The sequence below is a fragment of the Arachis stenosperma genome, chromosome 5, assembly GCF_014773155.1.
Source record: "Arachis stenosperma cultivar V10309 chromosome 5, arast.V10309.gnm1.PFL2, whole genome shotgun sequence".
Taxonomy (NCBI): domain Eukaryota; kingdom Viridiplantae; phylum Streptophyta; class Magnoliopsida; order Fabales; family Fabaceae; genus Arachis; species Arachis stenosperma.
The window spans coordinates 446-72,534 of NC_080381.1; the positions used below are offsets into that span (position 1 = coordinate 446).

Sequence of the window (72,089 nt, forward strand, 5' to 3'; positions counted from 1 at the left end):
TATAAAAACCTAGAAAACCCTAGAAAGCCCTTAGAAATCCCTAGAGAACTATAGAAAACCCAAAAAACCTTAGAAAACTCTAGAAAATCCTAGAAAAAGCCCAGAAAATCCAAGAAAATCCTAGAAAACCTCTTGAAAACCGTAGAAAACCCTATAAAACCGTAAGAAAATCTTAGAAAACCCTAAAAATCGCTAGAAAATCCTAGAAAACCCTAGAAAATCCCTAGAGATTCCCGAAAAACCCCTGGAAATCCTTAGAAAACGATAGAAAATTGAAAAAGACCTTAAAAACCCTAGAAAAACCTAGAAAAACCTTAGAAAACATAGAAAATCCTAGAAAAATCCTAAAAAATTCTAGAAATCTCTAAAAAATCCTAAAAAATACAAGAAAATCCTAGAAAACCATAGAAAACACTAGAAAACCCCTAGAAAAACCTAGAATACCTTAGAAAATCCAAAAAATCATAGAAAATCCTAGAAAAATAATCAAAAACACTAGAAAATCATAGAAAATCCTACAAAAACCCTCAAAAACCATAGAAAACCCTACAAAAACCTAGAAAACCATAGGAAACCCATAGAAATCTTTAGAAAACTATAGAAAACCTAGAAAAACCTAGAAAACTCCTATAAAACTTAGAAAATCACAGAAAAATCCTAAAAAATCCTAGAAAACCAAGAAAACCCTAGAAAACCCATAGAAAACCCTAGAAAATTCTAGAAAAACCCTCGAAAACTATAAAAAAACCCTAAAAAACTATTGACATCCCTAGAAAACCCTAAGAAAACTTTAAAAAACCCTATAAATCCATAGAAAACCCTAGAAAATCAAAAAAAACACAAGGAAATCCTTGAAAACCCAAGAAAACCCTAGAAAAACCATAGAAAATCTAAGAAAAACCTAGAAAATCCTAGAAAATCCTATAAAATCCCTCGAAAACCATAGAAAATCCTAAAAAACTCTCGAAAACCCTAGAAAATTATAAGAAAACCATAGAAAAATTTAGAAAACCCTAAAAAACCCTTAGAAATCACTAGAAAACCCTAGAAAATCCAAGAAAACCCTAGAAAACCCTAGAATACCCAAGAAAACTCTCAGAAAACCCTAGAAAATCCTAGAAAAACCCTCGAAAACCATAGAAAACCCTAAAAAACTCTCGAAAACCCTAGAAAACCCTAAGAAAATGTTAGAAAACCCTAGAAATCCCTAGAAAACTCTGGAAAATCTCAGAAAATCCCTAGAAAATTCTAGAAAATCCTAGAAAATGCTAGGAAACCCCAGAAAACCCCTGGAAATCCTAAGAAAAACCTAGAAAACCCTTAGAAATCCCAAAAAAACTACAGAAAACCCTAGTAAACCCTAAAGAATCCTTGAAAACCCCCAGAAAATCCAAGAAAATCTTAGAAAAACCCTTGAAAATCGTAAAAAACCCTAAAAAACCCTCGAAAACCCTAGAAAACCCTAAGAAAACCTTAGAAAACCCTAAAATCCCTAGAAAATCCTAGAAAACCCTAGAAAATCCCTAGAAATCTCCCGAAAACTCTTGAAAATCCCTAGAAAACCCTAGAAAATTGAAAAAGACCTTAAAAATTCTAGAAAAACCTTAGAAAATATTAGAAAATCCTAGAAAAACCCTAAAAATCCTAGAAATTCATAAAAAATCATAGAAATCCCAAGAAAACCCTAGAAAACCATAGAAAACACTAGAAAACCCTAGAAAACTCCTAGAAATCCTTAGAAAAACTAGAAAACCTTAGAAAATCCAAAAAAAAACCATAAAAATTATAGAAAAACAATTATAAACACTAGAAAATCATAGAAAAGCCTACAAAAATCCTCGAAAACCATAGAAAATCCTACAAAAGCCTAGAAAACCATAGAAAACCCTAGAAATCCTTAGAAAACCCTAGAAAAATCCTAGAAAAACTTAGAAAATCACCGAAAAATCATAAAAAAATCCTAGAAAATCAAAGAAAACCCTAGAAAAACTATAGAAAATCCTAGAAAATTCTAAAAAAATCCTCGAAAACTATAGAAAACCCTAAAAAACTCTCGAAAATCCCAGAAAACCCTAAGAAAACCATAAAAAACCCTATAAATCCATATAAAACCCTAGAAAACCCTCAGAAAACCCTAGAAAACCAAAAAAACCCAAGGAAATCCCAGAAAACCCAAGAAAACCCTAGAAAAACCCTAGAAAATCCTAGAAAACCCTATAAAGACCCTCAAAAATCATAAAAATCCAGAAAAACATTCGAAAATCCTAAGAAAACTATAGAAAACCCTATAAAAACCCTAGAAAACCCTTTAAAAACCATAGAAAATCCTAGAAAATCATAGAAAACCCCTAGAAAACTCCAAGAAAAACCTAGAAAATAATAAAAAACACTCAAAAATCTTTAGAAAATCCTAAAAAACCCAAGAAAATCCTAGAAAACCCTTGAAAAACCTAGAAAACTCTAGAAAAACTCTAGAAAACCCTATAAAATTCTAGAAAAACCCTCGAAAACCATAGAAAACCCTAAAAAACTCTCGAAAACCCTATAAATCCATAGAAAAATCTAGAAAACCATAGAAACCCCTAGAAAATCCTAGAAAACTCCTAGAAAAACCTAGAAAACCATAGAAAACCCTCAGAAATTACTAAAAACCCTAGAAAACCCAAGAAAACTCTAGAAAACCCTAGAAAAACCCTAAAAAAACCATAGAAAATTTTAGAAAAACCCTAGAAAAACATTGAAAATCCTAGAAAACCCTTAAAAATCCCTAGAAAACCCTAGAAAATCCTAGAAAACTTTAGAAAACCCAAGAAAATCCTAGAAAATCCTAGAAAAACCCTCGAAAACTAAAGAAAATCTTAAAAAACTCTCGAATACCCTAGAAAACCCTAAGAAAATCTTAGAAAACCCTAGAAATCCTTAGAAAACTCTAGAAAACCCGAGAAAATCCTAGAAAATTTTAGAAAACCCTAGAAAACCCCAGAAAATCCTTGGAAATCCCTAGAAAAATCTAGAAAACCCTTAGAAATTCTTAGAAAACCCTAGAAAACCTAAGAAAATCCTAGAAATTCCTAAAAAAATCTTAGAAAACTCCTAGAAAATCCTAGAAAATCATAGAAAACTCCTTGAAAACCATAGAAAACCCTAAAAAACCCTCGAAAACTCTAGAAAACCCTAAGAAAACCTTAGAAAACCCTAGAAATCCCTAGAAATCCCTAGAAAATCCTAGAAAATCTCTAGAAAATCATAGAAAATCCTAGAAAACTCTAGAAAACCCCAGAAAATCCCCTGGAAAACCCTAAAAAACCCAAGAAAAACCTTGAAAACCCTAGAAACCCCTAGAAAATCTTAGAAAACCCCTAGAAAACCATAGAAAACACTAGAAACCCCCTAGAAAAACTCTTAAAAAACTCTAAAATATCCTAAAAAAATCTAGAAAACCCTAGAAAATCTTAGAAAAACCCTAGAAAAATGCTCGAAAACTAAAGAAAACCCAAAAAAACCCTCGAAAACTTTATAAAATCGTAGAAAAAACCTTAGAAACCCTAGAAAACCCTAAGAAAACTCAAGAAAATCCAAGAAAACCCTCGAAAACCCTAGAAAACCTTGAAAACTCTAAAAAACTGTAAAAAGCCCTAAGAAAACACTAGAAAACCTTAGAAAACCTAGAAAACCATAAAAACCCCTAGATAAACCATAGAAAATCCTAGAAAACCATAAAAAAATTCTGAGAAATCCCTAGAAAACCCTAGAAAATCTTAGAAAACCCAAGAAAACCCTAAAAAATCAGAGAAAAACCTTAACAAACTCTAGAAAACCCCAGAAAAATCTTAGAAACCCCTAAAAAATCCTCAAAAATTCTAAAAAAACCCTAAAAATCCTAGAAATTCCTAGAAATCCAAAGAAAACCCTAAAAAATCCTAGAAAACACTAAGAAAACCCTAAAAAATACTAGAAAAACATAAAAAAAACCCTTGAAAACTTTAGAAAAATTCTAGAAAACCCAAGAACAACGCTAGAAAACTCTAACAAAATCCTAGAAACACCTAAAAAACCCTATAAAACTTTAGAAAACCCAAGAAAACCCAAAAAAACCTTAGAAAACCCAAGAAAAATCCTAGAAAACCCTAGAAAAACTATAAAAAACCATAGAAAGCCCTAAAAAACAAAAAAAACTAACAAATCCTAGAAAACCCTAGAAAAACCGTTGAAACCCCTAAAAAACCCTCGAAAATCCTAGAAAACCCTAAGAAAATCCTAGAAATCCCGAGAAATTCCTAGAAAACCCTAAAAAACCTAGAAAACTCTAAGAAAACCCTAAAAAATACTAGAAAAACATAGAAAACCTTACAAAACCTTAGAAAACCCTAAGAAAATCCTAGAAATTCCTAAAAAACCCTAAAAAACTTAAGAAAATCCTAAAAAAACCCTAGAAAAACAAAGAAAACTCTAGAAAACCTTAGAAAAACCCTAGAAAACCCGAAAAAATGCTCGAAAACCTTAGAAAAATCCAAGAGAACACAAGAAAACCCTAAAATACCCTAGAAATCCTTAAAAAACCTTCGAAAATTCTAGAAAATTCTAAGAAAATCTTAGAAAACCCTATAAAACCCTGAAAAACGCTAGAAAACCCTAAGAAACCTTAGAAAAACATCGAAAACCCTAGAAAACCTTAGAAAAATCCTAGAAAACCCTAGAATAACCCTCGAAAACCATAAAAACACGTAGAAAATCCTAAGAAAACCCTAGAAATCCCTAAAAATCCCTAGAAAACCCTAAGAAATCCTAGAAAACCCTAAGAAAAAGCTAAAAACCCTAAATAACCCAAAAAAACCCAAGAAATCCTAGATAACCCTAAGAAAACCCTCGAAAATCCTAGAAAACCTGGAAAATTCTAAAAAACCATAGAAAACCCTAAGAAAACTCTATAAAATCTAGAAAACCTTGGAAAACCCTAGAAAACACCCCAAAAAACCTTAGAAAACAACTAGAAATCCATAAAAAATTCTAGAAAACTCTAGAAAACCCGAGAAAATACAAGAAAACCTTGAAAACCCTAGAAAACCCTAAAAACTCCTAACAAATCCTAGGAAAAACCCAGAAAAACCCTAGAAACCCCTAAAAACCCTCGTAAATCCTAGAAAACCCTAAAAACCCTAGAAAACCTTAAAAAACCTTAGAAAACATAGAAAATCTTAGAAAACCTTAGAAAAACTCTAGAAAACCCTTGAACAACCTTAAGAAAACCTTCAAAAACCTTAGAAAATCCTAGAAAACCCAAGAAAACTCTAGATAACCTTAAGAAAACCCTTGAAAACCCTAGAAAACCTTGAAAACTCTAAAAAACTATAGAAAATCCTAAGAAAACCCCTGAAAACCCTAGAAAATCCTAGACAACCTTAAAAACCCTAAAAAACCCTAGAAAACCTTAGAAAACCCTAGAAATCCCTAGAAATCACTAGAAAACCTCAGAAAATTCAAGAAAACCCTAAAGAATCCTAGAAAAACGCTAGAAAACGACCCTAGAAACCCATAAAAGAACCATAACAAACTAGGGGTGTGCATGGGTCGGGGTGAAACCGGGTTTGATGTGACTCAGACCCGACCCGAAATTTATACCGGGTCTATTTATTAGACCCGAACCCGACCCTAGACCCAATGAAACCTATACACTTTCGGGCCACGATTATACCGAGTAGAAACCGGGCCAAAACGGACCGTTAACATTACATTACCTTCATACCTTCTTATAAGCTAGCATGTGAAAATATCTAAATTTCTAAGACTCCAACCATTATTTGACATGGTAAAATTCACTTAGAAAAATATAACAAGAACCAACTCTTCTCTAAAATTAAAGTATAACCATAATAAATACTAATATTGTCTAATAACACCAAATATTTAAATCAATACAAATAACACAATATTATGCATTAATAATTAGTCTAAAATCTTATGCATTTTAAACATAAAACATTAACTTATAGTCTTATAATAACTAATAACACAAAATATTAAGGTTTATAATACTTAAATTTCACATAAGAATAGTCATCATCCATCACTAATAACACAAAATATTAATTGTGTATGATGACCGGGCCGATTTCGGGTGACCCGAGCCATGGCCCGAACCCGACACGAAATAATGACCGGGTCTATTTTTGAGACCCTTACCCGACCCTAGACCCGGTGAAATCACACCAAATTAGCCCCTAAAGTATTCGGGGCCGGGCCGGGTCTTCGGGCCGAGCCGGGCCATGCACACCCCTATAACAAACCATAGAAAACCCCAGAAAAACCCTAGAAAGCCCTAAAAAACCCTTGAGAATCCAAGAAAATCCTAAGAAAATCCTAGAAATCCTTAGAAATCCCTAGAAAACTCTAAAAAACACTAGAAAATACTACGAAAACCCAAAAAAGTCCTAGAAAAACATAGAAAACCCTAAAAAATCTTAGAAAAACCCTAGAAAATCCTAGAAAATCCTAAGAAAACCCTCAACAACCCTAGAAAAATCCCCGAAAATCCGAGAAAATCCTAAAAATCCTTAGAAAACCCTAGAAAAGCATAAAAAATCCAAAAAAACTCCTAACAAACCCTAGAAAACCCCAGAAAAATCCTAGAAACCCCTAAAAATCCATCAAAAATCCTAGAAAATCCTAAGAAAATCCTAGAAATCTCTAGAAATCCCTAAAAAACCCTAAAAACCCCAGAAAATCCTAAGAAAACCTTAAAAACTCTTGAAAATATAGAAAACCCAAGAAAACCTTAGAAAAACCGTAAAAAACCCTAAAAAACTTTCAAAAATCTTAGAAAACCCTAAGAAAGTTCTAGAAATCCCTATAAAACCCTAAAAAATGCTATAAAACCCTAAAAAATTTTAAAAAAATATCGAAAACCCTAGAAAACCATAAAACAATCCTATAAAATCCTAACAAACCTTAGAAAATCCTAGAAAAACCCTAAAAAATCATTAAAAAAATCATTGAAAACTCTAAGAAAACCCTAGAAATCCCTAGAGAACACTAAAAAACTCTAAAAAATCTTAGAAAACCCTAAGAAAAGGCTAAAAACCCTAGAAAAATATAAAAAATCCAAGAAAACCCTAAATAACCCAAGAAACCCTAGATAACCGTAAGAAAACCCCTCGAAAATCCTAGAAAACCTTGAAAATTCTAAAAAACCGTAGAAAATCCTAAGAAAATCCTAGAAAATACTATAGACAAACCTATAAAACCTTAGAAAACCCTAGAAAATTCCTAGAAAACCTTTAAAAACCCCTAGAAAAATCCCTAAAAACCCTAAAAAATTCGAAAAAACTCAAGAAAACACTAAAAAATGCTAAAAAACCATAAAAAACCCTAACAAATCCTAGAAAACCCCAGAAAAACCTAGAAACCCCTAAAAAACCCTCGAAAATCCTAGAAAATCCTAAAAAATACTAGAAAACTCTAAAAAACTTTAGAAAAAACCTTGAAAACTCTAAAAAACTGTAGAAAATCTTAAGAGAACCCTAGAAAACCCTAGAAAAACCTAGAGAACCTTAGAAAACCCTAGAAAATCTCCAGAAATCTTAGAAAACCGTAAAAAATCTCAAAAAAACCCAAGAAAATCCTAAAAAACATTAGAAAAACACAAGAAAATCCTAGAAACCCATAAAAGAACCATATCAAACCATAGAAAATCCCAGAAAAGCCCTAGAAAGCCCTAAGAAAACTCTTGAAAATCCTAGAAAACCCTAAGAAAATCCTAGAAATCCCTAGAAATACCTAAAAAACACTAGAAAACACTAAGAAAATAAAAAAAAAAAACCCTAGAGAATATTAGAAAAACCGTAGAAAACCCTAGAACAACCTTAGAAAACCCTAAGAAAACCTTCGAAAATCCTAAAAAATCCTAGAAAACCCTAGCGAACCCTAAGAAAACCCTCGAAAACCTTAGAAAACCTTGAAAACTCTAAAAAAATCGTAGAAAACTCTAAGAAAACCCTAGAAAACCCTTGAAAAACCTAGAAAACCCTAGAAAACTCCTAGAAAACCCTAAAAAACCCTAGAAAAATGCTAGAAAACCCTAGAAAATCTTAGAAAATCCTAGATAACCCTAAGAAAACCCTCGAAAATCTTAGAAAATCTTGAAAACTCTAAAATACCGTAGAAAATCTTAAGAAAACCCTAGAAAACCCTAGAAAAACCTAGAGAACCTTAGAAAACACTAGAAAATTCCTAGAAAACCTTAGAAAATCCCTAGAAATCTCTAGAAAACCTCAGAAAATCCAAGAAATCCCTAAAAAATCCTAGAAAAATACAAAAAAATCCTAGAAACCCATAAAAGAACCATAACAAACCATAGAAAGCCCCAAAAAAATCCTAGAAAGCTCTAAAAAATCTTTGAAAATCCTATAAATTCTTAGAAATCTCTAGAAGACGGTAAAAAATACTAGAAAACACCAAGAAAACCCAAAAATACCCTAGAAAAATATAAAAAATCTTAGAAAACCATAAAAAAACCTAGAAAACCTTAAGAAAACCCTCAAAAACCTTAGAAAAACCCTCGAAAATCCAAAAAAACCCAAAAAAACCTTAGAAAATCCTAGAAAAATCCTAGAAAATCATAGAAAACCCTAAAAAACTCCTAACAAACCCTAGAAAACCACAGAAAAAACCCTAGAAACCCCTAAAAATCCATCGAAAATACTAAAAAATGCAAAGAAAATCCTAGAAATCCATAGAAATCCCTAGAAAACCCTAAAAAAATACTAAAAAACCCTAAAAAATGCTAGAAAATCCTAAAAACCATTGAAAAACATAGAAACCCCTAGAAAATCTTAGAAAAACCTAGAAAATCCTAAAAAAACCCTAGAAAATCCTAACCCTAGAAAACTCTAGAAAAATACTAGAAAACCATATACCCCTAGAAAATCCTAAGAAAACCCTTGAAATCCCTAGAAAATACTAGAAAACCCTAAAAAATCCAAAAAAACCCTAAGAAAAACCTAAAAAATCCTAGAATAACCCAAGAAAACCCTAGAAAACCTAAGAAAATCCTAGATAACCCTAAGAAAACCCTTGAAAATTCTAGAAAACCTTGAAAACTCTAAAAAATCGTAGAAAACCCTAAGAAAACCTTAGAAAATCCCAGAAAAAGCCTAGAAACCCGTAAAAAAACTCTCGAAAATCTCAGAAAACCCTAAGAAAATCTTAGAAATCCCTAGAAATTCCTAGAAAACCCTAAAAAATCTTAGAAAACCCTAAGAAAAACCTAGAAAACCTAGAAAAATATAGAGAACCTTAAAAAATCATAGAAAAATCTTAAAAACCCTAGAACAACCCTAAAAAACCCTAACAAACCCTACAAAATCCTAGATAAACCCTAGAAAACTATAAAACCCTTAGAAAACCCTAAGAGAATCCTAGAAAACCCTAGAAAACCCTAAAAACCCTAAGAAAAAGATAAAAACCCTAGAAAAATATAGAAAACCATATAACAACCTAAGAAACCTTAAGAAAACCCTAAAAATCTAAAAAACTCTAAAAAAACCGTAGAAAATGCTAAGAAAAGCCCAGAAAAACTTAGAAAAATCCTAGAAAACCCTAGAAAATCCTAACAAACATTAGAAAACCCTAAGAAAACCCTTGAAAACCTAGAAAATCTAGAAAACTCTAAAAAATCGTAGGAAACCCTAAGAAAACCCTAAAAACCTTAAAAAACCTAGAAAACCCTATAAAGGCCCTAGAAAATCCTCGAAAACACTAAAAAACCCTAGAAAACCTTAGAAAAACCCTAGAAAACCCAAGAAAAATCCAAGAAAACACTAGAAAAACTATAGAAAACCCTAGAAAAACCTAGAAAATCCTACAAAACCATAAAAAACCAAAAAAAACCCTAAAACACCCGAGAAAAACCCTAGAAAAACGCTAGAAAACCGTAGAAAACCATAGAAAAACCCTAGAAAACCCGAAAAAATCTTAGAAACCCCTAAAAAGCCCTCGAAAATCCTAGAAAACCCTAAGAAAATCTTAGAAATCCCTTGAAATCCCTAGAAAACCCTAGAAAACCCTAAGAAAGCCTTAAAAATCCTAGAAAAACATAGAAACCCTAGAAAACTTTAGAAAAGCCCTAGAAAAACTCTAGAAAATCCTAGAAAACCCTAAGAAAACCCTCGAAACCCCTAGAAAACCCTAGAAAAATCCTAGAAAACCCAAGAAAACCCTAAAAAACTCTAGAAAACTCTAGAAAATACCCTAAAAAACTTTAGAAAAATCTGAGAAAATTAAAGAAAATCATAGAAAAATCCTAACAAACTTTGGAAAACTAAAAAAAAACCCTAAAAACCCCAAAAAAATCCTCGAAAATCCTAGAAAACCATAAGAAAATCCTGGAAATCCCTAGAAATCCCTAGAAAATCCTAAAAAACACTAGAAAACCCTAAAAACCCTAGAAAAATATAGAAAATCCTAGAAAACTCTAAAACACCCTAGAACAACCCTAGAAAAACCCTAGAAAACCATAAAAACTCCAAGAAAACCCTAAGAAAAAGCTAAAAACCTAGAAAAATATAAAAAATCCTCGAATAACCCAAGAAAATACAAAAAAACCCTAGATAACCCAAGAACCCTAGATAACCCTAAGAAAACACTCAAAAATCCTAGAAAACCTTGAAAATTCTTAAAAATCATAGGAAACTTTAAGAAAACCCTAGAAAATCCTAGACAAACTTAGAAAACCTTAGAAAATCCTAGAAAACCTTATAAAACCTCAAGAAATTCCTAAAAAACCCTAGAAAACGCTAACAAACCCTAGAAAACCCAAGAAAAATCCTAGAAACCCCTAAAAACCCTCGAAAATCCTAGAAAACCCTAATAAAATCCTAGAAATTTCTTGAAATCCCTAGAAAACCTTAAAAAACCCTGAAAAACCCTAAAAAACCTTAGAAAAATATAGAAAACCTTAGAAAAATCTTAGAAAACCCTTGAACAACACTAAGAAAACCCTCGAAAATACTAGAAAACTTTAGAAAACCCTAGAAATCCCAAGAAAATCCTAGATAACCCTAAGAAAATCCTAGAAAACCTTGAAAACTCTAAAAAAATCGTAGAAAACCCTAAGAAAACCATAGAAAACCCTAGAAGAACCTAGAGAACCTTAGAAAAGCCTAGAAAATTCCTAAAAAAACATAGAAAATCTCAGAAAATCCTAAAAAGGCCCTAGAAAAATGCTAGAAAACCCTTAAAACCCATAAAAGAACCATAACAAACCATAGAAAAACCCAGAAAATCCTAAAAAACCCTAGAAAACCCAAGAAAAACATAGATAATCCTAAGAAATCCCTTGAAAATCCTAGAAAACCTTGAAAACTCTAAAAAAACCATAGAAAACCCTAAGAAAATCCTAGAAAACCCTAGAAAAACCTAGAAAATCCTAAAAAATCCCAGAAAACCCTAGAAAACCCCAAGAAGACCTAGAAAACCCTAAAAAATCTAGAAAAATACTAGAAAATCCTTAAAAATCCTATAAAACTCTAGAAAAATTCTAGAAAACCCTAGAAAATTCTATAAAACTCCTAACAAACCCTAGAAAACCCCACAAAAAACCTAGAAATCTCTAAAAATTCATTAAAAATCATAGAAAACCTTAAAAAATGGTAGAAAATCTTAAGAAAACCCTAGAAGAACCTAGAGAACCTTAGAAAACCCTAGAAAATCCCTAGAAAACCATAGAAAATCCCTAGAAATCCCTAAAAAATCCTAGAAAACCTCAGAAAACCCAAGAAAACCTAAAAAATCCTAGAAAAATGCAAGAAAACCCTAGAAACCCATAAAAGAACCATAGAAAACTCCAGAAAAACCCTAGAAAGCCCTAAAAAACCCTTGAAAATCCTAGAAAACCCTAAGAAAATCCTAGAAATCCCTAGAACACTGGAAGACGGCGAGGATTCAAGGGCGCGATGACTCTTGCTGCGGTAAGCGCTGACGGTGACATCGAGAGTCCGTGAGAGGTGGCAGTAAGGAGGTGGGAGGTGGCAGTGAGGGACTAAGAGGGTGGGAGCAATAGCCAATGATGATACATATAGAAAACAATCCTGAGACAGAAGGTGCAACTTGCTAATTTCAAAATCATAAAATTAATAAAAATATTATAAAAAAGGAAACATTACGGATCATACTTTTAGTAAAAATATGAATTTGGCTGATATTACTTCGAATACAAGACAAATATAAAAAAAGATAATTACTTAATCTTTTTATTATAAAAATATATGGTATTATTACAAAATTTAGTTTAACTAATAAAATCTTTGTTAATAAAATATAAAATCAGCATTTGAAAAGAAACTACTAAATAGCTCCCAATTATTCATCAAATTCAAATACACAAACAAAAGAGGAAGCAAAACCAAAAATCATATATGAACTCAGATTTACCTAGGCCTACTACCCTCTAACCAACATCGAAAAAAATAAAATAAAAATGAGAATGCTACTTCTTGATGAGCAGCTCTATAGGTTCTGTCTGTTTGGCTAGCAAATTTGATCTTCTTGAATCTTGAGTACATACCTTACATGATGAAAACAAAAACATAAATAAGTTAAAAGGTGACTTTTCTAGTGGCTAAGTCTTCTATGACTAATGATGGCTAAGTGTTAACCATCTAATTTAAACTTGACACTTGGCATAGGTATTTGAAAGAGAATTTTTTAACCAGTTCTGTAATTAATGATTATGTTACAGTAATGTGAGATAAGTTTTATAAAGTTACTTTGATCGTGAAATTGAAGAGTGCATCAGTTAGAATTTTTGAGTTTTTCGCCGGCGATTTTCAATTCAAGCAGTGGATCGCAAAAACACAAGACTTATTGTCACCATTTGTGAAGCTTCTGAACAAATGAATTGAGGGACTTCACGGGACCATGTTGTGGCTTTTGGCTCGATTTCGGTGACTCAACGGACAAAACCCAAACATGCCCATTCAAAAATTACCAAAGCAGTTTCAAAGACGCTGTAGATCACCGCCTCCAGCAGTTCCATGGTAGAGAAGTGCCTACGATTTCTGGTGGTGGTGGTGACATGTGCTGATGGTATAGCGCAGTGATGGGCGGAGATATTTCATGCGCTGCGAAAGTGGTGGAGAGACTGGCGAAAGCAAGAAAGGCAATGCCAGAAGATGCGGTGGTGGTGTTGTAGAGTATGTGCTGCCTTTACAGGTGAAACGACATCGTGATGGTGCTTTTAATTTGTTTTTCAGAGAAGATGAGAGCCACGTGAAGAGTATGTGCCTGAATTTGATCAAGCCTTATTAAATGCTCATTCTTAAGTAACATAAAAAAGAAAAATATGCCGTTTTAATACTCGATTATAAATTAAATTTAATTTATTTTTTGGTATGGTATTTATTGAAAATCCATTTGTTCATCCCAAAAATTTTGAATAATCAATTTTTTTTCTTTTTGGTAAATCCAATGTCTCAATTACAACCCACATAATATTATCGTAGTAAGTTAGTAACTCACTAAAACTTACCGCACATTATCATAACCTAACTATTATTAGAGAGTTGGTTAAAAAATTGGATTTGGATCCTCTAAAGTTTGAATTTTATTTTAGAGAGTAAAGTGTGATCTTTTATCCTTGAATAATTTCTCTTTCATATTTATTATTGGTCCCACCTATGAAATCAATTGTGAGATATCACACTTTACTCTCTAAAGTGAAATTCAAACTTTAGAGGATCCAAATCCTAAAAAATTATTTTGCAAACACCCATGCCAAATGTCAAGTTTGGGTTGGATGGTCAACATCTAGTCATCACTAGCCACGGGAGACTTAGCCACAAGAGAAGTCACTTACTTAAAACTATAATTAAAAATAATTAAAAAAAATTAGCTTAAAAGTTATTTAAAAAAAGACAGAGAAATATATCTTGAATCACATTTATAGTAAGGATCCGCCAGGGAGATAATGGACTATTTGTACAATGTGTATAATGAGCTATTAAATTATAAATAAAATGAACATCTCCTATACTATTTAGAATAGCATTTTAATACCATGTCATGATACCACTCATCCCAAAAACTTCAGTTGATGGAAAAATGTAACACTAATGATTATATCTCTAATACTCCATAAACCTTCATTATACACATTGTATAAATATTTCATTGGCTCGTCATATTTTCCCTTATAGTAATTAACTAGGCCTACTTTTTGTTTTCATGCTTGTACATAACAAGAAGAACACAGAACTAAATGAACCTTTGCCAATCTGTTGTAGAATCTTCTCCATTTTTCTGTGAACTGAAAAATTCACTACGTCAGAGGTAGATAGCAAAGGTTAAAATGAAGCAAGTCATCTTGTTTCTCATTTTGCAGATGTTACAATGAATACAGCTCCTTTTTCTTTGCTTTTACAAGCTCAGAACCAAATAGAAATATGTTAATGGTCAATGATAATTCATACCTAATCAATGGATGTGAACTACTTCAATAGAAAACAGGAAGATTGGATTCTAAAACTGCTTTCTTAGAGACTCATCTGAGTATTTCAGAGTCTGAATATATAATCAATAAACATTTTGGGCTAAATTAAAGATTAACTAATGTATAGTTCAGGGATAAATTTATAGCATAAAGAAAATAAATCAAGTGTGTACAATGAGATAAAAAACAATTAACATGCAGGTATAGACGAATAGTCTACACATCACATGTCAAGTAAAGACAAGAAACAAACAAACCAAGGAGTGGCCCAAGCAGGTACACAAGGCTTATTTTTAATCGAAGAATGCCCATTATAAGACTACTACACATGCATTGACATTTTATGCCCGTTTAAATGACTATGGAAAAATACAGAAGCATCTCACTTTTTCCCATCTACGTGTAACTCAGATCAATTTCGATGTATCCCAAAGTTTTATTACTAAGAGTGGTTGAAAGGAGTACTAGCATGACTTGTTAATAAAAAATGCTTTGTGCATAAAAAAAATAATCCACTAAATCATTTATAATATATTTATAAATAAAAATATTTATAGTTAATTTATTTTTAATATATATTTTGTATTTTATGAATATGGTTGATTTTAGCATATATCTAACATACTTATTAGCTTTTATTGAAGTTTCCAATCATCTTTGCTTATTAACATGACCAGATTCGGCCCAAAAATATCCAGCTTCATATTTAAACAAGGGAAAACTAACATCGCACGGAGAAGATTGATGGCAGCCGCAGTTGAGTACTCACTCTTTCTCAAATCTAGAAGCTATGCCTGGTTGACAGAGGAGACAACTCGTCCACGCAGAACCTTGATAGCAGAGGTGAGGAGATGAATGGTGGCAGACGCGACGCCAAGCTCTAGGGTTTCAACATCTTCCACAGATCTCCCTCCAAGGTTTTTTCGCCCTCTTCTACTTTGGAGAGATTTTGGTTTGAAATGTGAATGTTTGGGTTTGTGTGAAGTGAAAAGTAATTTAAGATTATGAATGTTTATTTGGTGCTTGGGTTTTATACATCAATGAATGGAGGATTTATAATTTGCTCAAATAACATATGTTGCATAGATTTTCAAAAATAATTATATTAAGTGTATACTAAAATTAGTTACTAGTATAAAATATATGTGAAATATAAAATATATATTAAAAATAAATTAAATAATATATATATTTTTATACAAGAAAAATTCTATAGAGCCATCAAAATTTATTATATTTGATATCGAATATAATATGTTGTAAAAAAATTGGGTTAAAGAAACTAGACTAAAAAAATTGGGTTAATGGCTAAGTGATTATTAAAAATAATAAATTTTGACTATTTTCTAACATTTCTCTATACACAAATATATAAAAATCTGGTGGATAATTTTAGTGTAAATATATTATTTTTGTTTCATAAATCTCCACAAAATTCAGCCACAAATAATTAAAAATGTTAGTAGTGGAAGAAGAAAGTTTATTGCTATCAATGACATCGCACAAGGATTTCACAAATTGAGGAGGCATCAGCAGATCGATTACATAGTGATGATGAGTTTGGAACCCTAAAATAGCAGCAAAAGATAAACAAAATCCTAACTATAATGATTAAGGACAATCTTATTAGTGAAAGACAAAAAACACACATAGCCAAGTTGATGCACAATGCAATGCAGCAGAAACTACAAAATTAAATTGAGACAACAAAAACACATCATAAATCATAGTAATTTCAGAATTATGCATCCTGAAAAATGTTGTCTATGATAGAGCAATCTACTTCTGCATGATTATTATCATTATTCAACATCATCATCTTCATTTGGTTGTCATTCTCTTGAAGAGGCATGTTAGGCTGCATAACCATATTGCTAAAATCATTATTGAAACCACCACTGATCTGCTGCATGTAATGTAAACCCTGCTGATCCAAATGCACGCCGAAACCATCGTCTCTCTTCGACTCGCCGGAAACAACCAGAGGAAGAGGAGGCGGAAGAAGTGACAAGTGGCATGAACCGTCTGTAGCAGTGGTACTGGTACCTAACGATCTCTCGCATTTGTTGAGCTTTGGCTTTTTCTTCAAGAAACCATTAACTATTTCTTCCAACAAGCCTGACGACTCTGAACCTTCATACAATTGCTCCTTTGAGTCTTCGTCGCCACCACCATGATCAGCTTGATTATTATTATTATTATTATTAGTAGTAGTAGTAGTAGTAGTATCGATCTTGCTTCCACTGCCACAACCGACATGGCTTGTGTCAGAACAAGGTGCGCTGTAGTTATTAGCAACATTTACAGGATGTGAATTGACAAAACTGCCCTTGGTGTCGCATAAATAGTCGGGGGAAGAAGAGGCTATAAAGTCCTGGAGAAGCATGTCGATGGAGTGAAGGTTTCGCTGTTGTTGGAAGGTTGAAGAAGAAGGGTCAGACCAACAACCCCCGAAGTGGCGGTTATGGCCGTTGAAGAGTTGGTTATGATGATTAAGGAAACTGAACTGGTTATGAGTGAAGAGGTGGTTATGGAGGTTAAGGAGATTGTTATGGTTGTTAGTGACGGTGATGGAAGAAGAGTGAGGAGGTGAAGTATGGTACACAAAGTTGGTCCTGGCCTTAAGGCCACGCATGGCTCTGGCAGCGCAGTCGTAGGCGCAGGCGGCTTCCTCTGCGGTGTCGAAAGTCCCCAGCCAACGGCGCTCCTTGGACTGAGGATCCCTTATCTCGGCGGCGTAACGGCCCCATGGCCTCCGCCTGACGCCACGGTACCTGACGGCTCCGGCAGCTGGCGCAGTGCTGGTGTCTCGCAGGGTCCGCTTGGTGGGTTTGTTGGAAGGTGGTTCGGGAAGGGGGGACATGCCGTTGAGGCGCCTCAGCGCTTCGTCCATGTGGAACAATGAAGTGATGAAATGAGCTTTAGTTTGTGTTTGGAAATTAGAAGAGAAGAGAAATAAAGAAGGGAAGGTTGAATGTTCAGACTTGAGAGATATAGATTGGTTGTTCACTTATTTGTAGTAGAGAGTAGAGTAGAGTCTACTAGTACGGTTCCTTTTTATCCTTAGGTTTGGTGATAGGGAGCTACTCAAATGAAGATGCAAAAAATATCTTTTTATGAAGATGCTTTGTATAAAAGTGTGATTTATTGATTTGGCCACACTTTAAATAAAAACAACACTTTTATAACATATCAAAATCTAATCCTACAATCCATCATCCAATGGTCAAAAAGAAAAATCATCACATAAAGATAATTATAATATCTTCATGGGAGTACCCACCTTGGTGATATTTATAGAGGTGTCCTCCTATGTGGGAAAGCATTTTAACGACCCAACATATCCGCTACTTGGTACATACAATTGGCAGGTGAAGTTTATTGCAAGATTGTTAAAAAGAAAATAGAGGCAAACAACGCTTATGTTAAACAATGTGTGAACAATACATTAAAAATTTAATTTAAAATTTAAAAAATACAAAATAAAAAATATAGGCAGATAATGAAAATATTAAATAATATGAACAATGAATATTTCGTATGTTCAATTCAGTAAGTGTGCAGGTGGTTATTCTAATATTAAGATTTAAGTGAGTAATTTGGAGTATAGTGTGTTTTACTTGAATTGGACCAATTTTAATACCCATTGTTCACGTTGTTCAAAAAATTTATTGATTACCTAACATAACCCAATACAAAATCCTAACATGCAATCAAAAACAATTCTCCACACTCATTGCGCATTTCACTTCGCACAGATCTTTCACAATCACACTCATGTTTTTTCCTTCCACCACGCCACGACTAAAATCCTTCCGTAGCTTCAACCACCGCAAGGTGCAGCGCTGCCGAACGTCGTCCACCATCTTGGCTTCCCTCCTCACGTGCTGCAGCCACCGCCAAATGCCGAAGCTCCATTCCGATTTGCATTTTGTAGTAGCATCGTCGCTTGACCACCGCAGCCCCTTTCTATTCTGCAATTCACAGCAGCAAAGACGACCACCGCAACCCCTTTCCCTCCCGTTGGCAGCTATGCTGCCCGGCCACCGAAATGATTTCTCCCTCGCCATTCGCTGTAATGCTGCCCAACCACCGTAGCACCTCTTTTGTTGCAATTCACAGCATTGCCGATCGCCGCAGCAGCCTCCCTCCCTCTCTCTTGTTTCCACCTTGTCAATCTATATACTCCCTTTTCGGTGAGCTAATTCATATTCTTTCACGTTTTTTTCTTTTTTTCCTGTAATTTAATTTAAAATTCAATTTCTTTTGAGATTGTTTCGGTTGTTTCAATATGTGTGTTGTTTGTGTTATAAAGTATGGTGATGAGAGTTGCAGACAGTTGATCTGTATCAAAATTTATGACTTTTTTATGGGATAAGTATTGTTTTGGTTCCTAACGTTTGGGATCGAAATCGAAATCGTTTCTCACATAATTTTTTATTTAAATTCGTCCTAAACGTTTTATTTCGTATTAAAATCGTTCTTTTTAATAAAAATTTTTAATTTTATTACTAAATTACCTCTATTTTAATAAAAAATTATAAATTTAAAAAAATAAATAAAAGAATGCGTTTTGGGGGAGAAGAAAAAGGGTACGCGAGGAAGGGGGAGGGAAAAGGGGAAAGGAAGAGGGGGAAGGGGAAGAGGGGTGGGGAGACAGAAGCGGCGGCAACACGGTGACCACTCACCACCACCGTCGCGTCTTCTCCTTCTTCGCGGGCTCTCTCTCTCTCTCTCTCTCTCTCTCTCTCTCTCTCTCTCTCTCTCTCTCTCTCTCTCTCTCTCTCTCTCTCTCTCTCTCTCTCTCTCTCTCTCTCTGGCGGCAGCGTGACAACCTCCATCTCGCAGCGGGACGAGGCTGAGCGGCGGCTGGGCGCGACGCATTCCTCACCTCGACGGCGACACGTGTGACGGTGGCGACTCCTCCCCCCTGGTTGCTGGCTCGCGTCCCTCTCCCCCTCTCCCCTGGGTGCGACAGGATGGCAACGGCGACGCATGTGACGGCGGCGACTCCTCTCCTCTTAGTCACTGGCTTGCCGTCACCGCTTCTTCCCCCTCACTTTTATGCTTCTGCTTTTTCGGCTTCTGTGTCTTCTTTTGCTTTTTCTATTTCTGCTTCTGTCTTTGTTTCTAATTTTAATTTTGATTTGTTATTTTCTAATTTCATTATTGTTGTGTGTTGAATTTTTTGTTGAATTTGATGTTGTTTAATCTGATTTGGTGTTCTTGAATCTGATTTGGTGTATTTGGTGGTGGTAAAGGTGCTGGTGGTGGTGGAGGGTATTTTTGTCCATAAAAAATTAAAAGAACGATTTTAATACAAAATAAAATATTTAGGACGATTATAAATAAAAAATTACGTAAGGAACGATTTCGATTCTGATCCTAAATTTTAAGGACCAAAACAATATTTACCCTTTTTTTTATTGTTGAGTCCTTTTAAAATTTACACTATTTATTAATTTTAAAAATTTTGTGTTCTGTTATTAGTAATGAAGATTTAGATATGCGATTATTCTTAAGAATTATGATTCTACTCATGTTGTGAAATCTACATAACATTATACTTGTTATATATGCCAAAGGTAGGAAACTATAAACTATGCCAATCATGTGGGAAATATCCCTGCCTTTATATTGGTTTAAACGAATTGAAATACAAGTTGCATGCAATTTGTATGTTCAATGTAGGCAGCATCCGAACGGTATGAATACTATAAAAATTATGATGAACTGGAGGTAAGATATATATATTTTTTTTTAAGTTCTTGTTAATTAAGGCGACTTGACAATTTTTTGCACTTCTTAATTGAAGATGAAGCTTGCCTTGCTAAGAAGTTTATTGTGTTTCAATGTGAAGCAGAAATGAAGGGGATTTCTACAATAAATAGATTTTTTTCTTTTTTTATTCCAAGGATTTATTTGGGGTGGTTGGCTCTGCTATTTCTATTTAACATTGTAAATGAAATTATATTCATCAAGGGAAAAAAATAATGAACTAAGAGAAAAATTATAGAGTTTCGGATGTTTCATTTTTTGAATTATCGAATGTTTTTTTTACAGGTTTTTGGGATGGTTTTTTTTAGTTACTCATCATCAGAAACAAAGAGCAAGCTCTTTTCATTAATCCTGATGTTGTTTGCGCATACATATATACTGAAATTTTTATCTATTGAAAATGTAATTATATCATTTGTTAGATGAACGTGTAAACATAATTTTTAAGTTTATTTCAATTGACTGATCTTTGTTATAACTTTTCCTTAAAAATAAAAACTTTTTTTGATATAATCGAATTTGTATGTATATAAAACTTGACTTATATTCTAAATATATACCATTTGTTAATAAATAGAGCAATTTTTAAATTAGTTCATCTTAATTTTGCTTTTCCAGGTATTGAAGAATTAAGTAATTATGAAAAGCCCACAGCAAGGTTTTATCCTTGTGATTCCAATAAGACTAAAATTCATCTCTAGTGTGACCCATATTATTAATGGTCTTGCATAGTTATGAAATAGCTTTCTATTACAGTAAGTTAATGAAAAAAAAAATGGTGATTTACAACTAAGAATTGAATTTAAAATTTTAAAAGTGGTTATAGTAAACTAAATCCGGAGTGTATTAACTATATATATCTATATTGAATTAGCAAAAGAACCAAGTGTATGTGAAGATATACATAATAATAATAATAATAATACATGTCATTGTTTTTGGTACTAATAGTGTAGTTCTAAGTAGCTAAATATCCTAATAATAATATCCTCAAAAAATATATATTATACTCTTTAATTACAAGTATTCTTCCACATGGTGCTAGTTTCATTTGAATATTTTGCGTAGTAGCTACACTTCCTGTAAAAGCCACCCAAATAATGAACATATAAATGATGACTAAAGAATTTACAAATAATAAATTTTGAATTCAAGCAAAAGACTAATGGTATAATCTAAACAATATCACTTTTTGAATGAAAAAAATTATTCGCATACATGGTAAAATAAATATCTATCTTAGTTCTTTAGTAACAACTAATAAATTGACTAAAATACTATCCATGCATCATATTTAAATGGCTTAACTTAAACCCAATTTTAATTCAAGTAAAATTAAATTAAATTAAATTTAAACCACAAAAAAAAAATTTACGAAGCATGTACATGCAGAATCCAGCAAATTAAGTAATATAGTAATTATATAAACCAAATAAATATCCACTTCTCATATGAAAGAACTATCTGCATATTGGTAAAATAAACATCCACCTTAGTTTATCAGTAACAACTAATAAATTGACCAAAATACTACCCGTGCACTATGTTTAAATGGCTTAACTTCAACCCAATTTCAATTCAAGTAAAATTAAACTAAATCAAATTCAAACCACATAAGAAAATAAACATACAGAGCAAGTGCATGCAGAATCAACAGAACAATTATATAAACCAAATAAACATCCACTTCTCATATAAAAGAATCGTTCCCATACATCGTAAAATGAATGTCTGCCTTAATTCTTCGGTAAACTAACAAATTGACCAAAATACCTCACGTGCACCATGTTTAAATAGCTTAACTCAAACCCAATTTCAATTCAAGCAAAATTAAACTAAATCACAAATCACATAAGAAAAGAAACATGCGGAGCATGTGCATGCAGAATTCAAAAAATCAAGTAACAGAGCAATGGTATAAACCAAATAAAATCCACTTCTCATATGAAAGAACCATCCCTATATACACAGTAAAATAAACATCTGTTCTTCCGTAACAACTAACAAATTGACCAAAATATCATCCGTATACCATGTTTAAATGACTTAACTCAAACCCAATTTCAATTGAAGCAAAATTAAACTAAATCAAATTCAAACCACATAAAAAAAGAAACCTACAGAACATATGCATACAGAATCCAACAAATAAAGTAACAGAACAATGGTATAAATTAAATAAATATCCACTTTTTCAATGAAAATAACTACTGCACATAGTATTTGAACCCTAAATTCACACCTAATTTCAAATGAAGCAATGAGTTATAACTATTTTTGGTTTTCAAAAATCTCATACTAAATTATGAAACATCTAATGGATGAATGAAGACAACCGGCTAGCGATGGAAGATGAGAGAACACGACACCTTGGTGCGCGTCGATGCTTCGGCGGAACAGGACTTCGGCTCAGCGAGCTAGTGACAACACCTCCTGTACTCCGCAATGCAAACAGCAGCGATGCACGGTGGTTCACGATGAATGGAAATGACGCGTCATTGACAAGGGGCAGTGATGAGGCGTCGGGGGAAGAGGAAAGGCGATTCTGCTCTCGAGGTTGGTGGCAGGGGAGACGGCAGTGCTGCAGAGCTTCGTCGCCGGTGAAGATGGTTGCGTGTTAGGATAGGGGTGGTCTGCTGGCTGCGGAAAAAATGAGGTGAAATTAGGAGTTTGGGTTAAGGAAAGGAGATGAAATTAGATCAAAAAGTGGGTGAAGGAATGAAAGTGAAATTAAATATTTAGTTAACTTAAAATACGGTCATAATTCCATTGTTCATGTTGTTCACAATTTCTATTGTCTACTTAACAGAATTGATTGTTAAATGATAATTTAATTAAATATATTTTTTATTTTTATTTTTTATATTTTTATTTTATTTTATTTGTTTATTTTTTATATTTGAATATATATATTTGTATTTAGTTATTTATGTTTATCAGTATATATATATATTGTATTTAGTTAAATAAAATAAATTTCTACTATTTTCGACCAAACTATTTTATTTACTAAATATTTTTGAATAATTAATTACTACTGCTTTGCACATGTACATACATTATTACATTAATAAATTCATTGCAACTTGACAGTAGACACTGCAGGTTTGTACTGTACATCCAAAGCATTATGATAATTCAATTTCGTCCGTGTCTGTCGTTGTTTCGCTTACTAATTTCTGCGGTTCAGGTCAGGCATAGCTTCCTTACGCATTTTTTTACTATTCAAAACTATATCACTAATCTTTTGTGTGCCCAATAAAGATTTTTTTTTTAATTTATTTTTAGAAAAGTTTAAGTAACTTTAGCATTTGGTAAGGATATTAATTTGTATTTATAAATATAAAAATAATATTTGTATACTAAAATTATTCATTACAATTAATCGAAAATATTAGGGATAAAATTAAATAAATTAAACGTTAGGAATATTTTTAAAAATAATTGTAAACAGTAGAAATAAAAAATATACTTTATTTTTTAAATATTTATATTTAATACCGTATTAAAATTGAATGCGTCTAACTCATATTTAAAAATTAACTCATAAAATAAGGATTTTTTACACATAATAAATTAAACACAATACAGAACATATATTTAATTGAGAATTTGAGATAGGATTCGTAACAGTATCGAAGCATAATTTGAAGTGTGTAAAAATTTATTAAAAAAGTTTAGCTTATATCAAATTTTGTCCTATAAAAAATATAGATACTTTTTATTTCAGTCTTTATTAATTTTTTCTTTAAATTTGTATTGTAAATTTAAAAATAATATATTTTAATCTTCCATTATTAATGTTTTCGAAAATGCTACGTCCACATAAAAAATAGTCATTAAATCAGCTATTATACATTTATATAAATATATATATATATATATATATATATATATATATATATATTATGTGATTTATTTTTATTGTATATTTTATATTTCAAAATACATTTTATATAAATAATTAGTTTAGTAATTAATTTGTAGTATATATATATAGTATACTTGTAATTTTTTTATTAACTATTGACATAACAAATTAAATATTAAGATGTCATGAACATAAATTTATTTACAATATACACCAAAGTATTCCTTATACCAAGATAGAGGAGAAAATGTACAATAATGACACGTTCCTCAGTCTTGTCTAACTAGCTCGGGCTATATTTCCCGAACTATATCACTACTATACTCTCTTGTAGCCAGAGGCTTTCAGAAGTCCATTATTGCCTAACCCCACTTGTCTACTTGAATCAATTGATCAATATCAGCTCTTTTAATAAATCCTTAAATAAGGGTACAACTTATACACTACAAAAATTTCTTTTGACCTGTAATTTTGTCTCCACGATGTGAAGAAGCAGCTGGAATATTAGCAGTAATAAAATGTTTATAAAGTACTTAACTCTCGTAAGGAAAGTAGATATAGAAGCACAAAAGCCTTTCAAGTAAGTTTCTCCGTACTAACAAGTACGTAAGTAACAACTAAATACTGACCGTTCTCTTGATCATGAGTCCCTTTTAAGGTTCCATAACCAGCCATTGTTATATATTTTTGTACCACCAATTGTAAACTTGAAACAGCTATAGCTTAGTATTACTAAAAATGTTTAATATTCTTTTTTATATTTCACCATTTATAGTTGTGAAAGAAAAAATGGTTTTCTTGAGATACCAAGCTCGTTGAGAAGAAAGTAGAAACAGCGTTTTCTGAAGCAACCAAACAACCACTCATGGAGGGAAAAACATACGAAAAGAAAAGAAAAGCAAAAAGCCTTTAACAATATGGGCTAGGCCTGTCGAGAAACAAACAAATAAAGAATGCTTTCCCAGCAATACCAAAAACAAAAAGGATGCTTTCCCGGTCACAAATAATATGTCATCCCGTGGTTTGGACTAGTAGAGTAGTACATGTATTATATTTGTTGTACTATCTTGTATGTTTGAAAGAGAAATTTTTTTTCCATGTATTCCTCAATCTGTTAGCTTAAAAATTTGTTCCGGCCCAGCCCAACGCACTAGGGGTTGGAGTTGGGCCTTCGCCCGACCCGTTGTGTTACTGAGGTCCAGTCGGGAAGAGACCTGGACTGCACTCTTTCCTGCGTGAACCTGGATAGTTATAAAGGAAGCTTTCAGGAAAGAGGGGTCTGCTCGCGTGTGACCCACGATAGTATAGACTATATAAGGGGAGGGCCCTACCTCTCCCCCAGGTACGTCACTCACACTAAACCAAATCACCACCTTTCGTACGAATTCTGACTTGGGCATTGAAGTCCTTTTTGCAGGTTGCCCTACCATCTCCAACTCTTGAATGCTCGGAAGGACTTCATTCCCAGGGAACTAATCGATCCAGCTCCCAACACCCGCTACTCCTCAGTACCAGCACCACCGACACGTTCAGGACCTAGTCTACCGAACATTGTAGCACGTCTGACGATTGGATTTTTGACGGTTTAGAATTTCACAAATGAATTCTCGTTGCAAGTATAGTTTCTAAACCAACAATAATCCTTTCATACAAAAGATTGTTTGTCACAAGTAACAAACCCCTAAATTTATAAACCGAAGTATTGAAACCTCGGGTCGTTCTCCCTAGGAATTACAATAAAGTGTCTTGTTATTGGTTTGAGTTGTTTTGGGGTTTTGATAAGAGGCATGAAAGTAAATGGCAATGAAAGTAAACTAATAACTATAAAAGGCTCTTGGCAAGGTATGAAAATTAGAAGTCCTATCCTAGTTATCCTTCTCAATTGTGATGAGAATTGTTCATTGCTACCACTTAGTTAACCCTTACTAGATAAAGGAAAGTCAAGTGGATGAATTGACTTGAGCCACAAGTCCTAGCCAACTCCCAAGGAAAGACTAGCTTTAGTGCACTCCAAACCAATTAGCAATCTCTCCAATTATCAATCAACAAAGGAATTAGATAACTCAAGTATCACTAATTACTCTACCTAGGCCAAGAGGAACAAAATCTATACTATATCTAGAAGAGGCATTTCAACAAACACATAAAAGGCAATAAAAGTAAACAACATAAATTGCAAGAATTAAAGAGAGATCTAACTACAAAGGCAAGAGATTAACAATGGAAAAGCAAAGAAGAACAATTATTATGAATTACCTCTTATTGAATTGAAAGAATGCAGAGGGAACAATACTAGATCTACAACAAAATGTAAGAACAACATAAAGGGAATTACAACAAAAGAGTAGAAGAAGATGAATCTAACAACAAGAATTGAAAGGTAGAAGTAGAAGAAAGCAAAGATTAAAACCTAGATCTAAGAACTAATCCTAATCCTAATCCTAATTCTAGAGAGAAGTGAGAGCTTCTCTCTCTAGAAACTAACTTCTAGAACTAAACTATGACTAATGGTAACTAACATGTAAAGTATGAAAAGTATGAAAAAGTATGGTGATTCCCCTTCAATCCTTGGCTTAAATAGCATCGGAAATGAGTTGGATTGGGCCCACAAGGCTTCTAAAATCGCTGGCCTCATGTTGCTTTAAGTGAACTAGGTGGCAGCAACGGCGCGTGCGCGTACTTTGCGCGTGCGCGCCACCATACGTGTAGCAACTATGGCAATTCTTATATCGTTTCGAAGCCCCGGATGTTAGCTTTCTAACCCAACTGGAACCGCATCATTTGGACCTCTGTAGCTCAAGTTATGGTCGTTTAAGTGCGAAGAGGTCGGCTTGACAGCTTTCCGGTTCTTTCATTTCTTCATGAGTTCTCCGACTTTTCATGCTTCTTTCTTCATTCTCTTGATCCAATATTTGCCTTCTAAATCTGAAATCACTTAGCAAACATATCAAGGCATCTAATGGAATCAATGTAAATTATATTTATCTATTTTAAGACCTAAAAAGCATGTTTTCACTCTTAAGCACAATTAAAGGTGAATATACAAAACCATGCTATTTCATTGAATAAATGTGGGTAAAAGGTTATAGAATCCCCTAAAATCAATACAAGACAAACCGTCAAATTGGGGTTTGTCAACCTCCCCACACTTAAACCAAGCATGTCCTCATGCTTAAGCCAAGGGAAAGCAAAGGGCATCAACATTTATTCAATGAAAACTAACTAAATGCAATCTACCTATATGCAACTATCTACATGAATGCAATTGCTTGGTCAAAATAAATCAATTCCCAAGAAGCATATATGCACAAGGGCTAAGGACTAGCAAGTCTAATCCACAATCGAATTGAGTTATTAAATATTTTTACAAACTTGCATGAAAAGTGATGATTGTAGGTGGAAGCATGTAATTGAGCATCGAACCCTCACCGGTAGTGTTTGCACTCTATTCGCTCTAGTGTTTAGGGTTGATTCTCTCAATTCTCTCCTAATCATGCTTTCTAAGATTTGTTTTTCTTCTAACAATCGACATATATTTCATGCATGCATACATATATCATGAGGTCTTTTCATAGGTTGTAATGGGGCTAGGGTCAAGGTAGGATGCATATTTGGTCACGTGGACTTGAAATTTGAATCTTTGATAAGCTTAAACTTCCCACCTAACCTATGACATCCTATACAATTAAATTCCAACCTAACTACCCATTTTTCACTCTTTCACATACTCATGTATTCCTTTTTAATTTCGCAACACCTATGCATGGATTTTATTGGACTATACTTTGATTTGGGGCATTTTGCCCCCTTTTTATTCCTTTCTTTTTTTTTTCTTTTTTCTTTCTTTTTCTATATATTTTTTTTCTTTTCCATATTATTTTTTTTCTTTTTCTTTTGTTTTTCTCATTTTTTTTTATATACAAGAATCTCAATGCATAAGGTTTTACATTTGATCAATACATGAGTATGTACCCAATTCCCAATATTTTCAATAACAATACAAAATTACCCTTTTATTCACCCAATGTCCCAAGGTTCCCACACTTGAATGATACTCACACACTCTAGCCTAAGCTAATCAAAGATCCAAATAAGGACATTATTGTTTTTCGCTTTTTAAGGCTTGTAATGTGCTAAATTAAGAATAAGTGGGTTAATCGTAGGCTCAAAGTTGGCTAACAATGGAAGATAAAAGGTAGGCTATTTGGGTAAGTGAGCTCAATGAAATGATGGCCTCAATCATATAAATGCATGAATACACAAAATAATGGACATAAAGAATCAAACAAATCAAAGATTACAATCATATAAAGAGAATAATGCACACAAGAAGGAAAATAAGTGGTTATAAGATGTAACCACACCATTAGGCTCAAATCTCACTTGCTTGTGTTCTTAGCTCAAAAACATGATCCACAATATATATAATTCAAGCAAGTTCTATGAAAAGTTTTTTTTTACTCAAATCAATTGGTGCCCTATAGATAGAAATCTTGAAAAATTCATTATTTTGACTAAGCTTATTGTGTATACATATGCAAAAATAAGAAAATGCAAGTAAAAATCCTAAAATCCTAGAATGAAATGCAAAAGGTGTTGGGACTAGAAATTTGTCACCCAAAATCGCCGATTGGTCGGACGACTTCCCCACACTTAAAAATTTGCACCGTCCTTGGTGCATGCAGAGGAGAGCAAGGTGGACGGGTTGCTACAATTGATGAGCTCCTTCAAAAGGTTGTGCGGATGACTTGTTTGTTGCCCTATTTAGAAACTCTCGTTTCCTTCCGTATTGGTGGCCAACCTAAAAGGAAAGAAAGAAAGAAAATGAAGCCTATAACAAAGATATCAAGGCAATTAGAACATAGGCGGGGGCTAATGCCAAATAAGAGTATGATTCCCTACTACATGTTAGCTAATCATGTGAGTGAGAAAACAATGTAAGCTAAGGCATATCATTAAGCTCGATGCAAGAGTAAAGTTAAAGCATGAAGAGTGTATTGAGCATCAAGTTCAAATGAGAAGAAGTGGGTCATGAAGGACAAGATGAGGTCATATCAATGCACAAGGACACAAGAGTCATACAAGATGAAGCATTGATTTAAAAGTTTCATCACCCAACAATATCAAACAAGTTAAGAGGTACCAAAATAATGCAAGAATTTCTCAACAATTGAGTGTAAGAATCCAACACCATTATTGAAATGACACATAGAAAAAAAAACCGAAAACATGCTATAGAAACTAAATGAAAATGGGAAGAGTAGAAGTATGCGAATGTGATAAGCAAAAGAAAATGGAAGATGAGAAAAAAAACTCTTTTTTTTTTTTACCGACGCGTGCGCGTCATGCACGCCTACGCGTCGATGTGCATATTGGTCGAAGGACGCGTCAGCGCCAGGTGCGCGCACGCGTGCATCGAGTCAGGCCGGAGGCATAATGTTGGCCCAAGTCTGGCACAACTCTCGGGTAAAAGTACCGAGAGTGCAGATTGTGCAATCGACGCGCGCGCGCACAGTGTGCGTGCGCGTGCATTGCCAATTTAAGATCATGTGCGCGTTCGCGCCAGGTGCGCGCACGCGTGCATAGACTTGTGCCCTAGGCCCAATGTTCGCACGGTGTAGGCCTAACTCTCGGGTTTTTGGCTGGGGTAGAATTTTTGCATCCACGCGTACGCGTACAGTGCGCGTCCGCGTGGGTGGTCAAAAAAATGCTCAGGTGCGCGTACGCGTTAGGTGCGCGCACGCGTGGATGGTGTTCTGTTTTTCAAAAAAATATTTTTCTAAGTTCTTACACCAATCCAAACCTTTCAATCCTCCAAACAGCTACCAAAACACCCTAAAACCTTATTCAACATACTATACTACTAACTAAACCCAATAAAACAACAAAAACAAGAAATTAAGCTAATTCTACCAATATTTACAAAAGATAAAAATGAAAATGAGAATCTACCTACAATGGCAACTCAATTCACTTATTAACAAAACTAAAAGAGGATGGAAAGAGTTTACCATGGTGGGGTGTCTCCCACCTAGCACTTTTATTTATTGTCCTTAAGTTGGACTTATGGGGAGCTTCTTATCAAGGTGGCTTGTGCTTGTATTCATCTTGGAACTTCCACCAATGCTTGGTTCTCCATTGTGCCCCAAGATTTCTCATGGATTGAGCCAAGTGTTGATGGAGTTCTTCACAAGCTTGGGGCTCCCAAAGTTGATCCTCTTCTTGTGATCCGGGATCCCACACTTTGTTTTCACACCCATCTTGAGGTTGATCTTCATTATTAGTCCAATCGGGTGGTGAGTAAGGTGAATTCTCTATGAAGTGCCCAACAATCCTTCTAGACCCATCTATTTGAGCACTACTCCATCCTTTATATCTCATGTTTGATACATCAACCATAATGAGCCTTGATTTGCAACGCCAACTACGAAACATCTTTCGCTTACGCTTCATCCCACAAAGCATCCTAAGTTGACCATCCGTTTCAAGCAAGCCATACTCAAGTGGGACAATAAAGCTAATAGAAATGAATTTTACCCACTCAAGTGAAGGAGTAGATGGCAACCTAGGCAAAGATGCTTCCAAAGATCTCGATAAAGCGTATTCCACTCCCATCCTTCTATTTCTAAGGACTTCCACCTCTTCACAAGATTTCTCTAATTCAATCCTTTGTTCATTACTACTATCTAAGCCTTTTCCCTTGATCAAACTATAATTGGGAGGGTGGAAGAAGTTTACCTCCACAACATTTTCAAATGCACCGGGAGAAGGTTCTTCAAGTTCAAAGGATTCTCCACCACTAGGACTTGATGCTTGACCTTCATCACCAAGGGAACTCAATTCTTTCTCTATCCCATCCAAGTCTTCATATGGAATATGCCTTGGAAGGTGTGCACTTTCCTCCCTAGCATCAATTTCAATCATCATGGAGGGATTTTCTTCAACTCGATGTTCCCATGGAGGCTCCGCATCTCCTAAGTCTTCTACCACTTCTTCCTTGTTTTCAACAATTAAAGCTTCCTCCAATTGTTCCAATACAAAGCAACTTCCCTCATTTCCCACCGGAGTTTCCAATCTCTCCTTCATGCTATGTTCTTCATTCGATTCTCCACATGTGACCATGGGAGTTCCTTGAGTGTTCAAGCATTGGGAGGCTAATTGATTTGTTATCGCATCCAAGGCGGCCATGAAATTTTGCACATCCCTTTTCATCTCTTCTTGCCCTTGAACAAGAACACCAAGGGTTTCATCCATTAGAGATTGGGGTGGTTGGAAGGATTCATCATTTTGGGGGAAGGGTTCATAATAGGAAGGTGGTTCTTCTTGGTAGAGTTGTGGTGGTTCAATATTTTCCATTCTTTCCACTTGTTGCACAACACACTCCATGGTTGCTTGAAATTGATCCAATGCTTCCTTGAGATGATCCCTTGACTCTTGTTCCTCTTGGATAATATGATTAGGATCATGTGGCTCTTGGATCAATGGATATGAGTATTCTTCCATGGGAGGTTGTGGTGGAAGGTAGAATTCATCTTGTGGTTGAAAATTTTCATATATTGGAGGTGGTTCATCTTGGTAATAATATGGAGGAAGTGGCTCTTGAAAATATTGATGTTGGAATGGTGGTGGCTCTATATGTGGTTCATATGGTTCATATGGTTGTTGATAGGATGGATATGGGTTAGGGTCATATGAAGGTGGTTGGTAAGAAGGGGCTTGTGAGTATGGTTGGGGGCCATGTTGAGGAGGGGGTTCATAAGCATATGGTGGTGGCTCTTGAAAGTCACAAGGAGATTCACCATAGCCATTGGATTGATATGCATCAAAAAATGGCTCTTCTTCATAGTGCATTGGTGGAGGTTGTTGCCATGAGGATTGATCATATGCATATGGCTCCTCCCACCTTTGGTTGTCCCATCCTTGATACATATCTCCATTATAGTCCTCATCACCTACAACATAGTTGTAATCACACTCATAGCCAAAATGAGAATTCATAATGAAAAGATAAAACAAAAATCAAAAGATAATAGAAAACAAGAAAAATAAAATTCTACAACTAGCAAATAAAGCAAAAGGCAAGATATTTACAATATTCACATATATACAATAACCAATAACACAACACCATTGCAATGCCCCGGCAACGGCGCCATTTTGACGATTGGATTTTTGACGGTTTAGAATTTCACAAATGAATTCTCGTTGCAAGTATAGTTTCTAAACCAACAATAATCCTTTCATACAAAAGATTGTTTGTCACAAGTAACAAACCCCTAAATTTATAAACCGAAGTATTGAAACCTCGGGTCGTTCTCCCTAGGAATTACAATAAAGTGTCTTGTTATTGGTTTGAGTTGTTTTGGGGTTTTGATAAGAGGCATGAAAGTAAATGGCAATGAAAGTAAACTAATAACTATAAAAGGCTCTTGGCAAGGTATGAAAATTAGAAGTCCTATCCTAGTTATCCTTCTCAATTGTGATGAGAATTGTTCATTGCTACCACTTAGTTAACCCTTACTAGATAAAGGAAAGTCAAGTGGATGAATTGACTTGAGCCACAAGTCCTAGCCAACTCCCAAGGAAAGACTAGCTTTAGTGCACTCCAAACCAATTAGCAATCTCTCCAATTATCAATCAACAAAGGAATTAGATAACTCAAGTATCACTAATTACTCTACCTAGGCCAAGAGGAACAAAATCTATACTATATCTAGAAGAGGCATTTCAACAAACACATAAAAGGCAATAAAAGTAAACAACATAAATTGCAAGAATTAAAGAGAGATCTAACTACAAAGGCAAGAGATTAACAATGGAAAAGCAAAGAAGAACAATTATTATGAATTACCTCTTATTGAATTGAAAGAATGCAGAGGGAACAATACTAGATCTACAACAAAATGTAAGAACAACATAAAGGGAATTACAACAAAAGAGTAGAAGAAGATGAATCTAACAACAAGAATTGAAAGGTAGAAGTAGAAGAAAGCAAAGATTAAAACCTAGATCTAAGAACTAATCATAATCCTAATCCTAATTCTAGAGAGAAGTGAGAGCTTCTCTCTCTAGAAACTAACTTCTAGAACTAAACTATGACTAATGGTAACTAACATGTAAAGTATGAAAAGTATGAAAAAGTATGTTGATTCCCCTTCAATCCTTGGCTTAAATAGCATCAGAAATGAGTTGGATTGGGCCCACAAGGCTTCTAAAATCGCTGGCCTCATGTTGCTTTAAGTGAACTAGGTGGCAGCAACGGCGCGTGCGCGTACTTTGCGCGTGCGCGCCACCATACGTGTAGCAACTATGGCAATTCTTATATCGTTTCGAAGCCCCGGATGTTAGCTTTCTAACCCAACTGGAACCGCATCATTTGGACCTCTGTAGCTCAAGTTATGGTCGTTTAAGTGCGAAGAGGTCGGCTTGACAGCTTTCCGGTTCTTTCATTTCTTCATGAGTTCTCCAACTTTTCATGCTTCTTTCTTCATTCTCTTGATCCAATATTTGCCTTCTAAATCTGAAATCACTTAGCAAACATATCAAGGCATCTAATGGAATCAATGTAAATTATATTTATCTATTTTAAGACCTAAAAAGCATGTTTTCACTCTTAAGCACAATTAAAGGAGAATATACAAAACCATGCTATTTCATTGAATAAATGTGGGTAAAAGGTTATAGAATCCCCTAAAATTAATACAAGACAAACCGTCAAATTGGGGTTTGTCAACGTCCCAAGAGAGAGGAACGCGCGAGCCGACCTCTTATCGAAGTGAGCAAGCACGAAGTCGGGAATGGAAAACCGATCTCTAATCCAGGGGCTAATAAAGGAGCCTATGGTGACCCTATGTATGTCCCAGGCGGCAAACAACCCCTCATGGATTGACCCAATCCTTAGCTTCTTGGAGGATGGGAAACTTTCCAAAGACGAGAAAACGACAAAGATGATAAGAAGGAAAGCGGCCAAGTACCTAACGATACAAGGCCAATTGTTCAAGCGAGGATTGAACAAGTCCCTGCTAAAATGCCTACGTCCCGACCAGACGGGCTACGTTCTAAGCGAAGTCCATAAGGGGTGTTGCGGCCACCATATCGGGGGAAAAGCCCTAGCCAGGAAACTCATTAGGGCTGGCTACTACTGGCCCTCAATGATGGTGGACGCTCAAGAGTTTGTGAGAAAATGTAAAAAATGTCAGGAGAATGCTAACTTCCATAGGTCCCCAGCAATGGAGTTAAATTCGATGCTGACGTCACGACCTTTCGCCCAATGGGGAGTTGACCTGTTGGGGCTATTCCCAGTAGGTCCAGGGCAGGTCAAGTACTTAATTGTAGCAATAGATTACTTCACCAAATGGGTCGAGGAGGAACCGTTGGCCAGCATATCCTTGGCAAACTGTCGGAAGTTCATGTTGAGGCAAGTGGTCTCCAAGTTTGGAATCCCAGAGGTTGTCATCTCGGACAATGGGACGCTGTTTGTGGACAAGAAGTTTGCAAAATTCCTCTCAGGGTTGGGAATCAAGCAGAAGTTTTCTTTGGTTGAACACCCGCAGAGCAATGGCCAAGTGGAAGCAGCGAATAAGGTCATCCTTCGTGGCCTGAAGGAACGACTGGACCAGAAGAAATGTTCATGGGAAAACGAACTCGCCTCGGTTCTCTGGTCGTATAGAACGACGCATCAGTCTTCTACTGGGGACACTCCATTCTGACTCACCTATGGAGTAGACGCGGTCATTCCGATTGAAATCGGAGAACCAAGCCCGAGAATACTCTTCGGAGGAGTAGAAGAAGCGGTAGAAAAAGACTCAATTGATGAAACAAGGGAAATGGCTTATTTGACTGAAACAGCGCTAAAGCAAAGGTTGGCCTTAAGATACGATGCCAAAGTGCAGAAAGGAGCTTCCAAGCAGGCGACCTGGTGTTGCGAAGGAACGATATAAGGCTACCGACCCCAGGAGAAGGCAAGCTAGCAGCAAGTTGGGAGGGCCCGTACAGAGTAAGAGAAATACTTGACAAGGGAGATTACAAGCTGGAGCGATTAAATGGAAACGAAGTGTCGAGGATATGGAATGTGGCGAACTTGAAAAGGTTTTACTCGTAAAAAGCGGTACAGCGACTTAACGGTTTCCCTTTCTTTCTTACTCCAGTAATGTTATTTTGTCACCTTTCAATTAAGTACTTCATTTTGGCATCACATTATCCCACTTTATTATAAATACCATTGGTAATGCATTACATTTAAAGTGCTATACCTTTTTCATTTAAATACCGATTACACAGCTAAATGGGATTGATCACACCGAAAGCCCCACTCAGAGCGGAAATATTGCAAGCAAAATCCGTGGCCTACCGGCCAAATGACAAAGTCTGAAAATGGCAAGTTTCGAATATTCTTCAAAGGTAACAAATCGGCCCAAGAATAGCATAAAAAGCCTATCGGCTTGACGATGAAGCAAACAAAGTTCGCATTTTTTATGATAAACAAATCAACTAAAGGCAATATAAAAATTCATAAAAATGGGAAACACACCGGCTCGATAAGTCTCAGTTCATACAACTACGATAGCACATCAAGTACAAATCTAAGTACAACACAACGAAAATGACAAAGCTACAGCTAGTTGAGGGCTCCTCCCCTCTTCAGGATATCTACAATTTTGCCATCCTGGACGATCTTGAAGGCCTTAAATGAGGAAACATCGAGGTCGGGAGCCAATACGGCAATTTGGGCTTTGATACCTTCTTTGGTAGCCCTCACGACTTTCTTGACATCCCAAACAATGTCTTTGTTCTTTTTCTTCAGAGAAAGGATCTCCTGCTGGGCGGCTTGAGCTGACCTTTCGGTCTTGCCTTGCTTCTCTGCCAACTCTTTCAACTTCGCTTCCAAGTCTTTAACCTTGGCCTCGGTAGAGGCGACCCAGCCTTGAGAAGTGTTCGGATCCTTGGAGAGGATGAGATTATGCTCCACCAGCTGATTGATCTTGGAGGCATCCTCCTCTACTTTCTTTTCTTTCTCGGCGAGTTGAGTCTTAAGAGATTCTTCCCGGGTTTGCATATTGGCGATATCTTTTTGGGCAGCACGAAGCTTTCCCTCCAAAACCTGACGCTAAGCCAAGACGGGCTCCACCTTCCGAGCAATAGTGGCGGTTCGAAGGTGGCTGCGATAAGCCCACTTGTCTTGGGCAGCAAGATCCTCCTCCAGGAAAAATTCTTTTGTTCCCAAGAGGAGATGGAAATCGATGAAACCTCCAGCATCAAAATTCATCTCCATGACAGTCAGAATCTTATCGAAAATTGACTTTCGCTTTTTGGAATTGATGACGATAGTCAGATCAAGGTCAACCTCCAAATTAGCCTCTCGATCCGGAGTTTCCTCTTTGGTAAAGTGGGTTGGAGGGAGCTCGGGGGAACGCTGCCCGACGGCTGAGAACCAGACTAATCAGGCTGAGATCCAGACTGGCCATCGGTGGCAGCTCGGCCGCTCCCCTTCCCAATAACTTCGGGTCCTGGACCCTCCGAATGGGTCGCGGAGGAGTCGTCGTCGTCACTATCGGTGAGGAAGTGAAACATCAGATCCGCCATGGTAGTTTTCCCGTCAGTTATGGAAACTATAGCAAAGGAAAAATACAAGACAAGAAGTTAGAAACCAGTTATGGAGAAATTAGGAGCCGAGGTGTCAATGAAAAGAGGACAACATAAAAAGTAAAATGAGAAGAGTGACATACCTACTTGCGCCCGACCGACCTCCCGGTGATGGGGGTTTAAATTCCTACTCCAAAAAATTGCCAGCAATATATTTACAACCTGACGTTCCTCTTGACGTAACCCATCGTAAGTTACTTTTATCAAGTAGTCGGAGCCATCCCCGAAACTCCAGTAAATCGGGATCCGCCAGGCCCCCTCCAACGTCAACCAAAACGGATGATGACCTTGAACCGGCCTCACCTTGCAGAAGGTGCTCTTGAAGCCGTGAAAAGAGTCCTCAAAGAGCCTGAAAATTTTCCGGCCTTGTACGGCCCGGAAAGACATATAACCTTTCTTTGTTTCTCCCTCTCGTGAGGGGTTCATCAACAAGAAAAGGTAAAGAAAAATGTCCACAAAAGCTGGTAGCACCAAGTACTCGCATACCAGCTAGAAGCAACGAATTGTCGCTCAGCTGTTTGGATGAAGCTGCGAGGGGTCGACGTCGCAACGATTCAGTAACGCCATCACGAAAGGGGGAAAAAGGGAGTTGGATCCCCAGGGTAGTGAACATTGGTTTATAAATCCATAACCAATCCATTACTCAGGGGGTCGCCATATTCTTATGGCAAACGCGCTCCCGTTCACTCAGAACATATACTTGGTAGTTCGCCTCCTCGGGACCTCCCCCGCATAAAGAACCAGCATCCCGAAGGGCTTGAAGATCCTCTCTGGTTACTCGGGATGGGGTGTCTTTCACGTCCGAGGTCACCCAAACATAAAAGTTAATATTTGGCACTGGTGGTCGGGCCATACCTACAGCAGGGGCACCACTCGAGTCAATTCGGAAGTCGTAAAGACGGAGGATGAGCAAAGCAAAACTACGGCTAATTATAAGCTGCGAGGATCATGCTAATGACCAAAACTTGGGATGAAAAAATGAAAAACAAACGCCTAAAATGATACCCCCTCTAGTAACTATCTAGCATGGACAACGTTTAAGAAAGGCAGCATGCATTGTGAAAATGGCGATCACAGAATAAAATAATGAAACAGCAAGGGAACGTAGAGCACTTACATGAGAAGTGTGCGGAAAGAGTGTGACAATTAGATGAAGACTCTGTGAGCAAAGACTTCCTCAACAGCAATCCAAGGTATAAAGCAATAAGCAGAAGCAAACATAAGAATTTGTGAAAAGTGAGGAAGTAGGAGAAGAAAGGGTGTTTTGAGAAGATCGAAAGTGTATCCGTCGAAGAGGAAGTGCGAAAAGATAGGGGCATAATAGTCTTTCCCCCAGCTTTTCAAATCAATCATAATGGGCAGTAAATGCCTTAAGCGAAGAATGAGGCGGCGATTGACGTCCCCCAAGAGCGAATGAATACCACATGCACCTATCACGGGCGGCCGACGTGCCGAAGACCACGCTAAAGGAGTTGAGGAGAACGCGCCAGCCACATCGCTTGCACTTGTAGCTGATGCATTGGGGGATACTGTTCCGGCCCAGCCCAACGCACTAAGGGTTGGAGTCGGGCATTCGCCCGACCCGTTGGATTACCGAGGTCCAGCCGGGAAGAGACCCGGACTACACCCCTTCCTGCATGAACTTGGACAGCTGTAAAGGAAGCTTCCAGGAAAGAGGGTCAACTCGCGTGGGACCCACGATAGTATAGACTATATAAGGGGAGGGTCATATCCCTCCCCCAGATACGTCACTCACACTAAACCTAATCGCCACCTTTCGTATGGATTTTGCCTTGGGCGTCGGAGCCCTTTTTGCAGGTGGCCCCACCGTCTCCAGCTCTCGAATGCTCGGAAGGATCTCATTCCCAGGGAACTAATCGATCCAGCTCCCAACACCTGCTACTCCTCAGTACCAGCACCACGGACTCATTCAGGACCCGATCCACCGAACAAAATTAATCCAAAAATATTTATTATTATTTATATTTATTGAAAATTATTTTAAATTTAATAAATAAAGTACTATTTAGTGATCAATGATAGGTAGATTTTATTAAATAATGAAATCGAACGTTATACTAGCTCTTAAATATATTAATTGTTTGTGTCAAATTTAACTATATGTGGAACAATATTGAACCCATTTAAAACTTTTTAAAACTAAAATAAAATATTTAAAACATATGATGCACGGACACGGGACACGACACAACATGAAATACGCCGACACGCGAATTTTAAAATCTTACATGACACGGGGACACGCATACATATAAAATATAAAGTATTTTTTAGATAAATCGTAATAATATTTTGATATGTTATTGATATTAAAATATAAATTAAAATTTTTAATTCTTTTTAATGTCTTATTTTAGTTATATCAAGTATTTAAAATATTTTTTTGTTTTAATAAATAATAATATATACTATATCTAAATTTATTTTAAGAATATATATTAAGAATAAGACTGAACACGCCGACACGTGATGGTATTTATGTGTGTTCAAGCGTGTCCGGAGAATAATTTTTTATTTTTCATTAAGACACGGATGGACACAGTAGACACGCGTGTCAGACGAGTGTCAGTGAGTATCGTGTCCAAAACGTGTTCGACATGCAGACATAGCAACTCAGTAAAATATCCATGCTTCATAATTTAAAACTTTAGAAATTAAATCAAATTAGGATGTGGTCTAAATGTTGAGAACTAAATACATTTACCCTAATTTAATTTACCAAATATAATATTACAATTTTAAAAAAAATATCTTTTAAAAATAAACTTTTATAAATTATTTTTGTAAAATTAAAAATTTTACAAAATCAAGCCTTAATCTGATTTGTTATATGAGCCGGTTCCTTTATTTTTTTTTTGAAAATAAAATAAACAAAAAAAATATACTTTTGGATGAAAAACCTTAAACAAATTGAATTTATGCGTATGGGTCAGGTTTTCGAGTCACGTCATGAGAAATATTGGCCAAAAAATGGTTTTTCTTTCTTTGAAAAATACAAAAAAAAATTAAACGGCCACCTTTTTATTTCATCATTTTTTCGAGTTAATCTAGTTTAACTAATTCAATCCAAAATTTAAACAGATATAATTTTAGAGACAAAAATTCACTTATTGAAATGAACCTAATTTTATTCTATTTTAGTAGTCTTATTAATTAGTTAAAATACAAAATTTATTAAATATTGGTATAATATTATTTTTTCGTACAACCAAAAAAACTAATTATTTTTCAGCTAAATATAAGTCACTTTTTCTAAATTAATTTTTTTATCTTTATATTCATCATATCCGATCCCTTCTTAACTCTTCATCTTTTTCCTCTCAACACTATTTCATTTTTGGGCAACTTACTGTCGCCATTGACCGTTACTGCTTGCTAGTCATCTGTTTTCAATATCTCATGTTACTGTAAATTATCCGATATCCTAGATCCTATTTTTAAATTCTAAACCTCAAAAAAAACTTTAAAAAATAATTTTATAATAAAAATTGATTACTTAAAAATTGGTTACCAATAAATACCTCTCTACTTTATACAAGAGTAGTATATTTGTTTGTCAGTTGAAAGTTTAAGTCATTTGAATAATGATTTAAAAAAGCAGAGCTTAGTTATACTTCTCTCCGTGTATATACAAGAGTAGCACATATATGATACCTGTCCCAAAATAATTACCAGGAGATTTTCTTTAAATTGAGCATCCCATTTTGCTCTTTTGGTGCTTCCGGGATTTGTTAGTTACAACTTACTGCATACAAAGTGTTTCTTTGAAGAGGCTTGCTACACATACAAATCTTTTTGACTTACAAGTTTTATAAGTTGCTACACATTAGAGTCTTTTAATGCGTTATTTAATTTCCAAAGCGCTACACTCACCGTGAATTATGAACGACTCCTCTTCCTCTTCCTCTTCCTCTTCCTCTTCTTCACTCACCGTGAATTATGAACAACTCATCTTCATCTTCCTTTTCCTCTTCCTCTTCCTCTTCTTCTTCTTCTTCTTCTTCTTCACTCACCGTGGATTATGAACAACTCATCTTCCTCTTCCTCTTCCTCTTCCTCTTCTTCTCCTTCTTCTTCTTCTTCCTCCTCCTCCATGTATTTCTTCGTTATTCTCTTTGTCTTTTCATTAGTTGTTTTATTTGCGTTTATTACTGGTATTCTTGCTTCGTTTTTTTTTCGATTTTCATGGTTTTTGAAATCAAGCTTTGAAATCGTTTTGAAGATAATGAAACTTCAGAAATACACCCAAACGATTATAGAAAATACACCCAAACGATTATAGAAAATACACCCAAACGATATTTCTTCGTTATTCTCTTTGCCTTTTCATTAGTTGTTTTACTTGCATTTATTACTGGTATTCTTGCTTCTTTTTTTTCGATTTTCATGGTTTCTGAAATCAAACTTTGAAATCGTTTTGAAAATAATAGAACTTCAGAAATACACCCAAACGATTATAGAAAATACACCCAAACGATATTTCTTCGTTATTCTCTTTGCCTTTTCATTAGTTGTTTTACTCGTTTATTACTGGTATTCTTACTTCTTTTTTTTTTATTTTCATGGTTTCTGAAATCAAGCTTTGAAATCGTTTTGAAAATAATGAAACTTCAGAAATACACCCAAACGATTACAGAAAATACACCCAAACGATTATAGAAAATACACCCAAAGGACACTTTATGCATAATTCAGAACTCTTTCTCTTTCTCCTCCTCATATTCTGCTGCTTCTTCTTCTTCAAAAATGATTTCAGAGCTTGATATCAAAAAATAATGGAAATCAAGAATAACGAAAAAAGAAAACAAAGAGAAAAGCACGTAAATGAAGAAGGAGAAAGAGAAGGCAAAAAACGAAAGAAAAGAAGAAGAAGAAGAGGAAGAAGAATGTGCAGCAAGAAGAAGAAGACGATGCAGTGAAATTGTGCAGTAACGGTTGAAGAAGGAGAAAGAGAAAGTAAGAAACGAAAGAAAAAAAGAAGAAGAGGAAGAGGAAGAAGAACGTGCAGTAACGTTCAAGCGCGTTAATATAATAACTTGTAAAGACTTGTATAAAAAAATGCTTGTATATGGAGAATTTCTCTTCTTTGAAGGCGTCTGTTATTATATCTGAAAATTTAGTATCTAATTGTAAAAAAAAAAAAGTTAAATATTTAGTATTTAATTTAAAAATATAAAAATTAATAAAATTTAGGTATTTAAAATTTATTGTAAAAGATAAATTTAAAAAAAAATTCAACACCAAATAATAAGCACGCTGACGATGAGTCATGCAGATCAGAATAGTTTTAATTAATTAAGGTGTCAGTTTGATAATGATACTTAGCAGAAAAACATATCATATCATATCAATGGCAGATCTTATTCTTTACTCTTATTTATTGTTTGACCAACTTTTTTAGGTTGATTATTTATTTATTTATTGCATAACATCTTTAATTTGATATCAATAGCACCAATTTGATTGGTTCAATATATACAGAAAAAGTATACGATAATATCGTTTTCTTTTAACAATGTAAATAATAAATTAAAAAAAAATAATTTTAATTTCAAAAATCAAAATTTAAATTAATTAAATTTAATCATAATTTTAAATATTTTTTTACAAATAATTTTTTTTATTTTAAAATAATATTTATTTAGATATACTATTAGTATTTTATTTAATTTGTTTAATTCTACATGCACATATTTTACAAAATATTTATCTTACTATATATGCATATGATTCTTTTTACTAAGATGTACATGTTCATAATATTTAGGTGAACCAAGAAAATTAAAATATTACGCCATGGAAGTGGAGAAGACACAACGTATGTAGCGATGTGAAAGTAAGGACAAAAGTGCAACGTTAGAGCAGTGACGACCTTTAACTCGATGACGGTGTGAGTTACTTCGTGGGTTTCAAAATGGACAGAGCAGCGATGTACGAAAGGATGAGAAAAAGACACGACTGCATCCGAGCAACCGGAGAACTGCGATTCTCCTCAGCGGGTTAGCGAGAAAAGCAGCGACGACACATCGTTGACAAAGGGGCAATGGTGCGTTGTCGGGTTGATGACGGAACCGCGATTCTCTTCATAGGGTTAGTGACGCGCGGGCAAGGGTGGCACTGGGAAGCTTTGGCGACAGTGACTAAGTGCTAGGATAGGGGGGGACAGTGGAATAACTGCAATGAAAAAGAATTTAAGTTAGGAGGAATTGGCATTAGGTAAAAAAAAAAGTGAAAAATAAAAGTAAAATGAATGTTTAGTGGGCCTAAAACGTAACTCATTGTTCTTATCTCCTGTTGTCTGTATCCAAGGCAATTCTTTGCCAAACTAAGATTGGAACAATTAATACAAGTTGACGTTAATTATGTGCAACAATGCTTCAAATCTTGTCCATAATTGGATATAAATTCGATAAGGACGAGATTATGTGGGGGATACAAATAGATATGACGAATATAAATCAGATACTACAGTATTGGAATATCTCAGACACGTGAAAATACCAAATAAATAGAAAAAAAATTAGAAAAATAAATTGAATAATGTCAAAGACCAAAGTGCTAATACTACAGCATATGACAGGAGACAAGTGTTGCAGATTTGAAGACAAAAACAGCATCTTTGGCCCCACGAATTGTCAATTACACCTAAGATTCCTGTTCCATATTTTTGACATGGGATTAAAGATTTTGCCCCAAAGAGATTTTCCCCCTCCTAATTGAGAAAAATCTTTTTGTTATTGTTATCAATATTATTACATGGTTACATCAACAATGCACATTTTTTTTAGATGCTTGAATTCTCCTAGAAGTTACAAGGGCTTTTACAGAAATAACAAAGCAGAATATATGTTACCCTCTAAGACCTAAATTACCATTACAAACCAAAAACTAATAGACTTCATCATGAACTATCCTAAGATAAAAAGACAGGAATATTAAGAGATACAAATATGTTTAGAAAAAAGAAAAAAAATAGGTATAGAAACATACTGATTTTAGGTAGATTTTAGGCCACAATTTTTTGCTAAGTATTTTCCATCTCAGCGTCTTTGTATTTTATATCATAAGATAGTTATCAATTCAGCTGCACATAATTGGTGTCCATTTTTATTTTCAGGTAGCTGTTTTATTGGTAGACCAGAACTTACTAAGCATTCTTTTTGGTTGAGTAGGAAGAGCACAAATGGCCTTAAATCTAGAGGTTCTCCCAATTTCATCATCATTGCCCAAGTCATCTTCATAATCCTCAGCTAGCTTCATCCTCAGAGTTGTTGAAGACTTTGATTTTGGTGACTTGAAGCCAGAAACACACCAATTATTCTCACCACCATGAATGCTTGTGGTAGAGCTTAAGGTTGGTGCTGCATGCTTTGAATTTGAAGGGTCAATTCCATGTGCTGCTAGTAAGGCCTTGATGTTGCCCGGAAAGTCGACCGAGGTAACTTTGGCACTGTAGCCGCCGGCTGCAGCTGCTCTGGCTTGCTCAAAGAAGAGAACTTGGACAACAACCCTTAGAGGGAGTAGTTCATTCTGTGCTGCATGCATGCACGCTTCCATGGATAGTTTCTTGCAGTCGAGGATTCGACATATCCTCTTCCGTTCGCTCTTGTTGAGTTCTGGATGAGCCTGCATGTTTCATCAGATCATAGTAATGTAAATAAGGCGTTCTCCAAAACCAGAAATATGAAAAAGGTTGATAACTTCGCGTAATTGAAATTCCTAAAGTTTGAAGTCCCGAAAAACCTAATCAAGCACATGTTACTCGGAAAATATATTTGGTATGCAAATTCACTTGAACATATTAAGACGTTGTTACTATAACTAAAATTAAAACAACGTTCAAAAGAATTTGTGCTTCAAGTATATTTTGAATAGAACAAAAATGTTAGTAACCAAAGAAAATTAGTCAAAAACAGTCATAACTTGCCTTATTTAGTATTCATTAATTATTGTGATAATTAATAAAAGTTAAATAAAATAAATCCTAGCTATTTTTTTTATTTCTATAACTTTCTCTTGCTTAGGCTGTAAGAATATCAAAAACTTAATTAAAAGAAACTTCTAAAATTCAAATTCAATAAAAACTCATCTTTAGCGAATTTCATACCGAACTTATTTGAGAGCTTGCTACAGTATTAATTGAAATTGATTGTCATAATATTAGTTCCTTAGCGTTAAAGCCATTACTCATCTTTTAAATACTATAGTCATGTTTAATTGTTTTTGTAGCGTTAAATAGTTTGGAGGTAAAATCGGTAGAATTATACCATTTAGAAATGAATCCCGCTAGAAAGTCAATGGAATATTTGTACAATGTGTATAATGGACTATTTATTTGACTCAATATGAGTTAAAAAATGAACATTTAGGTAAAATATTACTAATTTCTCAAACACAATACACCTATATTATTCAAAATAACCATCCGGGTATCAGGGATAATAAACATATGATATTCTACTAAATCGAACATCCCTAAACCCACATTGTACACATTATATAGATACTCTATTGACTCCCTATACTTCCTCTTTAGAAATTGATTCACTAACGGTAAAAATTCTTTCCATGGAAAATGGGAATTGAGGAAGTGTCACAAATCAAATCAATCATGTTATGTACTGAAACAACATTCATCCCCTTTAACCTCTGTCTATCAATTGGACATATTACTGGCATTGTAGCAACATGATGTAAATCTGAGGTGCAAATTTTTTGTTCATGTTTTTCAGCCAAATGAAGCCAGAAATACCTGAATGTGTACATCAGAGTCAGAAGAACGTGTACACATTATTATTAAGGCTGAATTTTTGGTGGGTCAGATTACACCTAACAGCCAATAAATGCTGAATAAGACAAGATTTTAAGGTCAAGATAATTGGTTATCCACTAATTCTGTCCCACATCATAAAATTTGAAAGGAAATCTCAAACAGTTAGCCGCTGTGTATTTTATTTTATTTACCAATTTCTGTATTACTTTAGAACCATAGTAGAAATTAAAATGCAGTCATTTGTAAAAGGAAGAAAAATAATTCCAATATTTACCTTGAGATAAATGTCAATAGCTCTGTAGAGATCATCATGGTCAGTTCTTGCAAAATCTGGAATCATTTCAGCAAGGGAAATGAATTTTGATAAAGGAACATTCACATCCTTTGAAACTTCCTGAAGGTACCTATCAACAAGCTTTGCAACCTTAAGTTTTGAGCTGTGAGATGCTGAAGACCTCCTACTCTCTTGAAACTCGCAGTTGATGTTCTCGGCAGAACGCGACCGCCTCCGTTCGAAGGAGAGCCGGGACCTCGGAGGACTAGTCGAAGGACTCTGCCCTTGTGACATAAACTGCTCCAATATTGTAATCACCAAATCAACATCATAGAGTGTGTCATTTGTGTAGGACAGTGAAGGTATTAACAGATCATTCGACGTTGCTTCTTCCAACTGAAGTGCTATTCTTTTCGCTAATTCAATCTTGGAGGAAGACGAAGCGTTCAGAATATTCGAAGCCTTCAACAGCTTCGAAACAAAGCTACAAGAAACCGCTCCTTTCTCCGCCGGAATCAAGCTCATTATTGACTCCAAAAGGAGCCTGTGCTTCGAGGTTAATTCGCTTGGTGAGTCAGAGCTAGAGCCGAAATCAGAGTCTGAAACCATAGTCTGTTTCTTTACATAATGAAAACTCTTGGTGACATTTGGCAACCATCTTGATGCATAGACTTTCAATGCATCACCGATGAGATTCGACGGAATCTTTTCACCGCCGCCGGATTTAATCGCTATCATCGTCCTCCAGTAGAGGTCTATGCTCAATTCAGCTAAATCCTCAGCCCACCATCCCTTACTAGAAGCGCAAGAAAAATCATCTTCCTTCACAATCCTTTTGGAAAGACTATTCGAGATACTCACTTTGTAAGGATGGCTCAACACCTTGGAGGCTATCGCCTCGATGCATCTTCGAGTAATTCCCAAATCTTCGGACCACAATGGCAAAGCCTTTGTGGTCTGAAGCGCCACGATGGAGTCCTTCCATCCGCGGAGGATGCAGGAGTTGAAGAAGATGTCAAGCTTGTGGATCAAGTTACCTTTCTCAACTTCCTCTGTCATCTGAAGATACTCGGAGGCGCACCTTGTGGCTACAATGTTGTAAGGGCTTAGAGTTATGGTGATTCCATAGCAGAACTTTGCACAGAGCTCAAATGCTTCAACGCCGCCGGGGAAATCGGCTAGTTGAACTATTTGGTGCTGAGATGAAGAATCAACGGACTCTGAGCATAGCTTTTGAAGTCGCAAACATTTGGACAGTAATGGAAACTGTAACACCCTCAACAAAAAATATTTCAACTTTGAATTGAAAAAAAAAGTCATATCATATTTTTAGATTTATGAACGAAGTATATATATACCTTGTGAAGATTATATCTACTTCCTTTAACTTGAACTATGAGGTCACTGGAAACTTCAGAAGAAACTGACCTGAGAACAAAAATAATAAGGAACTACAGTTAGAGACATGATATTCCGAAGAGAGAGAGAGAGAAAGAAAGAAGCAAGAAATTTTGATGCTTTGTACCTAACTGCTTCTGAAGTGTAGAAAGTATCAGGACGAGAACCTAGTTTCATGAACTTCATGGTTGGCACAGTTTTTCCTCCTTCTTAATTAGCCTCCTAAATATTGTGCTAGCATAGTTCAGTGATTCACTCAGCTGAATAACTTCACTACAAGAAGACTGAAGAGATTTTCTTTCTTTTATTATTTATTTTGCAGTAATAGATTTTCCCGCTAAGCAAGATCAAAGTACTAAAGTAGTAGATATTGGATACTGAACCGACAATCCTCACAGGGTGTCAGAGACTCACAGGCCTTTGAATAAACTTCACGAACTCTCAAAAATAATAATAAAAAAACAAGAAGAAGAAGAAGCAAAAAAAATTATATATATAGCAATATAAAATGGAAAGAAGTTCAAGACCACGAGGGAAGGAAAAATCAAGAGGTTACTGTTATATCATACACTGACATGGGACACCACACAATATGTGTTGACATGTAAATTTTAAAATCTTACATAATATGGATATATGCATATATATATATATAAAATATAAAATATTTTTTTAGATAAACTGTAATGATATTTTAATATTTTATTAATATTAAAATATAAATTAAAATTTTAATTATTTTTAATGTCTTATTTTAATTATATCAAATATTTAAAATATTTTTTGTTTTCGATAAATAATAATATATACTATATTTAAATTTATTTTAAAAATATATGTTAAGAATAAGACTAAACAAGTTGACACGTGATGATATTTAAGTGTGTCTATATATGTTCGACAAAAAAAATTTATTTTTTATTATGACACACTTAGATACAGTGTGTCGAATGAGTGTTATATCTGAAATGTGTTCGATACGCAGATACAACATCTTAGCAAAGTGTTTGTATTTCATAAATTATACTTATGATTATGTTTGTGTGAGAAAGAGAAAAAAAACTGTAAAATGATGTTAAATTTACGTTAAAATTAATTATTAAATTTATTTATTAATATAATATTTATATAAAATATATATTAAGAATAAATTAAATATTTATATATAAATATATAATAATTAATTTTAATAACTAATTTTAATATGTAAATAATATTTTTGGTAATTATATAATACAAAGAGCTAGGAATATTGATTACGATGGAGCAAAATATTTTTTGGTCAATTGAAAAAGAAACGAATAAGATGGAATTCACAACGGAATATGTCCTTTCTTTCAATCAAATAGTAGTGTTATTAACTTATTATGCCCCCAAATTAATAAAGTGATTGCTTTAGTGTTTAAAACATAATATTTAATTTATTAAAAATATTAATATTAATATTAATTAAAAAATATAAAAATTATTTTTAATATTTAAAATTTATTTAAAAATAAATTAAACAAAAATTAAGTATCATAAAATTAGTTAATTGATAAATTACTTTTGACATTATTAAGCAAAAAGACAATACTAATAACAGTCAAATTTCGTAAAATTTCAATGTAAATTTTGAGTAATTAATGAATATTTAATTAATAAATTAATTATTATTTAAAAAATTAGAAAATTAAATTTTATAATTTAAAAAAATAAAAATAATTAAAATAAAAATTTAAAATATTAATTTTAAAATTTTTTGTCTAAACTTAAGTCAACAGATGGAATCAGTCAAACTGGACTCAAGGTTCAAAATGTATAATTAAAAGCTCAGCCTTCTCTCCCCCATAATCACATGAAACACGCGGAAGAGGAAGGGGAAGCCATAGAATCCTAGCCCTCATTCCATTCTCGCTTTCAAATTCCTGTATCTTTCAATTTGCAATTCCGATTGACGAGTCGTCAGCAACCACGCATTCGTTTTAGAATTCTCTTTAAATTCATTGGAACAAAGTGATAAAAATTTTGATATTTTTCATGCACCTAGCCTTCTTCTCTCTAGATTCGAAAATTTGAGGTTTTAGTATTGAGGAATTGAATAAATTTGATGATTTAGGTAGACTCTAGTAGTGGGTAATCACTGGATTTTGTCCAAAACAATCGTGAATATGGTAAGAAATTATTAAACCTTTGTGAATTCTTAAATTAGTGAATCTTATGTTAATTATAGTGATATTGTATGAATTAGATTGAGTTTCATGTTGAATTGGAGTTCAATCGGTGGTTTGGAATGAAATTCTGGTGGTTGAGCTTGCGAAATTGACATTTGGAGACTTGGAGCTTGTGGAAGAGAGGATTTTTGGATGTTCTGAATTTAGGGAAGAATCGACCAAGGTATGGTTTTGACTTCTCGTAGTTAATATATAATATTACGTGAAAATTTAGGTTAGTTGACTTAGGATAAATTGAATTATGTGAATGGTGCATGTTTAGTGGATATAGTGAATAAATGTTGAGTTTGATGTGAATTGTAGTTGGAAATTAGTAAGTAGTGTTGATAAATTATATGTTGAGATGATGGTAGTGGGGTTGGTGTTGAATATAAATTGTATGTTGGGTTTGATAGTGAAGTGGTTGGAATTGATGTAATTATTGTATATATCTATATATGTGATGGAAATGATGTTGAATTGATGATGAAGCATTAGTATTTTGAGTGACTAAGTAATTGATGAGTAGTGGATTAGTGTTTGGTGAATTATGAGAATGCTTGAGATGGTATGGCAGATTTGGTTGGTTCGGATTAGAAAATTTGGAAAAAAAATTGAGGTTTTGGGTTTTGGTAAAAAAAACACAATCTTTAACCAATTTTGACGCATTGTAAATTGGCCCTCAGACCCTTAAATTTGAGAAAACTTGTCTTAAGTAAAAATGGGTCCGAGTGGTTTATCACGTTTGAAGAACGAACGAAAAATCATTTTTAACGAAAAAGTTATGCGCATTTAAAGTTTGGGTTTAAAAACACAATTTTTCAAAAAAACTAAAATTTTTGGTATGCGTGCTTATACACACTGTCGTGTGCACGCACAGACCAGAGCTTTGGTGAGACTTGTGTGTACGCACGAGGGGGTACGCATACGCACACCCTTGGGATTTCACAAGTTGTGCGTACATACACTATGATGCGTACACACACGAAGGAAAGTTCGTCTTGTGTGTGCGTACAGTACCATGCATATGCACGATTTCCTGTTTTACACTAAAATTCTGTTTTTAACTGTTTGACCTTCCTGACAAGCTTGTAAACTTCTGTAACCCCTTGTTTAAGGTACGATAGCTAGTTTTTAGATTTTAGAATAAGAGAAAACATATTTAGAGAGTTAATTTATATTGAAGAGAGATGTATTGAATGCAATAAGAGGAATAATAAAGACCGATGAAGAATTGAGATGATGATGACTGATTATGATTTATGTATGTTGAGGGTGATTATGATAATAAGAGGTAATGATGATTAATAATGTTATTGACTATGAATAAAGTGCAGTAAGAAGGAGAGTGAACTTGAAAATAAATTGAATCTAATTGAGATATATGTGAGTGGGTAAGATGCAGTGATATTGTCCATTTGCTCTAGGTATAATTTGAGATTTCAGGTAAGATACAGTAGTATTGTCTACTTGCTCTAGGTATAATTTTAGATTTCAACTAAGATGTAGTGGTGTTATCCACTTATTCCGGGTATAATTGAAAATTTTGGTTAAGATGTAGTGGCATTGTCCACTTACTCCGAGTAAAAGTTCGAGATGCCGAATAAAACGCAATATGTTGATCACTGACGACAGTGAAACTGAAATTCAAAATGTAACAATTACACTATTTTTTTATTAAAAGATCTTGTGGATCTTAATTTCTTTCTTAGAATTGAGACTGTTAGGCACTTAGATACACTTGTTTCTCTTAATCAAACAAAATACATTAAACTTTTTTATTAAATCTGGCAAGATTCAATTCCTTTATCTATACATATGCTAAACTCTTCAAAACTAACAGTTGTTAGAAGTGTTTCCTTCAATGATCCAATTCTATTTTGATTCATCATTGGAGGTCTCCAATATGCTATTATAACACATCTTGACATATCATTTGGACAAATAAAATCAGTCAATTCATGTCCAATCTAGGATAAGTACATTGGTAGTACATTTGTTGGCAGTCAAGTGGATACTTCGTTACTTGGTAGGTATGTCAGAACTCGCATTATAATTTCATAAGACTAATAATCTTTACCTCCATACTCTTTTAGATTTGGACTGGGATATTGATTTGGATGATCATCGATACGTGTAGGTTATTGCGTCTATTTTGGTCCAAATTTAGTTTTGTGGAAGTGTAGCAAACAATCCACTGTGAGTAGAAGCTCAACAAAACATAATTATGCACACTGGGCTGCAGTCTTTTCTAAGCTCATATAGATTTAAACACTTCTATCTAAACTTCTTTAGTCTTATCACACTCCACTCATTGTGTTTTGTGATAATATGTTTGTTGTATTCTTAGCCTATAATTCCATTATTTATGAGCGCACAAAACATTTTAAATTCAATCTTTAATTTGTACGTGATTGTGTCATAAAAAGTTTGGTGACTGAACAAGTCACGAACATCCTCAAAAAATCATTGTCAAACTTGCTCTTTGACAAATTCAAAAACAAACTCAGGTTGGCATTAAAATCTTCTTAGGTTTGTGAGAGGGGAGGGTATTAAAGAATATAGAGTTAGTTATATGTGTATGTAAGCATGGAGTTAGTAAGTCAACTTGATGGAAGAGCCGTTAGGTTTAACTATCTATATTACTATAAATAATATTCAGAGTCTGTTTGAAAAGTTTTAAAAGTAACTTTTTTATATTTTTGACTTGTAAAAAGTAGTAGTATTAATATTCGATGCAATTTTTAAAATCAAATTGCAACTTTTTAAGAAGCTATTTAAGAGTTTATAGAGAAGTTAAAAAAATGACTTCTTTCATAATACTATTACTAGTACTTATTTATAAGCTACTTTTAATATAGTCATTTATTGTTTAAATTATTTTTCAAAAAAAAATAATTAAACTATTTACCCAAACTGAACCTCAAGTGTATATATCAGTTAAGAATAATAACAACAGTTTACAATAATAAAATTGCTATACTTCTTTTTCTTCTCTTCTTTTTATGTTTTTTCTTTTTTTTCCTCCAATAACTATATTCGTCATAGATTTGGTAGATAATTTTTTTTTTTAGCATTTAGCTAACATATTTTCTAAAAATACATGATAAATTTATTATTAGTAGAAGGTTTTAATTTTTTTAATAAATACAAAATAAATACATTGAAAAATCAAATTTTTTATATTTTCGACAAAAAAAAAAATTTCAATTTGTAATTTTACCATGTAATTTTAGGTTACAAGATAGATAAATTCCTTTTTTATACACATAATTTTTTATAATAATATATGATAAAAATCACATTTGACAACGATGAAGAGAAAAATTAAAAGCATTTATTCCATGTTGGGGGGCCATTCATTTTCATTAATTATCTTTACCAAAAAATTTCATTAATTATTACTGGTCCATGCTGAAACTTTGCTTGTTATTGGACTTAGAGTGAAACCAAGGAACCAGACGTTGTTTGGCCCTTAAATGCTGATGTGTGATCGGGCAAAGTGAAGCTTACCGTTGTGGATGGACTTGTGGTGGCGCCAGTCCAAAAAAAAAAAAGCTTTGTGGTGGTGGAAAATTAATTTAAGTTGTTTTTTTTTTCTTTTTGTTGGGAGAAATTGTTTTATGTTTAATTGTTTATATATGTAGCACTGAAATAAATCGTATTTTATCTTTTCGATAAATTGACATATCAAATAAAAGTGTAAGCCTTGTTATTATATTATTCTTTTGGTCCATGATAAAAGAATAAAGCATAGACATTTGGTTATTGTGTAGGTCTTGTTTATTAAAAAATAAAAAATGTTCGTTCATGTTAGTTCCAGTCTCAAATAAGTGTACACTTTCATAAAAGTTGGTTTCATAAGTTAGTGTTTATTTAAAAAGCTAGAGAACATTTTTTTTTATTAGTAATAACTTTATTTAGTTAAAGAGAGAAGTAAGAAGAAATTAATAGCAAAATATAATAAAAATATGTTTATTAAAAATAGTTTTACAATGAATAATTTACCTGAAATGAAGATTTTTTTTTTTTAACTATTTTCTTGTAAATCCAAGTGCTCTGCGCGCAACATTATTAATTTCTTCTTGAACGGGAATGGGTGGTTATTAGAATGTGTCAATCTTCAAACTTGTTCTACCTTGGATTCTACAAGGCAATGACTTTGTGATCGATATTTGTGGAAAATTCTTTCAGTTTGATGATCGTATATCAACTATGTTAATAAGAAACAATGAGATCAATGGGCATGGGGCCTTAGACTTCATTGATAGATATTATTATTATTATATGATCCTATCATATTCCTGATTGGTTATTATATATTGGAACAAGTACTAATAATTATCACAAAACTACCTCTTTTAGAAACTTAACTTGAAAAGAAAATGTGTATAAATAATTATATTTTTAATATGTTTTTTAAAGTAAGATTTTTTTTTTAGATTTATATAAAATTTTGCATAGTTGATCTTTTTATTAGCATTATGCTAAAATTCTTTTTTCTTGGATTAATAAAGGTCAAACTCTAAATTTTTTGGTCACAAAAATTTTAGTATAATATAATTAAATTACTTTTTTTTTAATTAATAGTAAAAAAGATATAAATAATTATATCTTTAACCATAACATATTGAAGGTGTGTGTTGAAAAATTTTCCGGTTTTAATTAAAACTAGTGTATGAACCCGTGCTCAGCACGGAAAAATTTATAAAAATAAAAAAAAAATTATATGTTTAGATATTTTAAAAAAAACATAAAATAATTATTATGTTAAGAAATTTATAAAATTATTCTCAAAATTAAAGTTTAACTTAAAAATAGTGAGTAATAATTATTTTACACTTTTTTTAAGTAAAATAATTATACATTGGTACAGAATTTAAAATAAAATTAAAATATTTATATTAAAATCTTATTTTTTCAAAAACTTCTCCATAAACAACAATGATAGTTAAATTTATAGACATTCCTACGTAATTCATAAGTAAAACTTTTAAATATCTCTTACTCTTAATTCTTGAAAGTGCCACATATAGTTGGCCATGTGTAAAAACTGGTTTGGGCAAGTACAATCTAACATGAGATAAAGTTTGTCCCTGAGACTTATTAATTATCATGGCAAACGATACTATTATGAAAAACTGTCTTCGTTGGAATCTAACTGGGACGGTTTCATTTGTTGGTACCATATTCATTTTTGGAGTCAAAGCAATATGACCAACATTGTTATCCGTTAAGACTTCACATTCTATGACATGATTTCCAAACTTCCTAACTTGTAGCCATGTACCATTACAAATACCACTGGATTTGTCAATATTCCTCAGTAACATCACCGGATCACCAACCTTGAGTATTAATTTATATGGAGGCAAACCAGAGCAATTTATGCTATTCAGTAATTCAAGATCTAAATTTTGTGCAGACATCCGATTTTTATCCCTAGTGTATGTTCCCGTGTTCTACACGGGATAATACATAAAATTATATAAAATTTTTTATTAAAATTTAAATAAAAAATATACATAGTAATTATTATTATAAATATTTTACAACTTAAAAATATTAAAAATAATTAATATTTATTTTAATCAATTTAAATTTATTGAATGGTCATCTCATTTGCCCGCTTAAGCAAGTATTTGGAGTTCGAATCTCGCCTTGTGTATCACAATCCATTAGTTAGCGACAGACCCTTAATAAATAGAATATCAATATGTGGTGGATTAATTCTCGACTTGCCAAGTTAAAAAATCTGTAGAAAAAATTGTATTTGTCTTTAAAATAGATTAATTTTTCATTAATAGAAATACTTATGAATTTTTGTCTTTGTTGAAATTTTCTTGGGACAATTTTATTTATTACTATCGTATTCATTCTTGAAATCAAAACAATATGATCAACATTGTTACTTGTTAAAACTTCACATTTTATGAAATAATTTTTAAATTTTCAAATTCATAAACTTATGTCATTACAAAAGTTATTAGATCGATTAATATTTTTTGGTAATATGGTGTATCGAAACACCATCGTTGAGTATTAGTTAGTGTGAAAAGAAACCGATAACAACTTTTGTTATTCAATATATAATTTATTCTATTGAAAAATAAATTAATATTTTCTAAACTTGTAAATACATTTTCTTCTAATTTCTTACACCATTTTATTTGCCAATATTTACTATTAAAAAATAACAAATGACCATACTATCTTACAATATATATGATGTACAAAGTAATTTCTTATCTTAAAATTAATTTTGGTTAGTGAGATAAAATGTAAAATATTTTTTTATTTTCTTACTCAAATTTAAATTTAAATTTAGAATTGATTAACAACTCATCATTTTTTTAATTTCAATAAAAATAAATTGGTTAGATACAAAATATTCATCATTTAATAATTTCAATCATTTAAATTTTAATTACCAAAAATTAGATTAAAAATTAATTATAAACTTAATAATCGATTATATATATATATATATATATATATGTATATATATTAGTACGTAAATAATAATATCCAATGTATTGATTATTTATTTTTTTTGACAGAATTAATATATAATCTATTGAGGATTGATTTATTATCCAATTTTTTTTATAAATTTTGTAATATGTAAAAATAGTAATCTTATTTTTTATTATTATTTAATAAATTCTTCTTAATTTTTTAATTATGTAATTAACTTAATTAATAATCTTTATTATTGCTTTTATACTAAAAAAATATCAATTTATACTATTTATATATTTTTTACTACTAATAAATAAATAAATATTTGCACTATTATACTTATTGTGCTAGATGATAACTTAAGTTATTTATTTTGTATGTTAAATTTATTAAATATTAAGATGAAAAATTAAAATTGTTCAATAAATTATATAAATAGTCATTACAGAAAAGAAAAAAAATTATATATCATATATAATAATCCTTGATATATATAGTGTCATGTATATATTAAAATTTTCTATTTTAATTATGTGAGTGATTATTGTTATTTTCACTTTTTTGTTACATTAGAAAATAATATTTAAAACTAAAAAAGAGATAATTAATTTTTTTAATTTGAATTAAAAAATGTCTTGTAAATCTATCTAACTTTTATATATACTAAGTGTTATAATATTAAATAGTATGGTATTTGCTATAACAATGACTCAAAATATTAATTTAAGATATATTTGAACCTGGTAAGACCTCAATGCAAGCAAGATCAACTAAAATCTATTGTTAGGGTCCCAAATCTGACTTGAGTTCGTTACCTTAAACACCCAATGCAGATGAAGTCTATGCGTTTCCTCTTAAATCGGCGCAAATTGGATCTCCGTTGCTAGTTAGATATGGTAATGAGAACTCAGGGGAGCGTGAGAAACCCACTTTTCATCCTTCATTCCTATTTAAAAAAAATGTCTCTATTTCTTTCTCCGTCATTGTAAGTTCCTATTTAATTACTCCTAAGAGAACGTAGATCTCTTCGGGTATCTATTAATATTCTTTGAAAATTTTTTAAAAAATTAATACAAAAAGACATAATATAATAAATCATAAAATAATCAATTCAATATAATTCAACACAATTTATAACATATTCGTTATGAAAAATAACATTTCAAAAGGAGAAAACATAAAAAAAATCCAACATAATAACATAACATAATTTTTAGGACGATACTGAGCGACATAGTGACGGACTTGATGAGAGGTAGAGAAAGTGAGTTAGAGAGAGAGAGGATCAAGGCTGAGAATGAGTCTGGAAGAAAAAGGAAAAATTCAAATTGGAGGCAGAAATTAAGGTTACTAAATTCAAGAAATAGATTTACATATATATAAAATAGGATAAATTAATAATTTTATATTCGCGTATATTTAATAAGTTTCATAGGGCGGGTACTTATGTCCGTGCCCCTATTAGGAGTGGCAAATGGGAAAGTCCGCCCTGTCTTGCCAAAAGCCCGCCCCGCCTAGTAAAACGGTTCTGAATTTTTTCTCCGCCTACCTAATGGTAGGCTAGCGGGATCTCCTTTTTTTTATGAACCATTAAATATTAAACAATATATATAATTTCACAACAATTTCAATAAATTTATAATTTCTAAAAACATAAAAAATTATAATTTTTAAATTCACGCACATTAACGTCTTTATAATTATAAATATGTAATAAATATACTTATGAATCAATTTTTTTGAAACAAAATAATAAAACCAGCATTGTCCAAAGCAAAAAAATATTATCCAAAATATATAATTAAACATCTTCAAGTTTATAATCAATCAAACATAAACATAATCCAAAATATAACTTAAAACTTCTTCAATTATCATCTTCATCCTCTTGTAGATCAATAACATTATAAAAATTTGTAAAAAAATGTCTCTACCAAAATAAAAGCTTGGCCCAGCGGGAAAGCCTGCCCCGTCCCGTCGAAGTCCGCCAAATCCCGTGGATTAGGCGGTGCAGGGTAGGCGGGATTTTTAAGTTTGGTGGTCATAAAATTTCAGCCCAACTCGCATTTTTTGGCGGGTTATGCGACCAGCTCGACAGGTTTCGACCCGTTTGCCACTCCTAGTCCCCATCCATTTTTGCATGGCAGGTCGTGAGAATTTCGGGAGTCCCCATCTAGCTCCAAAACGCGAGTAATTCCTGCAAATACCCGTTTCGGCTGTTTTTGTGATCATCCTTATTGCTAGCATTCATTGGTTCATGACGTGGAGCTATTCTAACCACTCAATAAATTCTCAGATAATCAAAGTCTATGTTATATCATTTTTATAAAGTTACATGTATCCTTATTATAATAATATTAATAAAAGATAAATGGATAAACACTAAACTATTGTTTGGATATAAGATAAAAAAAAATAAGAGGAAAGAAAATGAAAAGAAAAGTATATTTTTTGTGTGTGTTGTTTAGATGAAAAAAAAATGAATGAAAAGAAAATAGAGGAAAAAATTTCTTTTGCTTGAATGGAAGAAAAAGTAAGAAGAGAAAAAATCATAATAAAGAAAAATTATATTAATGTTTTTATATATTATATATAAATTATAATTCAAATGGTAACTCTGTATTTTTATCCATGTTTGCACTTTTGAATCAGTTTTTTTTGCAACTTTGAAGAAAAAAAATTTACGTGAGCTCCATATACACTTTTGTGTTTTTCATTCAATTTCTTTGTTGAACCAAATAATGAAAAATTAATTTTTCCATCTATTTTCTTCTCCAGCATGTTATTCCTCTACAAATTCTTCTAATCTAAACAATGCATAAATATGTCATCTATTCTATTATATATAACAATAACTAATATCACATATTAGGCTAATTTATGTTGATAAACCAAAGTCACCCTAAAATTACCTGAATCCCCTAAACCCAATAACGTTATCTAATTGTCTCCATTTACATTTCCATATAAATCGAATATAATGAATTCGAATTAGGATAATAAGTAGTAAATCTAATTTATATTTAATAATTTACTCTAACTTATGGTAAAAATGTAAAATTTGATGCCAAAAAAAAAATAAAATGACATACATTTTTTACTAACGAACAAAAAATATATTTTTTTATTTTTTAAACACGTATCTATCTTTTTAAGTTATACATTTTGATTTATATAAATTAATGATAATTAAATATACAAAAAAATACTAATTAATAAAAAAATAAAATTTAAGATAAACATGTCCTGAACAAATTGAAATAAAATAAAGACTTTTAATTATGATCATTAATTATAATTACATATATTTACTTCAAGATTTATACTTCAAAAACACATTTATTAATATTTTGTATTTTTATTTTTTAATTTTATACTATCACAAACATTAGTTACTCTACAATAATGACAATACTTTTAAAAAAATAAACATAACTAAATGATCTTAAAATTATATAATAATTTTTAATATAACAAAAAAATATACAATTACCTAAAATATAATATTTGTGTAGTAATTAAAATTTAATTGTCAATATAAAATAATATATAATATCATTTCGTAATCAAATAAGTGTTTAATCAAAGAATTTAATATTTATATAATAATATGACAAAATAAATTAAAGTTTGAGTTTAATCATAGCAAGCGTTCAAGTTTAAATTTTTATAAATTAATTTATTTGTGTTAAAGTGAATTGCGTAATAAAAAATTCATAAAAATTTCATATATTGAAGTAGACAACAATTTATTTATAAATACAAAAAGTGTATTGAATAAGTAAGAAATTATTTTATTTTAATTTGGTCCATAATTCACATGATTCGAATTTAGTTCAATATATATGATTTGATTTGATTTGATTTAATAATTAGTTGAAAATATCTCAGTTGCCTATTTTATTCATAGATTTATTATTTTAATGACTAATAAATTAATCAAATTAATTAATTAGTACACACAATAAATTTGGATTAATAAATTAAAAGAAATAAATTAAAATACTAACAAAATATTAAAATAAATAAATTAAAAAATACTACCAAATCAAATTGATATAAATTATAATAAATTATATAATATTTAAATATTTAATCAAATTAATTAGTTGATATAGTTAATTTATCGTAATAACTTATAGTTAATGAGTTAAAAGAAATAAATCGAAAAACATTCTCAGAAACATGCTATGTCAGCTTCATCATTAAGTACAAAAATCCAATTTTTATATAATAGAATAGATAAATTTAAATGTATAATATTATTCTTATTAAAATTATCTAATTATATTTATACAACTTAAACTTTTAGAGAAAATTATGAATGACATCTTATTGGTCAAAAAACTTATTAATGACTCTAGAGTCTAAATAATTTGATGTGAATTTCTTTTTATTTTTTACATTAACTTTAGATTAAAAAAATTAATTCTGACATATAATTGAAAATTTAAAATGCAATTAATAAAATTTTTTATCTATAATTATTAATGAGATGTAATCTAGATATAATGAGAAATAAATCATATAAATAGAGATTTTGCATAATAGATAGAGTTAAATTCAAGGATAATGATGTTTTTTAATTAATTTTTTTAATTTATTCAATTACAATAATAATAATAATAATAATAATATATTTGTCTAACTTAATTTAACTTTTTCGTACACAATTTTTAATCTATTTTATATTCATCTACATTAAAAAAAAAGAAAGAAATAAAGGATATACAATCTTTAACACGGTGCTCTTTTAGGTATTTAGAAATCTAGAACAAAAAAAAAAAGCCTTGAAAAACTAAATAGCCACCTAACTTTTCTTGCCCTCAATTCTGTGACTTTACTCCCAAAAACCCAGAAGAATAGAATATTGCTTGACTTGCTTTCGAATGCAGTAGAGAAGAACATGCAACTTCCATCTCGTCGCCGTTATTCCACCTGCCCAGTCACTACCATTGTTGTGTCTATTCCGCCACCGTATGCGTTGCTATGCGTCATCCAATTTAATGAATTTAATTAGAATAAACAATAAATTATTTATTTTATTTTAGACTTCATAAATGAAAAAATTAATTCACTGATACAATGAATTACAATTAACGTAGTCTAATTAATTAAGTAATATAAATTATAATAAATTATATTAATATTTAAATATCCAATCAAATCAATTAGTTGATATAATTAAGTCATTGTAATAAATTGTATTGAATGAGTTAAAATAATTAAATCGGAAAACACTCTGTGGAGCATGCTATGTCAACTCCATCATTAAGTGTAGAAACTCAATTTTTATATAATAGAATAGATAAATAAAATAAATAAGTAAGTAAGTATTTGCACTATTATACTTCTTGTTCTACATAATGACTTAAGATATTTGTTTTGTATGTTAAATAATATAAATAATATTTTGTATCTTATATTCATTAAATATTGATATTAAGAGGAGAAAATTATGTAATAAATTTTATAAATAGTAATTATAAAAATAAATAATTATTTATTATAAAGATGTCAAAAAGAATCTAATATATAAAGATGTGAATTGTAAAAATAGAGGAATACATATATAAAGAAGAATAGCATGTATGCATAAACGTTTTTTAACTATATCATAATTTGCTGTAGCTATACAATGAATTCAACAGCAGTGCTCCAAAAGTTTGCATCGGTGCACCTCGAGCACATGACTTGATTTCTTAAGCCGCAAGTATGCCGAGCACATTGTCATCCAATTCCATCAGCAACGATAAGGCTTAAATTGAGATATTTTTGAGTTATAAACAAACAATCAACGAAATATTATTCATCTATACCTTTTCATTTATCCATAAAAGAAATTTTACATAAAAAAAAGAAGAAAAGAAGAGTTGAAATAGCAAGAGCGATAAAAATGATGATTCTTATCACTTTGTTTGGTTGTCTATATATAGAAGACCAGAAAATCATAATTATCTAATAAAATTAATTTTTATTTATTGCATTTAATTTGAATAAGCAAGAAATGATCATATTTTAGTTTAGTATTTGATTCACATGATTTGAATTTGACTCAATACATATAATTTAATTTGATTTAATTATTAGTTAAAAATATCTCATTTGCGTATTTTATTTATAGATTTATTATTTTAATTATTAATAATTTAATCAAATCAATTAATTAATATACATAATTTATACCTAATTTGATTTAATAAATTAAAAAATACTACCAGAATATTAAAAGAAATAAATTAGGAAATACTATTAAAATAAATTGATATAAATTATAATAATTATGTAATATTTAAATATCTAATCAAATCAATTAGTTGATATAATTAATCTCATAATAGATTATATTTAATGAGTTAAAAGAAATAAATCGAAAAACACTCTCCGAAGCATGTTACGTCAACTCCACCATTAAGTGTAGAAATTCGATTTTTATATAATAGAATGGACGTTAATTCATATAGTATATAAACAAATTTAATTAGAATAAATAACAATTTATTTATTTTATTTTAGACTTTATAAATGAAAAGATTAATTCACTAATATAACGAATTATAATTAATGTAGTATAATTAATTAAGTAATATAAATTATAATAAATTATATTAAGAAAAGAAATATTTAAATATCTAATCAAATCAATTAGTTGATATAATTAAGTCAGTGTAATAAATTGTATTGAATGAGTTAAAACAATTAAATCGGGAAACACTCTCCGAAGTATGCCACGTCAGCTTCATCATTAAATGCAGACATCCGATTTTTATATAATAGAATAGATAGATGTTAAATGATTAACATTTTTTGTTTTATATTTTTATTTTTTAAAAGAGTATATATACAAATTATCACAAGCGTTATTATTAAGATATAGGTTTAAATTATTTTGATATTTTTTAATAAATATTTATATTTATTTATTTTGAATAATTCTATATGATCAATTAAAGTCTTATTTAAAAATTTGTTTAATATTTTTTCATGTTTTATTTTTTTTTATGTCAATCAGTATGCAAAATTATGGGTTGCATAGTAAAATGTGAAAAAATATTTTTAACATAACATCTATAATTTTACATTCATGACATTCATAATTTTATACATATAATAATTTTATAACATTCATAAATTCATATACATAAAAAGAATGTTAAATACTTAAATTAATTTATTCAATTGATAATTTTACTACTCATAGTATCTATAAATTTATACATATAACATCTATAATTTTGTGCTCATAATATTCATAATTATATATATATATATATAATATTTATAATTAAAAAATTATAATTAATATTACTAAATTTTAAATTATATTTTTTATTATATATTTTAAATTATCTCATATATATATTTTAGATCATATTTTAATTATTTTAATATTTTTTATTTGATATTTATATGTATATTTTTTATTGATACTAATATGATGAATTAATAATTATTTTTAAAAATTTGTTTCTTAATTTTTGTTTATATTTTATATTTTATTTTTTATTTTATAATAATCTATATCTAAAAATATAAATTATATTGTAGAAATTGTTAAAATCTTTTAATTTAATATTTATAATTTTAAACATATTACATTTATAATTTTAAAACATAACATTCATAATCAGTGAACTAATGTTGATTTATTATTATTATTATTATTATTATTATTATTATTATTATTATTATACAGGTTACAAAACAACAATTTTTTATTTTTTTTATTTTTAATAAATAAAGATGATTAAATTTAAGATGTTTTGATTTTTTATAAAATATGACAAGGTGATGATTTGAGATATTTTTTAAGATTAGTGATATAAAAATTTAGAAATTTTATTTAAAAACAATGGTAAACTTGTGAATGTAGAAATAAGGAAGCAATTTCTGATATTTGACTTATATTAAATTTAGGATTGATTTTTGATGTAATTAAAAGAAAAAAATAATTATAAAAAATTAATTATGTCAATTAAATTAAAAAAATATTTATATTCTCTTATAAATAAAAGTGTTATTAATCATGTATTATATTTATGATATTTTAGCTTATGTAACCTTACTCAAAAGTTAAATGGACAGCTTTTGCAATAATCTGATCTTTACCATTACCAATAGGGCAAGGAAAGAGTCTATATTTAATGAAACTCGTATTTTTCTGGCAGGAGCAATTAAGATCCAGCAGGGAATTAATTAACGGCAATAATAAGATATATATATCATAGATGGTAGGCATCATTATAATTAATAATAGGATTTAGTTAACATATATTCTAAGAGTACATGATAAATTTGTTATTAACTATGAAGCACGAATACTTTGCTAAATTATCGTATCTGTGTGTCGGATACGACACTTATTGATATTCGTTCGACACGCGTGTCTGCTGTGTTTAACTATGTCTTAATAAAAATAAAAATTTTTTCTCTGAACACGCCTGGATACACCTAAATACCATCACGTGTCCACATGTTCAGTCTTATTCTTAACATATATTCTTAAAATAAATTTAGATATAGTATATATTATTATTTATTAAAATAAAAAATATTTTAAATAATTGATATAATTAAAATAAGACATTAAAAATAATTAAAAATTTTAATTTATATTTTAATATCAATAAAATATTAAAATATCATTTTAATTTATCTAAAATATATTTTATATTTTATATATATGCGTGTCTCCGTGTCATGTAAGATTTTAAAATTTGCGTGTCAGCGTGTCCCGTGTCTCGTGTCCGTGTCAGTGTCTGTGCATTATAGGTTATTAATAACAAATTTTTATTAAAAATATAAAAATTTAAATTTATTTTCAATGTATTTATTTTATTTTTATTAAATAAAAATATTTAAAAATTTTTATTAATAATAAATTTATCATATATTTTTAACATACATGTTAGCTAAACTCTTAATAATATTATGCACTTAAAAGCTAGTAAGAGTAGTTGCCCACCAATTGTGTTGTTTGTGGCCAAAAAGGACCAAAATTAAAAGTGGGAATAGGAAGGAGAGTGCAAAACGACACGCTTGGAAGGTGTTGGTTCAATCAGTGTCTGGTTGACAGCCAGACCACATAGGCCATCTTTGTCTTTGTGTTGTGTTGGATCCATCACTACTACATACTGCTCTTCGATATAAATGCTGCCATTATTAATGCTGGGTTTTATTAGGGGGCATGGAGAAGAAGAAAAGGCTTCATCGATTGTTGATGAAGAAATGGAAATTGACTTATTAAACCACTATTCCACCTTAATTCATGACAACAATAAAAACGTTTCATGGTCTATAAATTCATGCCAACAAAATACATAAATTTAATCCAAATTTAATAAGAGTGGTTTAATATGACTAGTTGCACATGTGATGTTAGCGCAAGAGAAAGAAACCAAACAATAAAAGAAGAAGAAGAAATGTTGTAATTATTATTTAAAGAAAATTATACTAGCGTCTATCGTGACCATCATCACATATGTATTCGTTCAATTCAAATTAATTTTGACTTTCTCATTTGCTTTGGGACAATTGTTGTAAATTAGTTTTTAAAATAAAAGAATATGTACATATATACAAAATATATAATATCTAAATAAATTTCCAGAAAACTTGATGTATGTATAAGTATACTTTATGAGAAAAATATCATAATTAAGTAGAATTTTACCAAATCGCGTGAGAAGTAGGTTTAATACTTTAATTTTAATCATAACTATCATTCTCGCTTCTCTCTAACAGGCTAGCTTGTAATCTTTTATCTCCTCACAATAAACCTTTTACTAAAAAATATCAAAATTATATTAATTAATATTTATATATGGTTTTAAACTTAATTTTAATTTATGGGATGGGAAAAGAGGCCAAAGGTCAAAGGTGGCGTTGTTAACGAGTCTTTATCAATGCCAATTGCCACCCAACGGTGGAGCCAATAGACAGCGTGGGACCTTTAGTTTCTTTTTTTTTTTTTTAAAGATTTAATTATTCTGTAGGTTTTTATATTTTTATCAAAATTTTAATTATATTTTTATATTTTTTAATTAAATTTTTAGATGTTAATTTTTTTAAAATTTAGTTCATATAATAACAAAAATGTTTGAAATAACAGAATATTTTATTTAAAAATTGAATATTCTTATAATTGAGTTAGAATAGCTAATTGAACCCATCTTCATTTTTTAAAAATATCAAAACAACTTTTAACATTTTGTCCCAAAACTAAAGAACCATAGCTAGCGCTTATTTTCTGAATTGAAGTCAATGGCGTTTCTCCTCCGTTAGTTCTTCTGCGTCGTCGTCATCATCGTCCTCTTTAGCGGCGTGAGCGTTTGTCGTCGTCGTCCGTCATTCTTAGTCTAAGTTGCACTGCTTTGCACTGTTCGTGCGTGCTCCATGGCCTCCGTCGCGCTCCTCGCCTGACCGCACCTCAATTTGCTACTTAAAGTCGATCTACCAAAATAGGTAACTGGTTAATTTTTTATTTTATAGTAGATATAACAGGTTTAAACAAATGATAATTTTTTTTATAATGATTTATGAGCTTATTACGAAAAAATATAGCACTGGTCAAAACCTATTTATTGAATTGATTGTTGAATTTTTTTTATATAATGGTTTAGGATTTAATATATATATGGGTTTTATTAATTGATGAATTGATATATGTATTGATTTTGTTGATTATGAATTTTGTTTATTGTTGATTGTTGTTACTGTGATCATGCTAGTTTATTAGGGTTCTGTTTTTCTTTTTTTTATGTAGTTATGGAAAATTTGGATTTTTCTTTTTCCTTTCTTATCGTTCTGAATTTGTTCGAAACTGTTTGCAAGAGTCTCTTTTTCAGGAAACTAAATTATAAACGAGTCGGTGACTGTTGATATTGTTTGACATGGTTTAATCCAGGAATGTGCAGAAAAAAATACGAAGTGTTACTTTATATATCTTGTCTTTTGTTAATACTTGAGAAAATATGTATTCCTTGTTCTAGGAAAAAATTCATGCCTTAAATATACTTATTTTTGAGTTTTTGTCCGTCAAATTAGTTATCTTATTTGAAGAACTATATAAAAATAAGTTTTTATAAATAATTTTAGTTATTAATCTATTAATAGTTCTTGTTAATATATGTCATACGTGCAAGTTCTTTCATTACGTTGATATGATTATATATGGTTGCATATATTTGTTTTTATATGCAATAAATTATTCTTGCAATCGTGTGATGACTAATCATTTTTTTTTCAATCCAAACATTGGCTCAGTACTAGTTACCTGTGATAGTAATTGTTTTTAACGATGGAGGTGTATATGGTAGTAATTGGAGAATCTTCAAAAAAATAAATGGATTCCACAAAGATAAAATTTTAATTAGATCTCTATATTTTTTTTTTCAATTGGATCCCTAAAAATATATAAATAATACCACAATTTATTGACATTTTTTATGTTTAATATTAATAGGGACTAAATTAAAAAAAATGTATAAATACTCAATTAAAAAATATATAAAAATTTAACTAAAAATTTAATAAAATCATACGAACATGCAGAATAATTCACTTTTTTTGAACCCTCCCTTCCATCTTCATTCACACTTTTATTTCTATATTATACGGACTATATGCTATATTGAAATTAATAACTAATATAAAATATATATTAAAAATAAATTAAATAAAATATATATTTATATATAAATATATAATAATTAATTTTAATATATAAATAATATTTTGAATATTGTATACTAGCTAATACACTTCATGTTTTCGTCAATATCAACTTACAATTGATAATTACGCAAGAAATATTTTTCTAATAATAAATTAATAATATCCGCTCCATTTATATATATTTTTCAATAAAGTAACTATTTTTCATTTTGTTGAGTATTACCAATCTGATTTAATAAAAAAAATTAATTAAATTTTTAGGGTCATTTATTTATCAAATAAAGTAAGAGAAAAGACAAAAGAGAAAAAATAAAATTTTTGTTTTTGTGCAAAGCAGTAGATTTAAAACAATAATTTTTCATTCATTTACTGTTGAATCAGTCTAAAATTTGAATTGTAACTTTATCTCATCTTATTTTTTATTCTAAAAGGTGAAAATTTTAATTGGAGATTTATAGAAAGAGAAATTTGTTTTAGACAATAGTTTTATTATTGGATATTTTTTATCTTCTTGTTACTCATTTGTAAAGTTTGTACTTTGGTATTTTAGTTGATTGTATGTATGATTTATACTTTATTTGAGATTCTCTTGTATCTCATATATATTTAATTATAGTAGAGCCATTTTTCTAATTTTGGTGACTCATGATTTTTATCTTTCATATTAAAAGAATTTTTTAAGTTAAAATATCAGTACATTTTTGTTGTTACTTTAACTGATATATTTATTTGTTTATACTTACTGTCATATCATATCATGTTATGAGTGTTTTTATATTATTTTTATATTAAATATTTATGTTATTTTTACTATTGGACTCTTTCAGTAATAACATCATTGCTTCTAATGACAAATAAATTAGACATGGTATATATACAATAATAAGTTAAGAACAACTGTTGTAGAACCAAAACTAAAATGTGATAACCACTACTTCGTTCTTTAGCTTCTTGGTGGTAAAATAACAATAATTGCCTTGATAATATGCTAATCATGGATGAGAAAGAAACAGAGATTGTGTCCAGCACATACAATAAAGTTAATCAATTTCTATTCGTTTCAAGGGTTAAATTGAATAGATGTCATCATATATACATGAAGGATAAAACAACAGGAAAAAAGGAAAAAAAAAAAGAATTAAGTGAGAGAAAAAAGAGATCTAGAAGAGAGAGATCCGATCCAGCTAGCTAGGTACCTAGGTAGCTAGGGAAATAATAAAGAGAGAGTTGGTTTTAGGGATGAAAAAGACTGCAATCGTGCAAACTACATTATTTAACAACTTATAATGAATTTGTGCAGTGATGCAATCAAAACAACATTGTATATAGGAGTAGGACCGCTCATAATTCATAAAGGTGCCATGCAACTGGGTGTGGCCAAGCTTCAAAACTTGTAATTGTTATTCCAACTTTTTTAAGTGTTGAAAATGGAACCATACTTTGATTAATTCTCCCATCAGTAGTTGAATAATTTGTTAGACACCGAAAATTGAAGTGACTTAGGATTAATTAGGAGGAGGGTTAATTATATCTGTTCAGGCCATAAACTTTTTTGTTTTCTTTTGGTATATATTCAATCATCAAGGACAAATTTGTTATAGATGTGAGTTTTATTTAAAAATTTATTACTTACTAATAGATTATTGTACGTATAAAGTGGAACTCAAAATTCTTAATACTTATTTAAGACGACTGAACTAATCACTTGACTAACTCAAAATAGGTATCATAAACCATTTTTAAATTACGGTTTTGGTATACTCATTGCAGTTCTAAATAATGCAATATAATTGATTGTACTTAACTTACATAAATTCAAGAGACTCAATAATTGTGGTCTAATTAATACGATTGCAACAATATAGCAACTGTAAAAATCGAAACCATGCATCCGACATAAATTAAACCACCTACCTAGCTAAGCTGATTGCTCTTGAAGTTTATCACTATGTATATTTAAATAAAAGCTACGAAATGCATGTATCATTCCCTAGCTCCTAGTTGTATACAAGCTAAGGTTCCCGAATAATCTATATATGATTCACCCTGTGAGTAATCACTATTAATATTGTTGCCTATCAAATCCCATAATGTGTGAATTAAAATTTTGTACTCATTAGAGGATACATACAATTCCACAAAGCCAAAATCCCCGTCAATAATAGATGCATGCATGGCTGGCTACATAGTGCATTATATATACTTATAGGTGGCGTTTAGGCAAGGGGAAAAAACCCTTTATTCTATGACTTGTATTATTCAAGAGTGTGGTCAAATTATCTTGGCCATTCATATGCATATAGCTAGGTATTACCATCTCTTTCAGCTTTTTACAATATGGTCACCCGTTTGTTCTGAATTGTGTTATTTATGCACTTGAAATTGAGATATTTATAAACATCAAAATTTAAATTAATAAAATTATCAGTATTTATATTATATACAGAATATGGTGTTCATTTTTTTTTCTTTTCATGTTTGCTAGCTTAGGTGTGATGCCAACATGTTATCTCAAAAATATTATTTATACATTAAAACCAGATATAAAAAATAGTTATAATATATTTATATAAAATTTGGTAAATTTTTTTTTCCAATTTTGCAGCACATTTATGGATATTAAAACTAAAGAAGAGATTTGTTAATGTACATATAACATAGTTGATATATAAAATGTACTAAGAGTAAACATTTAATTAAGAATCTTTCACTAATATAAAACGTCTTTAACTATTAAGTCAAAATCTTCCATTAAAAATTTTATAATTTTATTTATATAAAAGTCAAATCTATTTAAAAATATATAAGTACTAACTTACAACAATATTTTAGCATAAAGATTTATACACATAGGCACATCAGCACACGCCCGCACAATAAATTGGTCAAGTAGTGATAAACAAATTCATTATTTTGCTCATTAAAAAGTATAAATAACTAATTCTATGTGTAGCCAATTTAAATAATTTTTTCAAAATTTTTAAAATTTTAATTTTAAAATTTAAAAAAATTAAAATTAGATTCATAAACACAGGCCATCCAATAAGCCTCAATACTTAACGCGACCTCCCACTCCAATTCCTCTCCCCCATGACATTGCGATCTCCCTCGCAATTCCTCTTGAGTGCCCTCAACTTTTTCTCTCCGTGGTGTCGTGCCCCTCTCCCTCCAACCGTGATTATTTTTGCGCCTCTCCATGCAACACCTCGTTTTGCGATGGTGTGTCCTCCTACTCCGAATCCTCTCACCGCGATGCGCGTGCTTCCTCCTACAATCTCTGGTACCGGAATGTCTCTCCCTGCAATTTGTCACCCTAGGCACGACGCCGCGCATTCTCTCTCTGAACCCTCTTCTTTTTCTCCTCTTCTTCTTAAATTTTGAATGATTTTTTTTACTCATTGTGGATTTTTTTTCTTAAAGTTTCAAATATGTTTTTATTATATGTTTTGGATGTTTTTCATTTTAGGTTTTTGATATTTTTTTAAGGGTAAAAACCCATAATAAGCCAACTGGCTCAAAAAATTACGTAAATACGCCAAAGCAAAAATCGTTTCAGCAATAAGCCAGATCGCATTTTTATATAATTCGAACCAGGTTGGTTCGAACTCTATTTGTTAGTAAATGGAACCAGGTGAGTTCGAATTAGGGTTTTTTATTGGTAATAAATCGAACCAGCCTGGTTCGAATTAAGAATGAAGGTAATTTGAACCAAGGTGGTTCGAATTATAGAGAGAGAAGGTTTCCTTGTAATTCGAACCGAGCTGGTTCGAATTACACCAATCATAGTTCGAACCAGGCCGGTTCGAATTAGTGTGAGACTGACTGAGCTGTGTATCTATGGACGAGGCAGATCCGAATCGGCCAAAGAGTTGCGGCCTATATCGCCAACCCGGACACAATTTAATAAGAAAAAATAAACACTAAACTGTTTCAAGATTCATTGATCATACAAAATGAATGTCCCAGGACACAAATAAAAAAAAACATAGGTAAACAGACTTTAACATAACAAAAAAAGTACAAACCACTATCATACATGATTGAACTTTAAAGAAAAAAATACTTAATTAAAGAAGCCATATTCATTACTACTCGCAACAATCAAACTAAAAGTCATGTGCACTAATGTAAATAATACTGACACTAACAACATGGGAAATAATCTAAATAACTCTAAGACTAGCAAGATGCGCACTAATGTAGATAATGCTAACACTAACAACATGCATACTAATGGTGTCCTGTCTGAGACGAGCCTCCAACCTGTGGGCAACTACGTCGTGTGTGTCCGGGTTGGCAACATAGGCCGCACCTCTTTGGCCGATTCGGATCCGCCTCGTCCATATTCGTCCGTATCCTAGTGGATCTAGGATGACCCTCTCTGGCACGCCTCTTGTCAGGGTCTGGAATCACCGTGGGCCCGTCGTAAGGTGGCCAGAAGCCCTCCGGGATCGGAGGTGTGAATCCCATCCGATACACATTGAACACCGAGCTAATCTGATAGACGCTGTGAACGTAAG

At 31.8% G+C, this 72,089-nt stretch overlaps 2 protein-coding genes across 3 annotated transcripts; both read right to left on the reverse strand.

Moving 5' to 3' along the window:
• Positions 1-16,223: 16,223 nt before the first annotated feature.
• On the reverse strand, positions 16,224-17,375 carry LOC130981889 (ethylene-responsive transcription factor ESR1-like). The gene has a single exon (XM_057905633.1). It carries the CDS (start codon positions 17,373-17,375, stop codon positions 16,224-16,226), a length of 1,152 nt encoding a protein of 383 aa, XP_057761616.1.
• Positions 17,376-42,522: 25,147 nt separating this feature from the next.
• Positions 42,523-47,682, reverse strand: LOC130979528 (BTB/POZ domain-containing protein At1g67900-like). Of its 2 annotated transcripts, XM_057902988.1 has the most exons (5): positions 47,367-47,682; positions 47,200-47,269; positions 45,842-47,107; positions 43,943-44,420; positions 42,523-42,968 (listed from the first exon to the last, which is right to left on the reverse strand). In XM_057902988.1, the coding sequence occupies exons 1-5, from the start codon at positions 47,423-47,425 to the stop codon at positions 42,886-42,888; spliced, it is 1,956 nt and encodes a 651-aa protein (XP_057758971.1). In that variant the 5' UTR covers positions 47,426-47,682; the 3' UTR covers positions 42,523-42,885. The 2 variants fall into 2 exon arrangements, with proteins under 2 accessions (XP_057758971.1, XP_057758972.1); XM_057902989.1 differs by lacking the exon at positions 42,523-42,968 and having other exon boundaries at positions 43,434-44,420.
• Positions 47,683-72,089: the final 24,407 nt, after the last annotated feature.

Excerpts from the sequence above, each read along its gene's own strand:
- LOC130979528 (XM_057902988.1), bottom strand. The coding sequence starts at position 47,425 with ATGAAGTTCATGAAACTAGGTTCTCGTCCTGATACTTTCTACACTTCA. Across the intron at positions 47,108-47,199 it reads GTAGATATAATCTTCACAAG|TTTCCATTACTGTCCAAATG; the intron begins GTATATATATAC and ends AGGGTGTTACAG. Across the intron at positions 42,969-43,942 it reads TCAACCAAAAAGAATGCTTA|TTATTCCACTGTCCCCCCCT; the intron begins GTAAGTTCTGGT and ends TTTTCATTGCAG.
- LOC130981889 (XM_057905633.1), bottom strand. The coding sequence starts at position 17,375 with ATGGACGAAGCGCTGAGGCGCCTCAACGGCATGTCCCCCCTTCCCGAA.